Source organism: Mus musculus, chromosome X (genome assembly GCF_000001635.26).
Source record: "Mus musculus strain C57BL/6J chromosome X, GRCm38.p6 C57BL/6J".
Classification (NCBI taxonomy): domain Eukaryota; kingdom Metazoa; phylum Chordata; class Mammalia; order Rodentia; family Muridae; genus Mus; species Mus musculus.
In genome coordinates this window covers 56,543,401-56,605,052 of record NC_000086.7, presented here as the reverse complement: position 1 = coordinate 56,605,052, position 61,652 = coordinate 56,543,401, and the positions used below count along the sequence as shown (strand labels likewise).

Sequence of the window (61,652 nt, the reverse complement as noted above, 5' to 3'; positions counted from 1 at the left end):
TAAAAGATATAAAATTAAGCAGAAGTAGTATTAAATGTAATAGGGCCTTAATTTATTGGGTATGACAGGAATGAAAGAGTAAATGTGGCAAACTGATACAAAATCCAGTGTAGATGGCTAAGGATGCAGCTCAGTGGGAGAGTACTTGATCAACATGTGCAAGGCCTGGGTTCAGTCCCTAGCACTGACAGAAAGAACAAAAAGACACTGACAAAGGACTCCCAGGTTGGAACTCGCATAACTGGAAAACAAAAACCTATTAGCAGTAATAGTAGGAAGTCATAAGGCTGGACTTGGCTATGGACAGGTTGGAAGAAAGAAACTTGTGGGGATCCAGGCATGGTGATATGTGACTATAATCTGAGCACTCAGAAAGCTGGGACAGAAGAACTGTCATGAGTCTGAAGATAACCTGGCTTACATAACAAGTGCCAGACCAGCCAGGAATAAATGACAATAAGACCCTGTCCCAAAACTACAAAGGAGACTGGTGGGAAATCCACATGCAGACGTTGTAGGAGACAGTTAGAAATATAGCATGACAGTTCAGGAGTGCCATCAGAGCAGCAATCGAGTGGTGAGCAATATGTTCAGTACTGAAACTGTGGGACATCCTGACTTTTCCCAAAGCACATCATGAGGTCAGTTCTGAGGCAATACCAAAGTAAATACCTTATATCCCAACAGAGCACAGAGCGGTCACAGCGACTAACTTGGAACCAGTATAAATACGAAAAATATTTCACACAATTGATTTCCTCATGTCTCCATCCCAATGTGCTGGGGGGGGGGANAGCAAGTAATATTTTCTCTTTCAGATTTTTTTAAAAAGATTGATTTATTTAATTTATGTATGTGAGTACACTGTTGCTGTCTTCAGACACACCAAAAGAGGGCATCAGATCCCAATAGAGACAGTTGTGAGCCACCATGTGGTTTCTGGGAATAGAACTCAGAACCTCTGGAAGAGTAGTCAGTGCTCTTAACTACTGAGCCATCTCTCTAGCTGCAACCTCCCCCCCCTTTTGAAGTGTATGTTTGTATTACCCTCATACTAAAGCCCTAAGAGATAGAGTCATGCTAAAAATGAGCACAAGAACAACAATTAAAATAATCAATGGGTCAGCACTCAAGAGACAGAAGCAGGCAGATCTATACAGTAAGACCCTGTCTCAAAAACAAAAAAACAACAATTAACAAAAAACAAATGGTTGGTGGTGGCATACACCTTAGGAGGCAGAAGCAGGCAGATCTCTGTGAATTTGAGGCCAGCCTGGTCTACAGAGTGAGTTCCAGAACAGCCAGGGCTACATAAAAAAATCATGTCTTGAAAAAAAAAAAGAAAACCAAAACCAAAAATTCAAAGGGAAGAATCAACTGATGTTTTAGGAAAAATTAATAGAATAGGGAATCTCTTTAGTTTAGAAAAGTAGAAAGATCAATACAAATAACAGGGGCTAGGAAGATAACTCAGTGGGTAAAACAGTTGCTGGACAAGCAAGACGATATGAGTTTGGATCCCCAGGACGCACATGCAAGATTAGCTAGCTCACATCTGTAATCCCAGTATTCCTACAGAAAGATGAGATGCAGAGACGGAAGGCTCTCTGTAAGCTCATGAGTTAACTAGTCTGACATACACACCTAGCAAGAAGATCCTGTATCAAACAAGGTAGAGTGAGAACCAACTCCTAGGGTTGTCCTTTGACCTGTACCTGCTGTACTCATGCACATGAATACACACACACACAGAGAGAGAGAGAGAGAGAGAGAGAGAGAGAGAGAGAGAGAAGAGAAGAGAAGAGAAGAGAAGAGAAGAGAAGAGAAGAGAAGAGAAGAGAAGAGAAGAGAAGAGAAGAGAGGGCGTGCGAGAGCAGGGAGGGAGGGAGGGGGAGAGAGAGATTAAAATAATAATGGGGATTTAGAGATAGTTTTAAAAGGTAAAGCATTTACTTTATAAACATGAGGATGTGAGTATGTGAGTTCGAGACCCAGAACTCACATAAAGATTGAAGGAGAAAACCAACTCCAAAGGTCCTGAGTTCAAATCCCAGCAACCACATGGTGGCTCACAACCCACTCATAATTAAATCTGATGCCCTCTTCTGGTGTATTTGAAGACAGGTACAGTGTACTTATGTATAATAATAAATAAATCTTTAAAAAAAAAAAGCAGAGTTCAATTCCCAGAACCCACATCAGGCAGCTAGCTCACAACCAACTGTAACTCCCTCTCTAAGGAGTGACATTGCACATCTAGTCTCCGTAGGCAACTATACTCGTGTGCACAATACCCATCCACAGATACACTCACAACACACGCACGCGCACACACACAATTTTTAAAATAAATATTTTTAAATAATAAAAACAATAATAGTCAACATTTACTGAGTGCTTACAATGTGTGAGATTACTCACACACCTCCAAGGCATCGTGTCACTCAATCCTGATAGCTATGGTTCACCTCAAATTACAGGTAAGGAAATGGAAGCACAGAGGACATGACTAACTCCTTCTAGCTATCAGATGGACAGAAGGAAAATCCAGCGTGCAAACCTTACCCCAGTCCGCAGCACATGGTCTAGAAAACTGTTGTAGAAGTAATCCAGCAAAGAAGCCATGCATCATGTAAATACAATCACATGAAGACTGGAGTCTCCCGAAGCCAAGGTACTACTTAGATTTTTTTTTTTTTGAGATACATGTTTTGGTGTGTCTCACACTATGGCTGTGAGAAGAAAAGACATGGGTGCAGTGTCAATTTTGAAAATGTTTGTTAGTTTCCTATGGAGAGCTTCAAAGCAGAGACCTGGACTCCAGTTCTGGGAGCTAGGGAGCCACCTGGAGCCTCCAGAAGGTGTTTGTAAAGAGGCCTAGGGTCTGATAAGGGCTACACGTCTGCCTAGCTAAAGGGGAAAATGTGTCCGAGGGATTCCGCTTTGTCCTCATTTGTTGTTGTTGTTGTTGTTTAAAAGAAAAACTGTGTGAATGCTTCTCTGGCAGATTACTTATGTGTCTTCAGGGAGGCTGGACAAGCACTGTGTGCGTGATGGATGTGTAAGGTAAAGCCTATACGGATCTAGGGAAGAAATGTTTGTCTGAATGATTCTGTTTCTGCTCTTTTATTGATCTGGTTCCTTACCTGAGAAAGACGTATTCAATTCCCTGTTTGCTGATAAGTCCATGAAGGGAGGAGGAAAGGAGGGAGGGAGGACAGACAGAGAGGGAAGGCAACCAGGCTAGTTTGCCTAGTAATCAATAGAGGTCTAGAATTTGTTACCCAGAGATATATTTCTTAATATAAATAACTTAAAAAAAGGTTTTTTTGATTATTTAATTCAGCATCTGTGCACGCATGTGTGTGTGTGTGTGTGTGTGTGTGTGTGTGTATGTATATTTGCATATGCACTCTCTCAAGAAGTTATTCTCTCCCCTACCACCACGTGGATTCTGTGGGTTGAACTGAGGTCATTAGGTTTGGCCGCAGACATTCTTACCTGCTAATCCATCTCAGAAGCCCTTTTAGTACATACTATATATTCTTCTTATAGATATATGTAATAGGAACATATTTACAGGGAAAGTGAATTTTCAAACCTGGTCAGAGAATGCCAGAGGAAAGGGAAACTGCGAGCGAGAGCTTGGAATGTTCATGATGACATACAAAGATAACTTAAGAACTTGGCTGGCACGGAACAGAGGTCCAGTGCTGGGGCACTGTCTCTAGTCAACAGATTAATCTGGGAAACATTTCTCTATAAATACTGTAGCTACTATTATTCCCACTTCTATATCATTAACCCATGACACATGTGGAGAGTGTCTTCATTTTTTTCAGGGATGGATAGTTAGTTAAGGCACTTCTGTGGTCACATAGGAATTTAAGTACTGTGTCCCAGATAGCTTGAGCTTTGTTCTAAGAACTCAGGTGCTCTTGGTATTCACATCTTGTATTCTGGGACTAACCCCAAACTGCTGAACCATGTTGGAATACATGTTAGTTACCTATTTGTATGATACATTTATCAATAACTATGTATGAAAATCTTGGTCTCCCTTTAAGTTGGAATTTATAGACAATTGAAATGTGATTCCACAGGCATGGTGGTACATACATGTCCGAAGTACTATAGTTTCTGGAGAGGGTAAGGCATACGGACCATTTGTGCTCAAGTGTTTGAAGCCAGCTTGGGCACGGTGACAAGACCCTATTTCCAAGCAAAGCCCATGAAATTTAACAGTTTGTGACTAGAAAAGGTAAACCTAGGCCAGTTTTCTGGTATTTGATACACTGATAAAGGTCAAAATTGTGCTGATGCATGAAAAAGAGTGAGACGCAGGGGGGCTGGTGAGATGGCTCAGTGGTTAAGAGCGCGACTGCTCTTCCAAAGGTCCCGAGTTCAAATCCCAGCAACCACATGGTGGCTCACAACCATCCATAACGAAATCTGATGCCCTCTTCTGGAGTGTCTGAAGACAGCTACAGTGTACTTACATATAATAAATAAATGAATCTTTAAGAGTGAGACGCAGAGATGCAAACATATCTTAAGTGAATAGAGAAAGCAAAACTGCTTTTCTAGGACCAAGTCACTTCTCTAAAGCATAGGAAAATGCATTGGTGGCTTATACAAATACCAGACTTCTCAGTAGGTGTATTTCTCCATAATATCTCTGTTTCTGTCTCTGTCTCTGTCTTTCTCTCAGAAGTGGCCCAGAATTCAGACACTCCCAGAAAACTCTTAGCTGCTCACGGTGTTACAAGCTAAGTTCCCCAGCACTGGGTGGGAGGATAAAGCACAAAAATTTCATTTATGATTCTGAGGCCTGCAGAGACTACAGAGTGAGAGTCTGTCGCTTTCTCCCTCTCAAAACCCTCTAACATTTTATTAATCATTTTCTGCTTCAGATAACTTGTTATTAGATCACATGGAAAAGTTGTTATTAGGTCAAGTGGAAAAGTTTTATTTCCATTTAAATATGACCATTATCTAAGCTAAAACAAAATTTTGATGTGATTTTTAATTTTTATTGGTTATTTTATTTATTTACATTTCAAATGTTATCCCCCCTCCCAGTTTCCCCTCCACAAACCCACTATCCCTACAGCCTGCTTCTATGAGGGTGTGCCCCCACCCATCCACCCATTCCTGCCACACCCCCCCCTGTCATTCCCCTACACTGGGGCATTGAGCCTCCACAGGACCTAGGGCCTCTCCTCCCATTGATGCCTGACAAGGCAATCCTCTGCTACATATGCAGCTGGAGCAATGGGTCTCTCCATGTGTACTTTTTGGTTGGTGGTTTAGTCCCTGGGAGTTCTGGGGTGTCTGGTTGGTTGATACTGTTGTTCTTCCTATGGGGTTGCAAACCCCTTCAGTCCTCCCCCTAACTCCTCCTCTTAAGCACCGTCCTGTCAACTAAATAGTGTTGAGTTGGCTTGTTCTGATTCTGAAGTTCATTGTTACTTGTCCTTTTGTAAGGAATATATGCTACTGCAATTGCTATGGATCAAGCACTGTGTGTAGAGGGTCCAGAGAACAGTGATGACTATGACTTAATGTGATGGGATCCAGTTTTTCAGATTTGAAGAAACTTAAGCATACCAAAAGACCACAGGCTTTTAAGAACTAGACTGAATCTCTGTAAAGATCTTTTCAGTGATAAAAACACTCTTTGTTCTTCACCAACAGTTGTTCACCCTTCATCCAACATGTTTGTATGCAATGCCTGCTGTTTGACAATGTTCTAGAGAGGGAGAAAGCTGTCTTCTTGCAGCTCCCATCCTAGAGTGGGAAGAGAGGCAGCAAACAATAGCAACCCAACAAACATAATAAAGAAATAACATCGTTTAGAAGATGATATAAAGTCAGAATAGAATAAGGAGATCATACCTGAGAATGCTTCAACTTTCAAAGGCATGGTAAGGACCAGCAGTACTGACCAGGTACTGGTGAGTCAACTGATTCAGATGACACAGTTCTTTGGAGACTGATGGGAAAGAATGGTAATCAGGCTTCACACTTATTTTGTGATATGACATCAACAAAGCTGTGCCACTCAGCCAGGGGCACTGAAGTAACTTATATAGAGTTGAGGGTGTGAGTTACCTTTGGCCATAAAAATGTCGTGCCCACAGGGTTTACTCACACGCAAATGAATACTCAGCAGTGAGTAGCTAGGAATGCTGATCTGGAGCTAAGGAGTTATGGTATTTGAGGTAAAGTTGTTGATTTGGAATCACTGGAAAAACTAAGCTGGTCTGAAGTGGAAATGAACTAATGAGCTTGCTGAGAGTAGAGCGAAAAGAGATCCAGGAAAAACTCTCCTTCTGAATGCCTACATTTTAGGAGATGAAGATAAAAATGGAGAAAGGTTACAGTTGTGTGCTCATCAGACTGTTTCCAACATCCCTTTATTCTCCCTTCATACATTCTAGCTTTCTTCATGACAAAACAGTCCCGCTGTGCTACACTCTCTTTTGTGTGGATCTTGCTCATAGAAACGTAAAGCAGAAAGGTAAGATGTTGAACCAATGCTCTGAGCGTCCCCAACATGCGAGAGTTCAGGGCTCCATACCCCCCAAGTTACTCTCTACACTTTATTTACTTCCTCACGTTGATGCCCTTGCAACCTGCCTCGGTAACCGTTTCTGAGGCCAGAGGCATAAGAAAGACTTAGTGAAAGGAAAGGACTCTGTTGGGAGGAAAACCAAATCAATTAACCAATTATCAAATACCAAGTACCAGGCTTTCGAGTTCTACGCCCACAGCCATTTAGCAACGCCACCAGCCCCACCTTCTTCTCCTCCCAGGCCTTTCCGTAAGTCCCGCCCCTTCTCCAAATCCGGCGCGTATTTGCGGACGCTCTACCTCGTCTCCCCATTGGTCTCGCTCGGCCTGTTCTTTCACGCCCCCAACTCAGCCCTGCCTCTCTCCGGGAAGCTGCACTGCGCAGTCGCAGAGGAGGCCTCAGGCCCTTTTTCCGTGTCGCTGTCCCCTTCTTCCCGGCATTCCTTTTTCCGCGTTCTCTCGGCGGCTCTCTGGGTCTGGCCACCGCCGGCACTTCGCGCCCAGGGCTCTGGTGACGTCATGTTCCTGCGCCGCGTGGACGCCCGCCGGTGAAAGGAGGAGTACCTCTGCCGCCCTTCGTCTCCTTTTGTTGGGCTGCCGCTCCTTCTGAATCATGGCGCCGTCGCTGTGGAAGGGGCTTGTAGGTGTCGGGCTTTTTGCCCTAGCCCACGCTGCCTTTTCAGCTGCGCAGCGTAAGTAACTGAGGGACTGGGACCGCTCGCGTGGGGGACACCAGGGGCTGTGGGGGCGCTCCCCTAAGGGACTGTTGAACCCAGTGCAGGAGAGCCGTTTTAGGTCGGGGTGACTAAGTAAAGCCGTGCAGGGTCCTCAGCGGAGGGCTTGAGATCAGATGGCTGAGGAACACCTAGATTGCAGGACGGCCAGAAGAGGTTGCTGAGGTTTGAGAAAGAATTCAGACCGGGACTCTGTCCCAGAACTCCAGACACGACATGCCATATGCAGCCTAGGTAGCTAAGACAAAGTGTGGAATTGAGAACTTTGCATGCATGTGGCATCGTGACAGCTAGCTAGACAGCATCCCGGCCACTCTGCTGTCCAGGCAAAGACGGAGAAGTTAAGTGACCGCTTGCCTCAGGGAGGCACTGTGACACGGGGAAAGAGCAGTGGACTGGTTTAAAAGGTTGGTTGTTAACATTTTGCTTAACTGTTAAATCTGTGTGACCTTGGGCAAATGATAACGGTGCTGTATGGTGGGTTTTTATTTTTGTATTTTTTTGTTTTTTGTTTTTGTTTGTTTTCTCAGATCAATAATTGAAGTTGCTTCTGCTTTTAGGTGCTAGAGGTTCCTTGATTCCTTTAAGGGAATTCTTAGACTAGTGGAAAAACTAGTGGGCCAACAAATAATTGCAGTAAGATAATGTGAATGTTCCAAAGGTGTGTGTGTGTGTGTGTGTGTGTGTATGTGTATGTATGTGTGTATGTATGTTCATGGGGAGTAGTAATTTGGTGGGACCCTGGGGAAAGTGCCTTAGAGCTTTGCTGCTCATAGTGTGGTCAGTAGAGCAGCATCGTGGACATCACCTGGGACCTTGTTAGTGTCTACTCAGGCTCCACCTCAGAACTGTTGAATCAGAATATTCGTTTTAATAAATCCCTGGGTGATTTATAGTTTGTGAAGCACTGTCCTGGAGGAGAATAGGATACACTGGAGTACTGGTTATTTTCGAAGTAAGCTTTGGCTCTACTATAGTCACAAAGCAAGTAAGGCCCTTGCTTGAACTCCAACAGCCTCATTTTCCCAGTGAAGAAATGCCTAGCTGAAGATAGTCTTAAATTTCCAGAGTAGACTTCATTCAAACAAGAAAGTTAGCTAGAAGTGTGTCATTAAAAGGTTAATCCAAACAGCATATGATATTGGATTGATTTTGCTTTTATCCCTGTCCTTACAGGCTCTGTAAGTTCAAATATACTCTGCCTGCATATTTTTTTAAGCAGACTCAATACATTCACACAAGTCATTTTAAGTCTAGAGTACATTATGAATTAGGGATTGTCCTATTTAATCTAGAAGTGGATTGTCCTACTTCATCTAGAATAATATTGTCCTGCTTGATGTAGAATTAAGATTTTGGATTTTTATATTTTTCAAGTGCTAAGAATGCCTTGTGGACTGAAGCAAGACCTCTGCACTGCTCGTGCTGGCAAAAGACTGCCATTTACCTTTGACACTAGTTGTGTCATGGGAAATTGTGGCAGCAGATAGCATCCTATGGTGCTGGAGCATGCTCATCTCTGCCATAGTGACCTTTGATATAGCAGAGCTCTCACTGTTCATACACGAAATAAACCCTGTTCACCTTTCACGTTCCCATTTGCCACAGAGGAAACTGAGGCAGTGCAACTCTGTTCACTTTCCCATTGTAACATTCTGCAATTGAAGTAAGTGCTGGAGTTGCTGAGGATGTCTTGAATGAGGTACAGTAAATTGTAGTAAACAGAAAAGCTGGTGCTATGTATGACTTGGGGTTACCAGTTTCTAGATCCTGATCGCAGCCTTCAGTCCCTTGCAGCCTGCAGAAGTGAAGGCAGCAGCAGAATTAAGCAGTAGCAAGGACAGAAATTGAAGTCCTGGAACTCGAGTTACATCACTGCACTGAAGAGGAACATTTCCATACCAGTTTTCACTTTGGCTTCACTATGCAGTGGCAGGGTCATTGAGCATTGAAAATGTTTGTAGTCCTATTGATTGTTAAATAGTTATGACTTCTTTGACTACTTAGTGAAAGAAACAGTTTCAAAATTTCTAGAGTTTCTATACTAATGAAAAATTATGCTTAGTTCTTTCGGTTTCATATTTGCCATCTGTCACTTACTTAAGGTGATAAGACAGGCCTTGACAAGCATAAACTAATTCATAAAGATAAGGCTAACTATATTAGAAGAGGTTTTTGAGGAATCTGGGATCATTACTTTATGTAGTATATAAGTCAACCACTTTGGTCTATTGATTTTCTTGTATTTTAAGAAAGGAAAATGGGCTATAATTTCCTAATGGTGTGCTTCTGCTTTCTAGATCGTTCTTATATGCGACTAACAGAAAAGGAAGATGAATCATTACCAATAGATGTAAGTTGGTCGTTTATATTCCATTAAGTACACATTTAAAATCAGTCACTTTGCTTATGACAATTTTTATTTTGTCTTTTTAATTTTTTTTATAATTTTCAAGCATGATATGGCATTTGTTACCTGCTTCTTTTTTATTAAATTTTTTTGAATTAGAGTCTCAGTATGTAGCTCTGAATGGCTTGGATCTTGCTATATAGACTTGGCTGGTCTCAAATTCACAGAGATCTACCTGCTTCTGCCTCTGCCTCTTTCTTTGCCTCCTGAGTGCTAGGATTAAAGTCCTGTGTTACCTTGCCCAGCTGTTACCTGCTCTTATCACTGTAAAATCGAAAGATTTTGAAATCTTAAAAAAATTCTATTAGACCTTTTTGATCAGACATGGAGGCTTATACCTATAATCCCAGCGCTTGGAGATTGAGGCATGAGGATTGGTGTGAGTTTGAAGTCAACTTGGACTACAGAATAAGACCCTTGTCGTAAAAACAAAAGCTAAAGAAGGAAATGGGGGTGTCTCTGTATTGACAGTATAAAATGGCCTTTAAAAATTGTCATTTGGCTCAAATTTTTATAAAAATTCCTTTTTAAATATTTTATTATGCGTGTAGCAGTTCATGCCACAGCGTAAGTGTGTAGGTCACTTATGTGACAGTGTAACAGCAGGAGTCAGGTCTCTTCTTCCACCATGTGGGTCCCAGGGAAAAAAGTCTCAGGTCGTCAGGCTTGATGGCAAGCATCCTCACCTGCTCAGCCATTTCACTGTCCCAACAGTTAGTTCTTTTGAAAATGAAGGTTAAGAACAAGCAGTGCGGAAAAAGGTGGCTTTCAACTTGAGTTAATCCTAGTCCTCACTTGACTGTTTTACTAGTTTACTGTTATTAGATTTAAACTTACCAAAACTGTAAGTTCTTTGTAACAAACTTAAACAATAGTGTGAAAATATCTAATCATTCAAAATTAAAACAGTGGAAGCAACAAAACTGATCCCATTCCCTGGCAACTTCACATTTGCTCTTAATAGTTTAAAGGGCATCAGTGTTTAGGCTGTAGAGTGTATGGACAGTGTTGTCTTGCTGCATGTACTTTACCTAACTGAGACAGCTTTGCGGGGGCTGGCGAGGTGTCTCAGTGGGGAAAGACGCTGGCTGAAAAGCCTGATAATTTGACTTTAATCCCTGGAACCTACATGGTAGGAGAGATCCAACTTGTGCCAGATGGCTCAGATTTGAACCCTTCCTTATGCTATGGCACTTACTGCCCCCACCTATAAATATGAACCAAATGGCAAAATTAAGGTGAAAACTAGATCCTTTAAAAAAGCATTATGCACTTGCATGTGTAGTTTACAAATTGTTTTTGAAATTAAAATATAATTGTATCATTTTGCCCTTTCCTTTCCTCCTTCTCAATGCTTCCCGTGCACTCATCCCCCACTCTCACTCAACTTCATGGCCTCTGTTTCTTTAATTATTGTTATATGCATACACATATGTGTATATATTCCTAAATATATAAATACAACCTGCTCAGTTCTTGCAATGTTACTTGAATGTGTATGATTTCAGAGATGCCCATGGGGCCTCAGCCCTAGACAAAGCACAGCCAGCTAAGGAATGCCGAGAGCATGGAGAAATAGTCTTCCCGAGGGAAGAGCTCCCAGATTCGCTCTCTAATGCTAAGTGTGTATTTAGCTTTATAGTTAGCTAACGTTCCTGTTTTGTTTGTTGAGACAGAGTCTATGTGGCCTAAGTAAGCACTGAAATCATATGGCCCAAGCATGGCCTTGAAAGTCTTGAGTCTGCTGCCTTCATCTGTGTGCTGAGATTACAGGCATGTGCCAGTAAACCTACTTCAGAGTTACCTTTTCATGGACATAATCTTTCTGGAATGTATTTTGATGACAATCCATTGGTTTTTCACATTCTTACTAACAGTGTGTTCTATGAAGGACATTCTCTGTGGGGCTAGGGATGTAACTCAGTACAGTGTTTGCCTGGCATAAACAAATCCCTGTGTTTTCTCCTCTACACCCGATAAAGTGGACATGATGGAACACACCTATAATCCTAGCACTTGGGATGTAGAAAAGGAGGCTCAGAAAATAAGGTTTTGCTCAGCAACATGGAACTGAATCCCTGTCTTAAAAACAACAACAAAACAAGACAATCTCTTTGGAATATTAGTGGTTGGAATGTAAAGTGACATTTCAGATGTCATTAATTTTTAATTTAGACAGTGATAGCTTGTGATTAGTTTTGTCTCTCTTTAAAGATGTGGTACATGTGGCTGTTTGCTCATCCTCTTTTTACCTTCTCTTCTTGGGAGCTATATACAAACATATAATCACATATATATTTTCAAAATAAAAATCATGTGATCGTAACTCAGAAAATAGGCTCATAATCCTATGTGGTTAATTTCAAACATTCAGATTATTGCTTGCACAACCTGTTTGGAAAGCAGTTTGGTGTTATGTAATACATTGAACACATACATCCTCTGTTCTCAAGAGTTTCCATTCCTGTGTACCAGGAAACATGTAGGAATATTTATGCTGGCCTTGTAGAAATGTCAAGAAGCATCCCACATTCCCAGTAATAACGCAGTAAGCCATGGTGCTTTCATATGATAGGTACTAAGCACAAAGAAAAGGAATAGATTACTGCTGCAGGGATGAATCTCACAATGTTGAGGGAAGATGGCTAGACTCAAAAGAATGTATTTGAGTGCATTTAAATGAGAGTCACAATGAGTAAAAGTAAATGGTAATGTGTTTTAGACATCCTTAAATTGTTCAGAAGCACAAGGAAAACTGTCAGGAAGAACAAGGAATGGATTACTGGTATAGTAGTTAACTTTGAGAAGGAAGGTTCTGGGAAGCCATGTTTGGTGGCGTACCTGGAAAGACTGGTGCAGGAGAATTGTGAATGCCAACTTGACTGTTTCAAGTGAGACAGGAGGAAAGACTGGACCTTTAGCTGGTTGGTGGGTATCTGATACCTTTTCATTGCTCTCCTTTATATTGTGCTCATATGCTTTGTGCCCTCTGCTACTAAACAGCAATAACAAAAAGGAGTTTTAATTGCTCTTGGAAGCAGACAGTTTGGTACTTGAGTTCTGAGGGGCTTAGTACCATTCAGTACTTGGTGATTTTGCTTCTGTGAACATGTTGCTAAGTTCACTTTCTAAATCATCAGGAGTGTTATTGTACTTAAGAGGTTTTATTGTGTCTGAGTACAAATCATTTCAAGTAAGAACTGACCCCTTGATGAGTGGCTCTGAGGAATGTTTGTTAGAAGTCATCCAGAGAGCTTCTTTTAGTTGGGAGATTTTCAATTATTGCCTCTATATCATCGGTTAGTATGGAACTCTTTAAATTATTCACATTATCTTGCTTTAATTTTGGTAGATCACACACATCTAGAAAATCATCTGTTTGAAAAGATTATTCCAGCTTGGTGGAATGTAAATGTTAAAAGGATTGAATACTCTCCATGTCTCCTTTCTCCTCTTTAATTTTATTAATTTCACTCATTTATTTCTTTTGGTTAACTTGGCTTGAAGGTGTGCCAATCTTGTTAATGTTTTCAAAGAGCCAACTCTTTGTTTCACTGATTCTTTATATTTTTGTTTTTATTTCACTGATTTCAGCCATGATTAATGGGATCTCTATATTATACCCCTTCCACAAGGCTCAAAGACCGTCTTGAAAGATGGGGCAGAAAGACTGTAGGAGCCTGAAGTCAGGGAGGATCAGAGGGAAACAGTCTCTTCTGGCTGTGACAAGAGTGCTACACTCACGACTCAGAGCAGCTGTGGTCACCTGCACAGCATCAGTCCACTCAACAGTCAAGCGTGGAGTGGGAAGGGTCCATGAGTCCCTACTCCTCACTGATGCACTGTGGATAGTTAATGGCTTCTGTGAAGGGAGGGACAGTTTTTCTTAAAGGTTGACTCCTGGGGTCGGTTATTAAACAATAATTTAATGTAGAAGAGATACAAACTTGGGGGTCAAAGAAACTGAGACATGTGGGTGGGATAAATGGGAGGCATATCATCAAAATAAATGGTATGAAAGCCTCAAAGAATTAGTAAAAATTATTCAAGAATATTCATCTAAAATAAAAGTCGCCCAGAGGGGGAAAGCAGATTGTCAGTTCCAGTAGCATTCATATGCTATATGTTAATCTGCATCTTTATACTCACAGATAGTTCTTCAGACACTTCTGGCCTTTGCAGTTACCTGTTATGGCATAGTTCATATCGCAGGGGAGTTCAAAGACATGGATGCCACTTCAGAATTAAAGAATAAGTAAGTCCCTTTTCAGAAGCATTTAATTTCAAAGACATGTTTTATGTACATGATTTACAGTCGGTTTTTGACTACGTAAAAGTTGTTTTCATCTTTGTATTATGGTTATGTAGTTTGTAAGGGTAATGAGGGAAATAATTAAGTCAGTGTTTGGTGTCATAGGACAAGCAGAAGTTGAAAGCCAGGTATGGTGGCACATGCCTATAAGCCCAAAACTCTTGAGAAGTGAAAAGCAGAAGGATTGTGAGTTCCAAGACAGTGTGAGCTCTATGGGAAGATAAAAAATAAAAGTAAAATTAAAATGGAGACCACTACAAATAAGATATTAGATTGTGGTTCCTGCTAGTGGCCTAAAGTATTGGTTGGTTAGAATGTGATAGGTGGATGAAAATAGGTGTATAGAAAGCTAATAGCTCAGAACTGGCTTCCTTCCCTGCTTTTTCTTCCCATGTATCCCCTTCCTTCCTCCCTTCTCCCCTCCCTTTCTAATGCTTTTATCCTCTTGTCTCAGCGTATTATTTCGAAAAATAACTGATTTTTCTGTTTCCTCTGTCCTTTAATCTTGACTTGAGTCCTGCCCTCAGCCCTATTTCTGTGTGTGGATTAAATAATACTGTTGTTCTGCATATTTCTCCTGTCTTTTGTTTGCTCTCTTGCCCCATATTTTTAATTTGCTTTCTTTAATTCTATTTCTGGACTTTCCCAACCTTCCTTATCTAGAAATAATAATCCCTTACAATATTTTCTTTGAAGTATTCACAGGCAGCATCTATATACTGGAGAAAATCCCTCCCCCTCCATTTACTTCATTATTTCTATTTATTTTAAGATTATTTTGTATTTATGTATATGTGGCTACATGAGTTTATGTGCACACTATGCACACAGGTGCCTGTGGAGGCCAGAGGGAATTGAATTCCCCTGGAATTGGAAGTAGAGGTGCTTAGGAGCCACCCACCCAGCATGGTTGCTGAGAACTAAACCCTGTTCTCTGCAGGAGCAGTACACGTTTTTAATCCTTGAGCTGCCTCTCAAATATTTCCATTTTGAAGGTATTCTTGGGTGGTTAAATGGGGCTAACTTTGAGATTTGGTCTTTTTTTTCCATAAAGAGAAGATTCTCTGGTTTTTTTCAGAAAATAATATTTCAAAGCAAACACTAAAAGTGTTTAAATTAATACTTTTTTAATTTTTTAAATTAATTAAATTAGTGTTTTGAGAAGCCATTAATATCTCAAGATGTTTATGGACTTTTCTAGAGGATACAAATCTCACTGGAAGAGTCTTTGAAGGATCTCAGGCAAGGAGCCAAACCAAATGGCATCAAGTAAGGGGCAGCAGAATCGATGAGTTTGGTCAATAGTACATACAGAAGGCCAAACGGGATTTCATTGTACCTGAAAAACAGATCCGTGAAATCTCATATGGCTTGAAATATCTATGACTTAAGGCCAAAGGAGAATAATCAGAGGTGCAGTGTGTGTGCTGGCATGGAAAGGTGGTATGGTGATTGAAGTTCATCTAGAATGTGTGTGTTATTATTGCTAGACATTCCTGGGAGAATGGCTGAAGAAAAGAAAGTCTGAGAACTTTATGGTCATTTCCAAGTTTCATATATTCTCTGTATAGGAAAAAATATACAGTACAGTGTGATTACTATTTATAGTTTAATTTGTAATTCACAACAAATTCGTAATTCATTAGAAGCCTGCTTACTTTTCAAATGGGCTTTTATAAAGGTTTATCTAAAAATTGGTGTTCTTTTTTCTTTTAAGGACATTTGATACCTTAAGGAATCACCCATCTTTTTATGTGTTTAACCATCGTGGTCGAGTGCTGTTCCGGCCTTCAGATGCAACAAATTCTTCAAACCTAGATGCATTGTCCTCTAATACATCGTTGAAGTTACGAAAGTTTGACTCACTGCGCCGTTAAGCTTTTTACAAATTAAATAACAGGACAGACACAGAATTGAGTATTGGAGTTTGGGGTGTAAAACACTCCCCCCAAGATCAGTATTTATATTGCTATTTCAGAGCTAGTTAAACTAATCTATGGGCCCTTGTTTATATATTATCGATCCGATCAAATGGAGTATGAATTATCTGTGAAATGAGTCTTTGAACTTTCGTATAGAGTTCTTTTGTTGATTTGAAACAATTCCCATGTTTTGTAAAAGTCACTGTTTCAAACATAATTCCCTGAAAAAATGTTCGGATTTTTGTGATTATTTATTTTCATAGATTTCTTTTCTTTTGCACTACAGTTTTTAGGAATCCTGGAAATACCATATACCATCTGTGTTTTGCAGCACAAGAATCAAATGGTCTTCAGTTCTTATCAGACCAACTTCTTTAAGAAGACCAAAATGGTGACTTTACAGTTTTTCTTTGGTCCCCTAAAAAGTGACTCTACTTTTACAGATACTTGCCAATTTTTACTTTATTAATGGTTTCTCTCCGGACTCCACTCCCTGATACTGTCTAACATAAGCTGTCTTGTTTCATCATTTCTAGGATTCTGTGTGCAGTGAGCAATTTTTGTGTCAGAAATTCTATCATAACATATATATTTAACAAGCTCATCTTGCTGTAAAACTACTCATGTTCTTTTGTTGTAAAATTTTCACTGATTGTATAATGTAAGACTAGTTGAAAGTAGACCAAAAAGACAACTTGTGACTTCATTATCTTGCCTGAGTAGAATAGTATTGATTGAGGAAAACTGATCGTCATTAGCCAGTCTCACTCATTATAAGTCTGTTGGTTTATGTTGTACTAAACTAGTGAATTAGTGAAAGTAAAGGAAATGGCTCATTTTATCTAAAGGCACATGTGCAAAGAAACTGGGCCAAATATGTTCTAAATATTTGGAGTTCATCTATTTGAATTCTCTTAGAAAATTCAGGTCATTTAGGAAGTTGGTTCTCAGCTTCTGACTGAGAGCTGGCCTGGAGCTTCCCATCTTCACTCTGCGGTGCTGAGGGGGAGGATGACATGCCATTGGATGCTTTTCAGAAACAGTAGTTTACTCTGACAACATTGGAGTAGCTTTTTCAGCTAGAAAGCTAAGAAGCTCAACATTACTGTAGAGATTATTGCTTCCCACGAGCATGAACACATTACTTGTGTTAAACTCTATAGGTGTAAAGGGAATCACTGCGGATTTTGATAGGAACCCCGCCTGATGCTTTTTGGTTTGTTTCAGGCAGGGTCTTCATATCGAGAAGCTCTTTTACTTGGTAGCATTTTTTGATTAGGAATGAACCTCAGCCTTTCTGCCCAGTCATACAGAGCCTCAAAGGCCAAGGTTATTTTGTCATTTCTTTGTTGGTTTTGGTTTTTGTTTGTAAACAGGATTCCGTATAACCTGAGCTAGCCTCAAATGTACTATGTAGCCGAGGATGATCCTCATGCCTCCACCGTGTCAGTGCTAAGATTATAGGTGCTGTCACTACACCTGGTTTTTTGAGATCCTGGGCACTGAACCCAGGGCCTCATGCATGCTAGGCAAGCACTATACCAGCTGAACTACATCCCAGGCCCTTGACATTGAATTATGATTCTTGAGCTCTGTTTTGCTAACTAAGTCTATGGAGCATTGACTGTTCTCTAATGAGAACAAACTTGGAAATCTGCTGATTACCTACAATAATTTAGACATAGGCTAAAAGTGTGAAGTCAAGCCAGGTGTGGTGGCATGTGCTTGTAATCCTAGCACTTACAAGGCTGAAACAGGATCACAAGTTTAGGGCAGAACTGGGCTATCTTAATGAACCCCTGTCTTAACCCCAACCCCCAAAAAGCGAACCCAAGGACTAATGCGATAGCTAAATCAAAATGGCGTGCAGGACGCATGCTGTACATCAGGCTTTTCTGCCATACTCCTCGACTATTACTTGACTGAAGAGCCTCTTGTTTTCTTCTCCTTGGAGACTGTTTTCCCTTCTTAATGTGTTTTCATAACAATGTTACTGAGAATCTGCGTGTTTTGTACTTCCATTCTTTAAAGGATGTATAATTGCCAGATGTGGCTCATGCCTATAATACTAACACTCAGGAGGCTAAGGCAGGAAAGTTTTCACACAGGTTCAAGACCAGAATTAGATACACAGTGAGACCTTATCTTTAAAGAAGTTATACAAATTTTAAAGGGTACAATTAAGTAACTTTAAATATACTCACAAAATTATGCAACCACTTGATAAATCTAGGCCATTTCACTCCTCTCCAAGAAGCCCTGTATTCTTTAGTAGTCACCTCTGATTTCCTCCCAGTTTGTCCCACGTAGGTCCTAGGAAACCAATAGTTTATTATATGCATAATCTGATCATTTACTATAAATGAGTTAATGCAATATTTAGTCACTTAGTTTCATAAATATGGTTTCCTACGTGGGATAAATGCTCATTCTGAGAACTCAGAACCCAGTACAGTGACAGAAAGTGTCTGGGTTTGTAAATCTGGTAGGAAGCTTGCCTAGCACGTGCGAGACCCTAGGCTCACTCACAGTATCCCAGGAAAAAAAAAAGCTAGTTGATAAATCAATGGATTTAAAGAGGGAAAGCCAGATACCTGGCAGACTCTAGAGTTAATCTTATTAAATAGAGTACTTTTCCTCCTAGCCAAACATTCATTCTATACTACTGCTTCTAACTTACATTCTAGTTCCTCCCAGCTCTGCTTTGGTTTTGCCAAGACAGGGTTTCTCTGTGTAGCCCTGGCTATTCTGGAACTCACTTTGTAGACCAGGCTAGACTCCAACTCACAGAGATCCACCTGCCTCTGCCTTCCAAGTGTTGGGATTAAAGGCGTGCACCATCAGTGCCCAGCCCATTCTCGTTTCTACAATGGATATTAAAATGTCTTCTTGTCTTCTCAGCCAAGAAAATCCTGCTTAAAAAAATGCTAAAACATTTGGCCGATAACTGACATGGTAAATTTATTTAGACGTGTCCACCTTTGGACAGCTTGCATACCTCAGACCAGGTAAATAGCCCCAGGTTTTTAAATCGACTTCATTGAATTTCTGCTATCTTCTTGAAATATGGTACTATACGACTAAGTCAGATTTGGGTGTGTTGTAACAGTGCTAAGTGTGCTCAGTAGAATTTTATTTACAGTACTGTGTGATAGTCCATTACTGCCTAGGGTAGTTGAAAACCAGTGATCTGAGCTAGTGCTAGGTAAACCTATAGCTGACATGATTTCAGTCACACTCAAAAATAGGAGACATGTACCCAGCAAAGTTCTCCAGAATGCAGGAACACACTTCATAACCAGGGAACTAGCCAAATCCTATGGGCTAATAGCTCAGCTGCAGGGAATAAAGATTGTGAATTGGTGGCAAGTATGCACAATAACTCCCTAATAATTGCTTCCTAAGCACTTGTGGCATACTTTTGAGTGACATAACAGCATTTTCTTGGCTGTACATGACCGGTTTCCATGATGTATTGAATACTGTTGTTTGTGAGCCTTGATGCCTGTAACACCAATAAACCCATTGTTGAATATATTTTCTCTCTTTAAATGACCTTGCCTTGTCCAATAAATAAGCGATTGTCTCACCTTGTGTTTGGTAGTGGGTTTTTGTTCATTTGCTTTTACTTTCAATCTCATTTCTTCATTTTCTCTGCCCCCAGAAAAAAAAAGGAGCTGATTTTATCATGTTATATATGTTGTATGATGATGTACTTTTTCTAGTATGATGCTGATTTTTAAATGTGTACTGTAAATGATCTGTAAAATCTTCCTTTATTTTTTGTTTTTAACATTATAATACAATTATATAGTTTCTCCTTTTCCTCTACTCCCTCTAATGACTTACATGTACCCTCCTTGCCATATTTCAAATTCATGGCCTCTTTTTCTTTGCTGTTTTACAGACATATTTGAGACGGTGTCTCATTTAGACCTTACTGGCCTCAAACTCCTACATAATCAAGGCTGGACTTGAAATTCCCAATCGTCCTGCATCTGCCTCTCAAGTCCTGAGCTTACAGCTGTTCACTACCACACCCCAGCACATATGGAAAGTTTTAATGCATGTGTGTCTTTGCACTCATAACGTATGTCGTTTCTAAATAACCAAGTGCCCTGCATGGTATAGGAGTTGGTCCTTGAGCATCAATATGTACTCACTGCATCACAAGTACGTCACACAGTCAAAATGACAATGTTTAAGAAATCCTGATTGAGCTGCCTCTGGTGGCACATACCTTTGATACTCAGCTACAAACTGAGCTGTAAGTTGGTCAGGAATTTGTAATGACTTTTTTGTTTTTCAAAAAGCCAGTACTATCAGGGAAAAAAAATGAAATGTTTAGCCTGATAGTGGTGTCATATGCCTTTATTCCCAGCAGTTAGTAGACAGGGACAGCCTGATCTCTGAATTTGTGGCAAGAATGGTCTTAGCAAGTTCCAGGGTAGTCAGGAATACACAGGAAAAGCCCTGTCTTGAAAAACAAAACAAAATGAAGTTTAATGAGAATCTAAGGGCAAGTCCCATGTGTAAAACTAATCAGTTACTTACAGTAATTTGAAAATGCTACCAGTATCAAAATCTATATACAATATTTCAAAATGACCTGGTAAAGTGGTTTTTTTTTTTTTAATTTAAGAAGGGAAGGGTAAGATAATATATGTACATGGGAAGACTAGGTAATGAAAGTCATAAAATTTAGTGTCACAATTAAAATATATTGTATGAAAATAGTATTTAAATAAAAAAGATTAGTCCCTGGTTAGAGAAGCCAGCTTTAGAATGATCAAAAAACTTTATTTTGTTTAATAATAGGAGTAGTCTCAGAGTAGCTGGAGAAGTGCACATGTCACACTTGATTATTGTTTTGTGTATTAGGTATTTGTCTGTTGTGGGATTTGTAAATGGACTTTGTGTTTTGGGAAAAATACACTTGGTCTCTTCTCAAATATGTGTGTTTCCAGAGGCAACCAACTTTAATTGACATCCAACATATACTTTATTATTTTACATTTATGGAATCAGACAGTTTATGCCTTTGTATGTTATTCTTTTTGTTTCTTGTGTTTTATAAGATCTTTCAGTATCTATCTAAACATCTCATTTTTAACTGATACTTCAAACATTGGTGTATTTTTAGATTGTTTTCAGTATTTTACAAAGTCATATTGGAATGAATATACTCATGGTTTTTAGTGAGATTATGCCCACAGGGTTAATTGCTACCAAAGAATTCCTGAATGAATGGGTGTTTTTCAGTTTCAGTTGACCTTCAGACATCTCTGCCCAGCCAGTATCCTTCTACACACACTGAAACTGGATACGAATTGTTTTGGTTTAATCATCTGAAAGCAAATTATTAGAATCTTACATTTTAATGAAGGAGTAATGAATGCATTGAATGTAGTAGATGGAACACATCATTATCTCTTGGTTATTTATATTTTCAGTGAATTGTATGGTCATGTACTGTTTTCAACTTTTGTTCTGGTTTAAGAAGTTAAGAAAATCTACACAATGGAGTACTACTCAGCTATTAAAAAGAATGAATTTATGAAATTCCTAGCCAAATGGATGGACCTGGAGGGCATCATCCTGAGTGAGGTAACACATTCACAAAGAAACTCACACAATATGTACTCACTGATAAGTGGATACTAGCCCCAAACCTAGGATACCCAAGATATAAGATATAATTTGCTAAACACATGAAACTCAAGAAGAATGAAGACTGAAGTGTGGACACTATGCCCCTCCTTAGATTTGGGAACAAAACACCCATGGAAGGAGTTACAGAGACAAAGTTTGGAGCTGAGATGAAAGGATGGACCATGTAGAGACTGCCATATCCAGGAATCCACCCCATAATCAGCATCCAAACGCTGACACCATTGCATACACTAGCAAGATTTTATTGAAAGGACCCAGATGTAGCTGTCTCTTGTGAGACTATGCCGGGGCCTAGCAAACACAGAAGTGGATGCTCACAGTCAGCTAATGGATGGATCATAGGGCTCCCAATGGAGGAGCTAGAGAAAGTAGCCAAGGAGCTAAAGGGATCTGCAACCCTATAGGTGGAACAACATTATGAACTAACCAGTACCCCGGAGCTCTTGACTCTAGCTGCATATGTATCAAAAGATGGCCTAGTCGGCCATCACTGGAAAGAGAGGCCCATTGGACACGCAAACTTTATATGCCCCAGTACAGGGGAACACAGGGCCAAAAAGGGGGAGTGGGTGGGCAGGGGAGTGGGGGTGGGTGGATATGGGGGACTTTTGGTATAGCATTGGAAATGTAAATGAGCTAAATACCTAATAAAAAATGGAAAAAAAAAGAAAATTGGTTATTTAGTAACACTTTTCAGAATTTTATCTGTATGGTTAAAGTTAGCAGCATTTGTGGCTACTGGGAATTTGCTTTGCTTATAAAGGCTTTCACATTTAAGAGTGAATTGAATATACTTTTTTAGCATTTTAAAGGCTTCTTTGTTTTTTATTTGCTTGTTTGTTTTTGAGACAAACTCTTTCTCTCTGTACTGGCTGACCTGTACACAGTATGTAGCCTAGGCTTGCCTGGATCTAACCACAATCCTGCCTTCATCTTTCAAAGTGCTGAGACCACCATAACTGGCTCAAGGGCTTTCGTTTGTTTGCATAAAGGATTGTTGCAATCCTTTACAGCTTCTGGTCATTCGTAACTTATTTAGGTAGTAGGAATACTTTTTATACAAGTAACTAACTGGTTATCCCAACCCCATTCATTCTTTCTTCCACATTGATTGGAAGGATCATCGTCATACTTTGAATGTCCAAACCTCTCTTCCTGGATTCTACAGTGTGTTGGGGGAGGGGGGGTCACACTTGTAATTGTTTCAACTTGCTATACACTTCCTTTTTTTTTTTTTCTTTTTTGTGGTCCTGGGGCACTAAGACAGCTCCTTGAGCATGATGTACAAGCGCTCTACTTCACTGGTCTGTGTCTGTAGCTCTATGTTCTCATATTTGGCATCTCTACTCCAAACCTCAGTAGTCCTTCTGAGGATTGTTTCCTAATCTTGCATGTTTATTTTTTTCCAGATAAGCTCTAGTTATCATTTTCTCCATATCTAAAATCATACTATTGTTTTCCAGAGATTTTATTTTGGAGTGTGCAGGCGTCTGAACTGTGATAGAAGAGTAAGAGCCTTGATTCTCCATCACTTAGATCCATCATTCCTAACTTTGTTGCCGCTGTTCTTTGTTTTCTCCCAGTGCGCTTTTGCTTTGCTTCTGTAATCATTTCAGCCAAGCTGGAGACATTCCTTACCACACTTCATAACATTCCTAAACATGCCAGTGTGCCTGTCCTACAAGAGTGAGGGCATTCTCCTGTGTGATCACAATGCCACTCCCAACAACGAAGCAGGATTAGTTTAGATTCGAATTTCTCCACCCTTCTCTCAAATAGCTTTTCTAGTGGCTTCCCCAAGGGTCACAGATTAGTGCTGATGGGTGTCCCTTTAGGCTGTCTTTTGGAAAAGTGTTATTTTCTAAATAAAATTGGCTCTTTGAACTTTTTCTTGACACAATGACAACCTTATTAGAGCTTAAGAGCCAGACACTAGGGCAGTCAGGCTGCCAGGCAGAGGACTCCAGAGAAGAGGAAGAGGTGGCTTCAGTAAGGAAAGTCAGCCAGCAGCCACATGGCCCACAAGCAGCTACAAGGCTGCAAGGAGAAGTAGAGGTGGCCTCGTAGAGGAGTAGTAAGGAAGCCCAGAGTAGCTGGAAAGCATGCCCAAGCTTTGGCCACTATCCCAAAGGAAGAGACAGAAAGGTTAAAAAAAAAAAAACAAAACAAAACAAAACAAACAGGCAAAGTTCTTCTGAGTCAGAAAAACCAGTAGACCTTAGTGCTCCATAGTGGAAGATTTGCAAGAGACTGGATGGAGGAAAGGACTTCTGGGAAGAGAAAGAACATAATCTCACTGAGGAAATAATCCCACCCACTCCTTAGAATGACTTTAGGTGAATTAGCTTTCTGTGGGTAGGAAGGTAGGCTGATGATTCGAAAATTTTCACACTTGCAGAAAACTTGGGAAGATTGTCATATGCTCTATAATCGGTCTATTTTGTTAGTAACATGTTCATTGAAGCCATTTGGTACAATCAGTGAACCAATATTAGTGTGAGATACTAACTAAAGTCCATACTTATTTTCGGATTTCTTGGGGTTTGCCTAGTATCTTTTTTGTGTTTTAGGATCTTATGTTAAGATACTGTGTCCCGGCTTCTCTTGCCTGTGACAGCTTCATAGCCTTTATTTGATGTTTTGCTGCTGGGATTTGCCTGACATTATTAGTAGACTGTGCTTCTATGTTGGGGCAGGAGAGAATTGACAGGCCTGTCAAAGGTAAGACTTGTCAAGCATCTGTCTCCTCTGTGAAATTGCACTTTGTCCTCATGCAGTGCTATTAGAAAGCCGTACATGTAGCCCATACTTACAGAGTGACAACTTACGATACCCTACCTTGAGGGCAGAGTACTCATATAACTGATTTAGGTTTCTTCTATAGAAATAACTTCTACAATATGTTCCATCTCCTTTACCAATCTATTTAGTCATTCCTTTATTCAAGTTTGGGTTTTCAGATATGAATACTACCTTATTTTGTTGCTGCAACTGTTCCGATTGTAAATACTGGGAGCTTTATCTGTGGCTCTTATGTCCTTTGGCCATGCCCTCATCATTGTAGGTTTTGATTTTAAGCACTTCTTTGGTTTCTGGCAATATAATACATTCTAAACTTTGCATTGTCTATCACCTTTTCTAGTCCTAGAATTAGCCAGTTTTCCAAAATAGCCTGGTTTCATTGAGTGAAGAATGGTATTAGAAACCAAGACCTGGCCACTGCTTTGCTCATTGCCACTGGAATTTCACTGCTTCCACATCTTCTCATTTGGATATAATAAGGAAATGGGTGTACTCAATTAGCCCGTGCACTTCCATGTAAGTGTAACTATTTCTACATATAACATCTTGATCCATGCTTAGTGGGTTCATGCTGGTATTGAATACATCATCCCATAGATAATTCAAACTTCTTTTTCCTTGCTTATCAGTCAGCCTCCAACTGAAACCTGACTCCTGCCTTCTGCTAGTCACTTAATTGAATTGTTTGGTTTCTAATTGTTTAACTTACTGCACATATAAGTAATTGCAGAATTGCTAACTCACAGTCCCAAGGAAACAACTTTATCAGGTGGGAGCCCAGAGATTACAAATTGATTGTTTGCCATTTGTTTTACAGACTGCCCAGTTGTAAAGTGACAGGTTATTCCCCAGTCTCTTCAGTACACGCACTGATTTATTTTTAGAATTTTATTCCTTTTTTAAAAAGCTATTTATTTATTTCATGTATATTAGCACACAGTAGCTGTCTTCAGACACACCAGAAGAGGGTATCAGATCCCATTACAGATGGTTGTGAGCCACCATGTGGTTGCTGGGAATTGAACTCAGGACCTCTGGAAGAGCACTCAGTGCTCAATCACTGAGCCATCTCTCCAACCCAGGTTTTTTCTTTCTCTTTCTTTTTTCCTTCCTTCCTTCCTTCCTTCCTTCCTTCCTTCCTTCCTTCCTTCCTTCCTTCCTTCCTTCCTCTCTCTCACTCTCCCTCTCTCCCTCTCTGCCTACCTGCCTTTCTTCTCTCTCTCTCTCTCTCTCTCTCTCTCTCTCTCTCTCTCTCTCTCTCTTTCGAGTCAGTGTCACTTTGCAGACTCAGGCTTGCATCAACCTCACAGCAATGAACCTGTCTCATCCACTTTATAAATCTTTAATACAATTAGATTGTCTTATTGTATTGTACATTGTATTTTGGAATTTCCCTGACCTCCTAAGCGATTTCTTCATTTGTCTACACTAGGGTTCACTTGTTTCTCATTTTGCATGTGTTCATTTATTATGTTCTGTTTTCAGTACTGGAGATGGAATGTAGCCCTTCACATGAGCTAGGTGAGCTCTGTACCCTTTTTATTTTGTGGCAGTATCTCACTAAGTACCCCAGAGAGGTCCTGAACTTGAGATTCTCCTGCCTCAACTTCCCAAGTATACTTGAGGTTAGAAGCTCATGGAACCAAGCCTAAGAGAACTACTCACTTTTTGTGTTCTAAAGTTTAATGAGTGTTGGCTGGTGCATAATCTAATATAAGCACAAGTGCGTTGTTATCCTGTAGAATCATTTCACAGCCTTGAAAAGCCCCGCGCCCCACCTCTTCTCCCACTTTCCCCTGATCCCCTATGCACCCATATGGTTAGATTCCTCCACTGTGCAGTCTTGTTTGGACTGACTTCTTTGAGGAATATGCATTCATCAGTCCTCTCTGTGCCGTGACTACACATGTCTTTGTATCTCTAAATAGTAGACCGTTTTCCTGATGCCTCTGCCTGCTTACTTAGTAAATGCCTCGGCGGCTTCCAGGTTTGACTGCTCTTGAATCGCATTACTGTAAGCGTTCACATGTAGTTTTGTTTTTTTGTGTGTGTATGTGGACATAACATTTCAGATTAGTTGGGTAAATACCAAGGAGCACAGTTGCTAGATCATATGTTAAGATTATGTTTAGCTTTATAAGATATTGCCAAACTGTCTTTCAAAATGGCTGTATGGCTTTGCAGTCTCCATAGCAATGAATACATTCCTGTGTCTTGGCACTCTTCTCTGTTATTGCTATTGTCTGCTTCTGAATTTTAGCTCTTCTGCTCAGTGTGTAGTGACGTATCACCATTACTGTAATTCACAGTTCCTTTACAGCATCCTGCAGAACACGTTTTCATGCACTTATTTGCCATCTCTGTTTTTCCTTTGCCCATTTCCAAATGGGATTGTTTTCATACTGATCAATTTGAAGACTTCTGGAGATCTATTGAGTCGCCTTGAAAAATGTGTGTTTTGGAAAAAAAATTTTTTTTTTTACACTCAGTGGCCTGTCTTTTCATTCTCCTCCTATCTGTTACAGAAAAGTTAGTTTTAGTGAAGCCTAAATCGCCAAGTTTCTCTTTCATGGATCAGGCTTTTGGGAATGAGTTGTAAATCTTACCTAGATCTTCTCATGTTTGCATACAGTGTTATTTATTTTTAAAGTATTACTGCATATTTCATGAAATGACATATTTTATTATACTTTCATATCTATAAGTATATACTCTGTTCATATTCAACTCTCCATTAACCCCCCTTCACCAAATGGGCCCCTTCCTCTTCCCAAACGATGATCTTCCTTCTACTTTTGTGTCACACACACACACACACACACACACACACACACACACGTGCGCGCGCGCATTCACTCACAGAATTTACATTCTGGATATGACAAAATGATAGAACTTTCATAGCCTATGTGTGTATGTGTGTATGTGTATATGTGTGTATGTAGAGGTCAGAGAACTCAGGGCAGTGGGCTGTTTCCTTACACCATGGGATTTGGGAGGCTGAACTCAGTTGGTCAGGCTCCTGTGCCATCTTTTACAGTGACCTATCTTGCTAGCCTGAGTCCTGCTTTTATAATACTTTCACAAATAGGCAGAGAATTCTCCATATTGGGGGCTTGATTTTTCCATTCTTGTTAACTGTACTGATATCTCTGCTCTAATTGATATGCCTTTCTTTTTGTAGTTAAATGTTTCTCTTGTAATATTTGGCCAATATGAAATAGGAACTTATATATAAAATGAAACTGAACAAAAGGGACATGTGTTTACATGCCACCAAACTGACCATGTACTGGCAGTGTCCTTTAGTTTTGTTTGTTAGTTTCTGTGTCTTCAGAAAATATTTTTCCTATTTATGTATGTACTTTATCATAAAGTCTATTTTTACTTCAAGTATGTAATTCATTTGGAAGTTGTTTTTTTTTTTTTTTAAATGCGGAATGAAGATGCTGTGGAGATTGTTCAGTAAGCAAAAGTGAAGACCTAAATTCAAACCATAGAACCTACACAAAGCTAGATGCAATAGTTTGATTCTATAATCAAAGAACTCCTACAGCAAACTGCGAGATGGAGACCAGAGAATTCCTGGAAGCTTCTGAGCCAGCCAGCATGACGTGTGGAATGGCAAACAACAAAGAGACCCTGTCTAAAACAAGGTAGAAAGGGAAGCATTGATGCCCCAAATCATCTTCTGACCTCCACGCAGATGCTGTGGCATGCTATGCCTGTACTTACACACACACACACACACACACACACACACAGAGAGAGAGAGAGAGAGAGAGAGAGAGAGAGAGAGACAGAGAGAGACAGAGAGAGACAGAGAGAGACAGAGAGAGACAGAGACAGAGACACAGAAGGGGGAAGAGAGAGGAGAGGGAGAGAGAGATTAAAAACCCAATCTAATTGCATCATTTATTCAGTTTAGTTTGTGGTTTTGAGACAAAGTCTTACCATGTACTCCAGCTGGCTTTGAATTCTTGATGTGTCTGGCTCTGCCTCCAGAGTGCTATGCCACTATGCCCTGACATTTGCAGTATGTTTCACATGCATTGTTAGCTGCCCTGGTGCCATATGTTGCCCAGTGTATTTTCCCACAGTTATCTGCAGTGCATCCTATGAACCACATCAGACTTCCACACGTGAGTGGGACCTTCTGGGCCTCTCTGGCCGATTTCATCATTCTATTCTTATGCTTTGTGCTAGTCTTGATTAATAATCGTCAACAGACATTCCTGAGAAATATAAGCTGTATAATAATAATAATTTGTTCTTTGTGTGTGTGTGTTTGTCTTAACGATTCCTTTGATTTCTTTCCCATGTAAATTTTAGAAATGGCTAAATTCCATTAAAAAAAACCCTTTACTGTAATATACTACATATATACATTATCTCATATACTACATATATACATTATCTCAGGGGTAAAAGCACCAAGTCTTTCCATCCAACATGAGGCCCTTTTCTGAAGTCTTAGTAAAATTTTATAATAACTTGCATACAGATTTTATAATAATTATATTTATTATATAGTCACATATACATATTCCATATAGACTATATATAAAAGATGTATATTTCTGTATATGTTTATATACTTATTCTCACAGTTTTACTAATGTTATCTGAAAATCTTGCATTTCCTAAGTTTCTTGGTACTTTTTTAAAAAAGAAATTCAGTTAATTTCCATATGCTGAATTTATACTTAATAAGCTACTTGACCTTTTGGTTCAGCAAAATAATTTATCTACTGGCGAAAGATGGGGATTCTTGCGCAGTGCAGTTGACTAGAATTGGTGACAATGAGCACATTCATCTTCTTCCTTATTTTTGCAAGATTCTAATTACAGTTTGAGAGAAAGTCTCACGGTGTAGCCCTAGTTGGCCTTGAGCTTGCTTTGGTAAGCCAGTTGGCTTCAGACTCACAGAGACTGGCTTACCTCTGTTTCCCAAAGAGCTGGGATTAAAGGCATGCCTGGCCCGTGACTCTGATTTTTAACTCCTAGGAATAATGTATGCTGTAGATTCCTGATAGATTGGCTTTGTAAGTGCATGCATGTGTTTCTTGAAACATAAATCCATGCCTGGTGAGAAGACTCAGAGATGTTTGTTCTCTGACCTCTGGTAGCATGTCCATCCAACATTCAAAGATATAGATCCTGAGCGCATACATGTGCACACACACATGCACAAATGCTAAAATCATAAACACTTTGTCCTAAGAGTCTCAGGGAGAAGTTAGAGTGTATATATAGATGAGGAAGGACTTGGGGAGGGGCCCTATCTACGTAGGCATGGTAAATCCTTCACCTGTGCTGCATGAAGACCTTCCAGTGTTGCTTTAGGGTCACCCATACTCCCACTTGGAAGCCATCACCCATGTTGTATAAGAAAATGCATTGTTTCACCAGGGTGATCTTTAGTAGACTCAAATTTTGAGAAACTTAGGAGCCAGTAGACATTGCTTAGCCACCACCTGTGGAAATTTCTATAGCAATCAGAAAGAGTTGAGTACAATCTATGTCCCAGCTTCTGTACCACCCTGGCACTGCTCTGTACCTAAAATGTTCTAGTCACTGTGGTACTCACATTCTCACACAATCCTCTCTTTTAGCAACCTCTGCTGGCCATCTTATCTCTAATACACAATTGTCTCTGTTCTGGTCCAACTCTCCCTAAAAATGGTCTCCCTAACTATTTTCTTGATTCTCCACTCCCCTCAATTTGTTCTTATATATGAGACCCTGCCGTCCTTTTTCTCTCCCTTTCTTTTTCTTTTTTTTTTTTAAAGATTTATTTATTTTATTTATATGAGTACACTGTAGCTGTCTTCAGACACACCAGAAGAGGGCATCAGATCTCATTACAGATGCCTGTGAGCCACCATGTGGTTGCTGGGGCTTGAACTCAGGACCTCAGAAAGAGCAGTCAGTCAGTGTTCTTAACCACTGAGCCATCTCCAGCCCCCTTTCTCTCCCTTTCTCTTCTTCTCTCATTTAATTACAAATACTTTTAAAATGGAATGGTTTTTCTCTATTCTTCTAGCCTCTTCTGACATGATGATCATCGATCATCAGGAAGCTCCAGTAAGTCTAAGTCTATTCTGATCAGTCTGCTTCCCATTCTTGTCCACTTCCCACCCATCCTTCCTCCTCCAGCCCTGCATTACAGTGATGGTGTGAACAGGAAAATGAGCCCATGCCATGTCCATGCTGAAAGCCCATCCTCTGTGGTCCTTAGCACCCAGGATACAACCTGACACCTGAGTGTGGTCTACAAGAGCCTGTATAACTCATCCCACCATTCGTTCCTCTCCTAGGTCACACTTTCCTTGTCACTCTCTGCCTCTTTCATTCCATGGCCACCAAACATATGTTTCTACATCCTCTGCCATGGTCCTTGATACAGCAGGGAATTCTCCCTCTACATCTCCACAGTCCCCCATCTCCTCCTCAGCTCCACTTAGAGGACCCCTCCCAGAAAACCCAAGTGCCCTCTGCCTCCCCCTCTTGCATCTTTGATCAATTCATTCTCCACACAAGAGCAGCTGTTTGTGATTGCATTATATTCTTGTATGTCAGGGAACGGGGTTCTTGTCCCCATCTCTTCTGCCTCAGAAAAAGTGAATTCTCTTCATCCCCAGTCTGATATTTCTAATGTCATTTCCTCATCTTCTGCTGTGCCAATTACCATCCAGGAGTTAAGGGTCAGCAGTGAACAAGAAACACGGAAACTAGGACCAGGCATGGTGGCACACGTTTAATCCCAGCCTTTGGGAGGAAGTGGCAGTTGGATCTCTGTGAGGCCGAGGCCAGCTTGGCCTAGTCTACATAGTGAGTTCCAGGGGAACCAGGGATATAGGGAGAGACACTGTCTCAAAAAACAAAACAAACAAAACAAAGGCCAGGAACTGACTGTCATTCATGTCCTCAGGACGACACAGGAAAGTGGTCAAACAATAAAACAATTTGACGAATATGACAGGAAGTATCATCCCACTCCTTCACCTGGATTCTGTCTGATGGCATAACTAGTGTCAGCAAAAATGGGCTGATAAAAAATCTGGAAGGGATTGACTAGAAGATGAAACTGCTACCAACAATCTATAGTTGAGGAAAGAATCAGAGAAACATCTGTTTGGGGGACTGTGTCAAATACATCCCAAGGAAAAATCAATTTTGCTATCAATTAGTAAAAAAAAAAATTAAAAGTTTGAGTAATATAAATAATGAAAAAAAAACCATTTATCACTGAAAATAGGATGAATCACTCTTGTTCTTTTTCAAGGCAGAGGATACTTAAGGGTGGTATGTCTTTTACAAAAACAACTGTTGTTGGGTTAGAGAGAGCACGGCAGTGAGGGACATACACTATATTTGCAGAGGATCCAAGTTTGTTTCTCTGTACTCACAACCACTTGTAACTTCTTCCCCAGAGGATTTGACACTCACTTCTGGCCTTCATGAATACTAAGAGACCTGTGACAGGCACACACACACACACACACACACACACACACACACTTACACATGCATCCAAACAAACAAAAGTAAATCGTAAACCTTTTGTTACTATTTCAAGTCTACATATCACAAGAAACAAGAGTAGGATGCTATTGAAGGGATGCAGACTAACATCTGGCATGACATGGATTTGCTCTTTTCTCTTTCGTGTGTGTCAAGAGCACTTGGTCATCTGTAAAAGCAATGCTCCCATGTGCTATTCTGGGTTCTCTTTACTTTGGCTGAGAAAGCATGCATTGAGGGGTTGGGGATTTAGCTCAGTGGTAGAGCACTTGCTTAGCAAGCGCAAGGCCCTGGGTTCGAGCCTCAGCTCTGAAAAGAAAAAAAGAAAGAAAGAAGACAACATGCATTGGGCTGGAAAGATGGCTCAGAGGTTCAGAGCACTGGCTGCTCTTCTAGAGGTCCTGAGTTCACCTCATCTATAATGAGATCTGGCGCCCTCTTCTGGCGCGCAGGCATACATTCAGGCAGAACACTATACATAATAAATCTTTATTTAAACAAAAAAAGTAAACGTGTATTTTTCCTTTTCTTCCTTGGTTACCCTTCACATTAGTTTCCTTACATGAAAAGGTCTCATTTAAGTGTTAAAATACAAATTAAGTGTCACCTACTTTGTAAAGCATGGTTACAAAGCTAGTGGATGTCTTCATTGATTTCTGCATTCTCTCCATCTTCCCAGTGGGAATCATTCAGTTGTTTCTATCTGGTCCCTTTGACACTTCACCAAGAGGATGCAGTGGTGTTAAATGTCCTACAAACCCTCAAATCATGACCACTTGGCCCTTTATAGAAAAAAAAAAAGTACCCAAACTTGGTCATAGCTAAGTACTTCCCAGTGGACTCATTAATTGTGCTGCCATCGGATAATAAAAGATATGCCAAATCATTTACAAGTGATAGATATGCGCCAGACTGCTGGAAGCTACCTGGTGGTCCTCCAGTTCACCCATCCCACAATGACCCAAAGCATTGCAGATGGGGGCCACAAGCCCTGATCTGGCCTCAACCATGTGTACTGCTTTGTTTCCGGCAGGTCAGCAAAGAGAGCTCGATGGGTAAAGCTGAGTCCAGCTTTAGGCACACACGTAAGTGGGGCAGGTCTGAGCTCTAAATGCATCATTTAGATGCATTGGAAATGGACTCGACGGATTTTAAAAGAATTTATACATTTATTCATGTTCTGGGGTGTGTGTGTGTGTGTGTGTGTGTCTATGTGTACATGAAGGCCACAGGCATGCTGTGGAGGTCAGAAGACAGCTTGCTGGAGGTTTTCTTCTATCAGTCATGGTTAGAGAAGATGGCAAATCCTCTGTTCATCCTAGCTTGATGTCTGGCTTGGTGGCCAAAGTTTGCCTTAAGACTAGGACTCATAACAATCAATGCAAATCTAATCTAATCTAGGCATCACAGCAGAGGAGGAGGAAGACAGACTGAGACTTGTGGACCATCATACTACCCACAGACCTGCCCTCCAGCACATGGAACAGGCCAGCCATAAACACCTGTTTGCCACACCATATAGCATGGATGGAGGATGTCACCCAGGGGCACAGCAGCCATGTGGCCAGTCTACAGCAGGAGCCATCACAATGTACAAGTCTGCAGTAGTCAGATGGGAGAAAGAAGTGGAGCAGCTTGGGCATTATGAAAAGAGATGGAGCTAGAGACTCGAGGGTGGCGAGGAGATGCCTGTTGTGAGTGTCAAACTCTGCCACCTGTGGCCATGGTGAGGTCCCAGCACAAGCTGCCACTGAGGGCCAGCTCTTGAGTCAATAGTTAAGTAGCACAGCAGCAAGGGTTGCTGTTGATATCAGTGGCTCTAGACACTAGACTACTAGAGAACTTGGGAATGTCCCTGGTCCAGGAAGCCGCCAGAGACCACATGAATGTCCAGGGGTTGTGCATAATGGCCCCACCCATCACTGGTGCTCTGGAGAGCTGGCCCCATCTCTCACTAGTGGCAGCACTTGGGGAGCAGGACCTGCACCTTGCCCAGACAGCACAGTGACCCTGTCACTGTTCTGCTGTAGGGTGACATGGGCACAGAGGTGATGCCCCCACCTCTACCACTACCCCTCACCACCTCTGGCATTTGAGAAAGCTGCCCACAAGGTCATGAGCTCCAGAGGGCTGGCCCTGCCCCTCACCAGATGCAGTACTCAGGAAAGCAGGCCCTACACCTCACCTGGGCAACACAACGGAGATGGCCCCGATCACTGTTGGGTGAGCCATCCCCGAGAGAGTGAGAGCAGTAGAGCTGACCTAGCTCCTCATAGGCTACAGCCCTTGGGGGAGTGGATCCCAAACATTGACTGGGCAGCATAGTGGAGCTGGCTCTGGCATCCTGCAAGTTAGCCTCCCTGAGGGCAGGAGAGCATAACTGACCCTGACTCCTGTAGATGACAGCATTGGGTGGCCTAGCTGGAGCAGTGCTAGAGAGCTTGCCCTGGTGGTGTGGATAAGGGAGAGCTGGTGCACTGACCAGCTCAGCTACCACCCAGGTCCAGGTCCAAGTCCAGGACACTGAGGTGGCCCACACCAAAGTCTATATCATCTGTTAACATCTGAGATGTATGAAAGGGCCAGTCCTGCTGATCCAAAGCTTCAGGAAATCCATGGCACAGGGCAACAACAGGATAACCAAGAGGAATCCCAATGAGGATCCAATATTGATGGTGTGGCAGAAGCCAGAGATCTCAAAGCAGACCAATGACTCATTGCAGTGAACATTATTTGCAGATGAAGATGTGTGGACAGAGGGATAAACTGTGGGACACATTGTGATGTAGTGCAGTTTCCACAGTGAGATGCCTTCTATGCTTTGGGGTGTGTGTGTGTGTGTGTGTGTGTGTGTGTGTGTGTGTGTGTATTTTATTTTGGCAAGGAGATTGCAAGGGTGAAGTGTGGATATGAGAGGAATGGAACGTGAAGGAACTAGGGCGCATGATGTACAACTCACAAAGAATTAATGAAAAGTAAAAATAAATATATAAAAATCACTTTATTCCAGTTAACTCGCTAATAACAAACGCCACCCAGCTGGTATCAGGAAGCCACTCCAATACAGTCCTGCATGTGACACCTCTCATTAAGCATCTACACAGAACCCCTCCTCATCACCCCATCCCTGCAAATGCTCTCCTTTCTATAATAAATATCTGCACGCTTTGAAGACCTGGTGAGGTGAGGAGAACCTTCCAGACTTTAGCCAAAGTAGCCCATTCCCCAGCAGACCACTAGTTCATTGTTCTGTGCTCCAAAGCCATGCCAGACTGCAGCAAGGCCAAGCCATCCTTTGAGATAGTAGGATGTTTCCAGCCTCAATGTCACTAGCCTGAAGGAAATTCCCTAGCTAGAAAGCAGCATGCAAGGAGGGTCCTCCACATTAGCCTCTGACTTGGCAAGAAATTAGATTTTAAAAGGAGGGTGAGGGCTGGTGAGATGGCTCAGTGGGTAAGAGCACCCGACTGCTCTTCCGAAGGTCCGGAGTTCAAATCCCAGCAACCACATGGTGGTTCACAACCATCTGTAACAAGATCTGATGCCCTCTTCTGGAGTGTCTGAAGACAGCTACAGTGTACTTACATATAATAAATAAATAAAATTTTTTAAAAAAGAATGAAAAATTTAAAAAATAAAAAATAAAAGGAGGGTGAGGGGCTGGAGAGATGGCTCAGCGATCAAGAGCCCTGACTACTCTTCCAGAGGTCTTAAGTTCAATTCCCAGCAACCACATGGTGGCTCACAACCATCTGTAATGGGATCTGATGCCCTCTTCTGGTGTGTCTGAAGACAGTGACAGTGTACTCACATATATTAAATAAATCTTTTTTTTTTTTTAAAGGAGGGTGAAATGGAGGCGTTGGAATGTTTCTCATGACAGTGAAACAGAAGGGAAACGAGCACAGAAGACAAATGAATGAACCCTTGTTCCTGGAGTCAGACCCTAATGTCCATGGAAGAACTGGCTAGAGAGGAGAAAACGGTAAGATAAAAGCTGTGTGTGGATGACATCCCCACACGGCACATCCGACTCTTGGTTTAGAAAAAGAGAAAAATTCACAATTACTGATGATGGCTCTATTTAAGCCACTGTGGTCATTAGGGAATATTCTGCTTTGGAGCTGCTTGAACTGAGAAAAGCTTTTCAATGGGCATAGAAAGGAGCCCCCTACTGATTGGCTTTTGAGGCTCTGGCACATGGGTGTGAATGGAATCTGCTTTGATTCTCTTGCTGCTTTGAGCATCATGCTGGCAGCATGATGATTTATCTTTTTCTCTATGAATGCCTGCAGAATCACCACTTGTATGTATGAGGGAAATCACTCACGCCTTACGGACTGGCTCATTCTGCCTTCCAATGGATCAAGACATGGTGGTGATGACAGCCACTGAGGAGAATTAGGTGATGATGCCATGAGAGCTGAGGATGTAGGAGGAAGCTTTTGATGCCTATTTATTAGGCCAGATCGAACTGTGCTAAGGCCCCTCTCAAGATTCAAAGCAACAGGGCCTCTGGAGAGGTACTGCTCTCTAGTGGCTGTATGAAGCCCACTAGTGGAGCATAAGACCAGGGTGGGGAGGATTCTGGCCAACCCAGATGACCTGAATTGCTGCACAAACCAAGGACACAGTTTTAAGGCAGTCAAAAGGGGACACACACACACAAAAATGGAAAACAACCAAGAGTTACCAATTCTAGTGACCAGGAAACAAACACAGTGCGACTTGTACCATGCTGGTTTACCACAAGGTGTAATTGGTAAGAAACTCAGTGCTGTCTTAGTAAGTTTCCCCAAAGCAGGGGAAGGTAGAAAGGTCCATATTCTTTTTGTGATGGCCTTCTCATGCTAGAATCAAAGGACCTTAGATGGCAGGGCTCCCCCAGCCACTCACAAGGGAGCCATAAGGGGCAACTGAAAGTGCCACGTTGAACTGCCATCATATTGGTCTTCTACTAATATAAAGGCCACATGGGATTTGTTGGCCATGGAGCTAGAGTGCCCATCAGTTTGTGGGCATTTCCCCTTATATGAAGGGCAATAGGAAGCTGTCAATAGATGTGGAGATCAAGTCTTAGTTAATTCCAGCAGTGGGAAACTAACTGTCTCCATGCTCTTTTGTAAGTAAACTGCTTACATTTTCCCTCTAAATGAACTCCTAGGGGTAGAAGTGGTGCTGAGGAATAGCCTGCACACAAAAAGTCAGGAAGTGTATCCCAAGCACACAGACAGTAAGCACAATAACTGTGAAACAGTAACTTTCACCTGGCCATAATGAAAGCTGCTAAAGCTGCCTACCCCCCAACCCCACCCCCGCACAGAATGATTACCACCAAACAGTGCAGACTACAGGGGGATAGAAGGAAATCATGGCCATCATCACAACACTTAAAAAACATGGAACAGGGGCTGTCCCTGAGCCTGCTCTTGGTAGCCTTTTCCTCCTCCTGGGTTGCCTCATCCAGCATTGAAACGAGGGTTTGTGTCTAGTCTTTCTGCTTCTTGCTCTAGAACGTTTCAGTTCTTACCACTTGGAGGCCTACTCTTTTCTGAAGTGGGAAATGGAGGAGCTGTGGATCTGGGCAAGAGGGGAGGTGGGAGGAGTCTTGGAACAGAGGAGGGAGGAGAGGCTGAGGTTGGGATATATTATTACGTGAGAGAGGAACAAAGAAAAGGAAAGGAAAGGAGAGGAGAGGANAGGAGAGGAGAGGAGAGGAGAGAAGAGAAGAGAAGAGAAGAGAAGAGAAGAGAAGAGAAGAGAAGAGAAGAGAAGAGAAGAGAAGAGAAAAGGAAAGAAAAGAAAACTTAAAAAGGCAAAAGCACTTGTTTACCCTGAAGTTCCTTAAAAGCAAAGGACGTCTCTGGCCATTAGAGAAGACATGCAGCTTCTGGAGAATGGCTGTGGAGTATAGGAAACAAAAATACAGTGATGCCCACTCTACTGACATTGATCTTCCCATAGACCAGCGAATATAGTGATGAGATCATGGGCTCGCTTAAATCTTGCTAATGCTTTCTCTAATATTCCTTTAACCTGAGTCCCATGACCAGTGTGACCAGTGCACAGTCACCTGCAATAGATAACAGTGGAATTTTATAGCATCTCCCTATGGTTGGACACAAATCCCACTACTTGCAATGTGACAGTGACACAGAACTTCACTTTGTCATCCTACACACTCATAGGAAAAGTATATACACAATGTTATAACCTCTGAATATTTTACAAATTTAGATAGACACCTTATATAGATTAACATCCCATCATTGCTCTTACAGACACACATTAATATGTATGAAAATGACTAGCTTTTTATTTTTTAATTTTATTTTTATTTTATGTGTATGGGTGTTTTCACAGTGTGGTGAGTTGAATGAGAAGCCCACCCCCATAGGCTCATATATTTAAATATTTGGTTCTCGGTTAGTGGAATAGTTTGGGAAGGATTATGAGATGTACTCCTGTGAGACGATGTGTGTTACTGGGGGTGGGTCTTGAAGTTTCAAAGGCCAGTGCCATTCCTAGAGACACTCGCTACCTCATGCCTGTGGATTGAAATGTGAGCACACAGCTCTTACTTCAGTGCCATTCCTGCCTTCCTACTACAACCCTCTGGAGTCATGATGCCAAAATTCAACTCTTTTTTTCTCTATAAGTTCTCTTTGTCATGGAGTTTTGTCACAGCAACTGAAAAGTAGCTAAGCCTCTGTATGTATTGCTGTGCATCGCAAATGTCCCTGGTGCTCATGGAGGCAGGCAGAAGAGGATAGTGGATGCCCTGGAACTGAAATGATATATGTTCTGAGCTACCTTATGGGTGGCCTTCTGGATCAGGTCTTCTGGGAGAGCAAGCAGTGCTTGCAACTGCTGAGTCAATTCTCCAGCTGCTTCTTCCTCTTCTTCCTCTCTCTCTTCCTCCTTCTAGAGAAGGGAACTATCTTAGTTGGGATTTCTATTGCTGTGATGAAACACCATGACCAAAGCAACTTGGAGACAAAAGGCTTTATTTCAGCATATAGTTCCACATCACTGCCTATCATCAAAAGAAGTCAGAGCAGGAATTCAAACAGGGCAGGAGCAGAAGCTTTGAAAGAGTGTCACTTACTGGCTTGCTCTTCATGCCCAGCCTACTACCTTATGGCACTCCGGACCACTAGCCCATGCATCAGTCACTAATTAAGTAAATTATGCAATATAGGCTTTCCCACAGGGCAGTCTGGGTGGAAACATTGCCATATGACAAGATTTTTCCTGGGAAGACACGACACACATGTCTACTCACCTCAGCTAAGGAGCGATGGCAGACTAAGGTTCAAATACCACCAAAGTCAAGCATAGTGAATCAATGAGTTTTAAGGGGATTAGTTTCAGGAATATGGGTGAGGGGTTACTTACAGGAATAGAAATGACTCAAAGACAGCTGCATTACCAAAGCCCACCCAGGCATGGGTGACAGCTTATAAGTCCTCACAAAGCTGGGGACCTGGAGAACACTGCACAGCCTGCAGGCAGCTCAACAGGTTGGATGGAGTCCTTTCCACATGCCTCAGTGGGTCTAAACCTCTTGGACAAAGCAAAGCTCAGCTGGTGTCTGCCTCTTCCAGGCGGCTGGTCTGGCCTCAGACTCTTCTAGGCAGTCTGTCCTCTAGAGGGACTCTCAGCAGTGAGCTTGTTTATAAAAGAGGGACTTAGTGAATCTGGTCAGTTTGGGGGACTTCCTGGGGCTGTTTTGAGTTATTTACCTTCTGTTAAGGAGCTTCCCAATAGAATGATTTAACATCAGAGGAAACTGTTACACAATACAGTTTTCTCAGTTGAGGTTCCTCCTTGCCAAAACACTCTAGCTTATATCAAGTTAACATAGAAACTAGCCATTGGGCAGGAGAGATGGCTCAGTGGGTAAGAGCACTGACTGCTCTTCTGAAGGTCCTGAGTTCAAATTCTAGCAACCACATGTTGGCTCATAATGAGATCTGATGCCCTCTTCTGGAGTGTCTAAAGTCAGCTACAATGTACTTATATGTATATAATAAATCTTTGGACCAGAACGAGCAGGACTGGAGTGAGTGAGCTGGAGAGAGCAAACTATCCCTGATGAGACCTGACGCCCTCTTCTGGAGTGGCATCTGAAGACAGCTACAGTGTATTTACATATAATAAATAAAGAAATCTTAAAAAAAAACAGAAAGAGAGAAACTAGCCCTCACAGGCACATTTTTTGTACATTATCTAGCTCAAGTTTCTTGTGCTTTATAGAACCTGATATAAGAGGATCATGTGGGATTGGACCAAAAGCCTCAAGAAGCTTTTGAGTAAGACAAGATTCTTGTGGCACTGATTGAATAGTTATATGTTCCAGGGTGCCAGCACCCATTTGTTTTAAGATTACAGAGCCCCAAGGACCAAGGCTGGGGTGATGGCAGAAACAAGCTTAACCCATGTTCTGATGGGGTTTGGGTTCCATTCTTGGAAAGAGGTACGGAACCCATTTACAGCACAGGCGCAGCAACTGCTAGTTCTGTATAAAACCCTGCAGCAGGTGGACCTCATCACTGAACCTCCTCCAGTAGCAGTAAAACATAGACCATGAAGGGCTGTACTGAAAGTCTCCTGACCAGCCCTTCTATAAAAGTGGCACTACCACCTGTAAGTCTGGTCCCAGAGGATCTGACTTCTTCTGGCCTCCACAGGCAACAGACATGTACATGGTACAGAGATATACGTGTAGGTAAAACACACATACAAATATAAAAAAAATAAATAAACTGGGGCCCAATTGAAACTGGTAGGGGGAGGGGTAATAGGAACAGCATTGACTTACGAGGAAAGACCACTAGTTTTTCCACAGATGATTGTTCTGTCTTCCACAGTGTAGCTTTATGAATGGCACAGTAGCAAAGAAAGCACTAAATAGCTGCTTGCTGGGCCAACTGATCTAAAAGCAACCAGAGCCAGTAGCAGTCTTCTGTATGGTTTCCATAACACACAAACTCAGGACCTCCTGTTGTCACCAAAGCCTGATGCCTTCACAAACATGTGAGCCATCTGTTCATCAAGATATGAAGAAGTTATCCGTTGAGTACATGTGAAATCAGGGTACAAATGGAGCAGGGGACAGTACAGGCTGGAAAATAGCACTATTTACAGGCATTCCCCTTAAGTATAGAGAGCTGTCACATGTAGTGCGGAACACCTGAACCTCATCTCTGACTGTGCAGCCGTGAAGGGGCATTACGCTAGCCTAACAGTATGCAAATAGGTCAATATGCCCAGTAATTGATTGCCAGGTGGATTGGCTAGGGCTCAGGCCCGTGGATAAGGAATGCAGATGTGCCTTCATGTGTAAGGATTGTCTTGGGATTCCGTGAAGTTGTCTTATATAAACAGGCAACTCGCTAAAGTACAGGCATCACCCAGCTCAGGGTTATTAAGTAGGTGTCTGCAAAGGATTAACAGTAAGAAGGACACCCATTTCACAAACACTGATGTACAAGTTTGGACAGCTAATTAAAACATAAAAAATATATAAAGCAATTTTGGACAACCAAATATGCTATTTTGACATGAGACAGAGGCACTTTACTGCATTATCTGATACGTTTGTACTCTGCATTGTAGATGGGAATCTGAACATACATTTTATCAACAGCTTAGCATGTGCTGTTTGTTTATGCTGACTTAGCCCCAACCCCAGTTCAGATACCTTGGAGGAGTACAAAGCTGGTACCAGCAGATGCTGGCTACATTCAAGGACTCAGTAAGTGCCTGAGCCCAGCCATCCAGAGAATGAGGTAAGAGAAGCGCAGATGTGCAGGTCTCACAGATGTGGCTGATTAGCTCCCCAAAGGAGAGACTGAACTGTGGGATACGTGTCTACCCATCCTCTCCCCTTCTAAGATCAACCAACTGGAGATAAGGTATAAGGAAATCTTTCAAAGAGAGTCATCCTTTGAGAGTCTGTAACTTCTGTGCCCGTGGATATGACTCCCTCACATAGACATACATGGAGGCCAAACACCAATGTAAGTAAAATTTAAAATTAAAAAAAACCCTTCCATGGCTTAAAGGCTTATAGGTTTTTAGATGTCTATGACGCTTCTGCACATCGACTGGGCTTTCTGTTGGGCAATGCAGGTCATGTACGATTGACTGGTGTTTGTGATGATGTCCCAGGAGTAAGCATTCATTGTTGCTGTTCATACTGTGGCTGTAGCATACTGTCCCAGTGTTTAGCCCTTGACACTCAAAATTAATCATGTAAATCCCTCTCCAATATTTAAAAAAAACATTAAAAAAGTGTCATAAACAAAAGTAACAGCAAAAAGGAAACAACAACAACAACAACAACAACTGAGGGTGATGTGTAGGGAGACTAGTTCTCCAAATCTAGCCAATGAGACACTACTTTTCAGAGGTTACTATTTCGGTGTTCTGTGCCTCAGGGCTATATTACACATTGCAGCAAACCAAAGGCAGCCCTACCGTGGGCTGACAAGGTTCTTGAGACCCTCAGCACATCTGCTAAGGATGAGGCTGGAATCCACAAAGTCCAGCTTGCACTTTCCCTGTGCTGAACTCTACAAAACAGGACCTATGGAGCTAGGCTATGGATGCAGTAGGATGCTGGGGTAGGAAAGCGGGTAGAGACAGCAACTACGGGGAGAAAAATGCACCCAACATTTTAAAAGATCTAAGAAACACATGTGCTTTGTCAAGCTGGACTTTCAAGGGGGGCAGGGCATTCCAGTTCAGAATGGGGCAATTCTTCTTTGTCTCCCTGGGAAAAATCATGTAATGTGGTGAAATGTTTAGCCTAAACAGAGACACCCCCCCCCTTTAACAAAAGTCTAAATGCAGCCCACTCCTGAAGTAGTTTGATACTTTCCTATACAAAATGCAACACTAAAGTTGATTGCTGTAAGCTGGCCCTTGAATAGTTAGTTGAAAGAGCAGGATTTTGTGCTTCTAGATACTTCATCTACAAAGCTGCTTTGTCCTCCAGGTCTATAGGACAAGCTCTGAGGTCACTGCACCCAAACTGGAAAGTTACTTTTGCCTTCTGTCCCTAATCTTCCTTTGCCTAATCTTTAAACAACTTATCCTCTGACATAGAATTCTTTAACACCCTCAACCCCCACCCCTCCACCCCTGCCTCTCCTTTGCTCATATGATTAAACTTTTAGAAAAGTAATGTGCTTATATGTAAAGAAAATGCAGGTGCTGGCCCCAGGAGGCCACCCAGTTCCCAATAGACCTTTGAAAACCACTAGAAGGAACACGTGCAGTGCAGACAAAGACCACTCCAAGCTCACGGATTTCATGCGATTGTCTGGAGGATTTCGGGCCCATTGTCTCATTTTAACCTGCAGGATTTTAGAAAAGCCCCTTTGAATTCTTCCACCCTCTCGTTGCTGTGAGATGACGAGTTGAGAAGGAACACTATTCCCCGCAGGGCTGACCTTGAACAGATCTAGCTTGACCAGTGATCAGGAGAAGCTTTCCATCCCAGGAACAGTGAGACTGCAGTTGCCACTAGGGCGCAGAGATGCCCAACATGACCGTGACACAGTATTTTTTTTTTAAAACCTGGGCAGTGTGCCTTGGGGCATCTGTCCTGTGCTTAGGGGTGTCTGTCCCTTGTTTATTCCCTGACCTTCAGAAGTCCATCACAGCAGCCCAGTCTCAGTACCTGTGCCTCTGAGACACACCTGCTTTGCACTTTGAAGTTTCCTTCACTGGTAGAGAATTGCCAAGTTTCAACCAGTCATAGCCTCCATAATCCCCGGCATCAAAACCGAGATAGACTCTTGCAGATAGTAACTCTCTGTCTCTCTGTCTCTCTCTGTCTTTTTGTCTCTCTCTCTGTCTCTGTCTCTCTCTGTCTGTTGTTCCTTTCACTCAAATGGACCCTTTACCTGCAAATTTCTCTGTCCAAGGGGCAGAGGATATTCCAAGGACAAAAAGATGACTTCTGGTGCTTTCCTCTTCTGCAAAAGTAGGGGTCCCAGAAAAAAAGGAATGCTAGAGAAACTTTGGAGTTCAGAACTTAGGGGGCCTGAACGATACTCAGAAGGAAGGGGGGGGTCTCGTTTTTATGACCTTCAACGCATGAATAGCCATAAAGGGGATAGAAATCAAAGACACAATGAGATAGCCTTCCACCTTACTGGGGTTACCACACGTTGCAGATGGTGTGAAGAAATGAGGACACTCAGATATGGCCGGTAGGAATGTGAAGCAGTGTGACATCATTAGAAAGTGACATTTTTGGCCCTGCAATTCTGCTTTTCAGTATATACTCAAGAGAGAGGGGGAACTATGTCCTCATAAAGCCTTGCTCATAATAAACATTGGTGGTGAGGGAGCAGCCAGACGGCTCTTACTGACAAGCTGAAAGACCTGAGTTTGACCTCAGGACCCACATTGTGGAAGGAGAGAATCAACTCTCAAAAGTTGTCCTCTCTAACCCTATAGGTGGAACAACATTATGAGCTAACCAGTACCCCGGAGCTCTTGACTCTAGCTGCATATATATCAAAAGATGGCCTAGTCGGCCATCACTGGAAAGAGAGGCCCATTGGACTTGCAAACTTTATATGCCCCAGTACAGGGGAATACCAGGGCCAAAAAGGGGGAGTGGGTGGGCAGGGGAGTGGGGGTGGGTGGATATGGGGGACTTTTGGTATAGCATTGGAAATGTAAATGAGTTAAATACCTAATAAAAAATGGAAAAAAAAAAAGTTGTCCTCTGGCTTTTACATGTGTGCTGAGACATGTCCCTAACAAATACACACGTGTAAAAAAAATGAAATGCAATACAAACTGGCAGAGTCAGAGTCAACATTTGTTTCAGATTTCATACACTAGTGTGTGTGTACGCAAGCGCGCGTGCATTTGGAGAGATGGTTCAGCAATTAAAAGTACTTGATGCTCTCCCAGGGGTCCCCAGTTCAGTTCCCAGCTTTCATGTGAGGAGCTCACAACTGTAACTCCGCAGGCACCTGTGTGCACATGCCCACATGCAAACATACACACGTGTGATGTTTACAATAGGAATGGCCCTCATAGACTCATGTATTTGAATGCTTAGTCAGCAGGGAATAGAATTATTTGATACAATTAGGAGGTGCAGCCTTGTTGTAGGAAGTGTGCCACTAGGGGTGGGCTTTGAGGTTTCAAAAGCTCATGCCAGGGTCAGGGCCAGGGCCAGCCAGTCTCTCTCTCTCTCTCTCTCTCTCTCTCTCTCTCTCGGATCAGGATGTAGCTCTCAGTTACTGTTCCAGTGCCTGTCTGCACATCACCAGGCTCCCTATCATGATGATAATGAACTAAACTTCTGAAACTGTAAGCAAACCGCAGCCCCCCAGTTAAATACTTTGTCTTATAACAGTTGCCTTAGTCATGGTGTCTCTTCACAGCATTAGAACAATGACTAAGACAACACCTAACCATAATTTAACAGTAAAAATATTTATTATTGTGCACACACGTATGTATGTCATAGCATACTGTACAGGTCAGAAGACAACTATTTGGAAAAGGTTCTCTCTACTATGGGTTTCTGGGATTGAACTCAGGTCGTCAGCCTTGCAAGGCAAGTAAGTGTCTTTACCCCACCCCACGCCCACAAACTATCTTGCTAACACTCATACCTTTAAGAATCATTCTCATATGTTTCTCCCATGCACATGTATGTGCTTATGTTATATTACATCGCATACATATTTTGTATATGTGAATGCATAGTTTGGAGTGATTATTATCATACTTTCTTACTTTTTAACTCAAATTTTGCCTGTGGGAAGTTGAGTGCAGGTACAGGTTAAGAAGCAATGGCTCTTGGACTTGCAAACTTTATATGCCCCAGTACAGGGGAACGCCAGGGCCAAAAAGGGGGAGTGGGTGGGTAGGGGAGTGGGGGGGTGGGTATGGGGGACTTTTGGGATAGCATTGGAAATGTAAATGAGGAAAATACCTAATAAAAAATTAAAAAAAGAAGCAATGGCTCGTGATGGTAGCAGCACAGGATCAATAGCACACTGTGTAAGGGCAGCACGGGAGGCTAGCAGGCTGAAACCTGCGAGAAGACCCCTACCCAAAGCTGACCATGCTGAAATCCTGATTTTGGATTTCCAGCTTCCAACACAGTGAGAGCATCCTAAATTTTATTTTATGTTGGCAGGCTTAGCTAAGACAGAGTGCACTGTATTCAGATTCACTGGACTGCAACTCTGCAGTCCTATTTCAAATTTCACTATCCCATTTCTTCCAGTGAACCAACCTTAAGAATCTCGTAAGGCGCGAATTTAATTTGCATTTTAATTCAGCCACTCACAGGATGAGACTGTGTTGTTGCTATTGTGTTATTGTTGTTAATGGAGGGTAGAGGATGTGCCAGGCCTTAGGGTTGGAGATCCCGCTTTTTAGCTGGATGAAGTAAATACAACAGATTTAATTGGGCCCAAAAGTAGCAGGGCCAGATGACAGCACTGCATCACCAAAGGCAAGGTAACCACAGTTATTGTAATGGGCAGCACACACAAAGTGATGCCCACTATGGCCTATAGTGTAACGGTCAGCACTGGCAGAGTGAATTTGATGGTAGCTTGACTCCTATGCACCTTTGGTACTGGATAATCAATCATACTGTCTCCAGGCATGAAATCCATAAGCCTGCTGAATTTGTGTTTGATTTGTATAAGAGGGAAAATTCTCAAACAAATGAAAAAAGTGACTCTTGGTCCAGGATCCAATTTCTAAGCTTGTGTGCAGGAATGGCCAGGTTCCCCTGAGGAAGGAACTTGATAAAATTTCTAAGAGTTTTATACTGCTAGCTTTTTTCCAGTCCTTTTTTAGAGGGACCTATGTCCCACTGTGACTTTGGGTAACTATTTCATACCCCTTTGTACTCAGCAAAGTGACTGTCCGGTGATTTTTTTTTTCTTGGTGGACTGACCAAAATTTAATTTTGAGCCACACCATGTGGTTTCTGGGAATTGAACTCAGGACCTCTGGAAGAGCAGTCAGTGCTCTGAACCTCTGAGCCATCTCTTCAGCTCCAAAACTTTTATTTGTAACTATTAAAATATCTCAAAAGAGTGGTGCTAGCCGGCCGTTGTGGCGCACGCCTTTAATCCCAGCACTTGGGAGGCAGAGGCAGGCGGATTTCTGAGTTCGAGGCCAGCCTGGTCTACAAAGTGAGTTCCAGGACAGCCAGGGCTACACAGAGAAACCCTGTCTCGAAAAAAAAAAAAAAAACCAAAAAAAAAAAGAGTGGTGCTTTATGGGAAGTCCATCCACACAACCAGCAACCTTGGATGTGGTCATCAACCCGAATGGGAACAGAACTTCTTGTTCCTAGGGGGTGACACCCTTTCTTTAATCTCTTTTCCCACGTACACAAAGGTTCTTCTTGGCTGTCATCTTGTCCAATCTCCTCTGCCATTTTTTGAAAATAGGGAGTATGCCTTCAAACGCAACTGTCTGTAACAAAATAGAGTTCTTTCTTGACAAATCTTTCCCAGGCCTAAGTGACCATGAATCCCTACGGATTCCCCTCGGCTACCCCGAGGCAAAGGTACAAAGGTTTTCCTTGGGTCATCAAGCTCTGACGGGCCCAGCTTGGCTTGAGGAGGGGCTGAAAAGAGGAACAGAGGACATCTGCTTTCTTTTCTGGCTTCTGCTAATGCTTCAGAGCCATGCGTATGGTGGAGAGGAGACGATGATGTTGGGAGGGGGCATGGAAGTATAAATTGGGGAGGTACAGGACCTGAGTTCAAATCTCCAGCACACACATAAAAAGCCTCCACAGCTGCTTACACTGTGGCAAAGCTATAAGGAGTGGGATCAGGAGGAAGGAAGGAGATGCAAGACTAGAAGGAGAATGAGTGGGCAGGAGGGAGTGTGTGTGTGTGGGGGGGGGGAGAAGGCAGAAGTGGGAGGGGAAAGAGGGAAGAAGATGGAAGATGTGGAAAGGGAATAGTAAAAGCCATCTCAAGCCCCTCCTTGTGCCTTGCTTATACCCAACATGTGTATGGACACGTGAGTACGAGACTGTAATCTAAATTATTGGGGAGGGAGGTTGAGGCAGATTGCAAGTTCAAGGACAACCTGGGTTACGTAGCAAATTCATGGCAGCATGGTGAGGCCTGTCTCAAGACAAAAGCAAAACATTTAAGAAGTGCTAGGCTACCAATGGAGGAGCTAGAGAAATTACCCAAGGAGCTAAAGGGATCTGCAACCCTATATAGGTGGAACAACAATATGAACTAACCAGTACCCCCAGAGCTCGTGTCTCTAGCTGCATATGTATCAGAAGATGGCCTAGTCGGCCATCATTGGGAAGAGAGGCCCCTTGGACTTGCAAACTTTATATGCCCCAGTACAGGGGAATGCCAGGGCAAAGAAGTGGGAGTGGGTGGGAAGGGGAGCAGGGCGGGGGAGGGTATAGGGAACTTTCGGAGAGGAAACTAGGAAAGGGGATAGCATTTGAAATGTAAATGAAGAAAATATCTAATTTAAAAAAAGTGCTAGACAGCGGGTGGCTCAGGGTACAGGGTTTGGTAACATGTTTAAGGATCAAGGTCCAATCCTCAGTACCTTAAAGACAGATGACTAGGGGAAAGATCCAGTGAGTAGCTGCAGAAGCCTGACAATGTCAGCTGAGTCCCCAAAACCCAAGATGGAAGGCGAGAACTGAATCTAGGAAGATGTCCTCTGACGTCCACAAGTATACCATGGCATACAAGTACCCAGAGCCTGCCTGTCTCTCTGTTCTGGTCTCTCTTTCTCTGTCTGTCTGTCTGTCTCTGTCTGTCTCTGTCTTTGTCTCTCTCTCTCTCTCTCTCTCTCTCTCTCACACACACACACACACACACACACACACACACACACACAATTTTTAAACATAAAGCAATCTGTGCTTGCCTAAGTCCACAAATATCTATAATAGATATTAGTTATTTCACATCTCCCGTGAAGTAGGAGTCAAGGTCGAATTCTTCCATGTCTCTGTGAAATGAATTATCTTTTCTGCAAAGGTTTGCTGATCCCAGTGGATTTTTTCCCCCACACTTGTTCTCAGACTCTTTGTTCCTTTCCATTGTTTGTTCATCCTTGCTCCCGTCCTATACTGTTTCAATTACTTTGTTTTGTATGCAAACTCCTATCCAGTAGTATATGACTCTTGATTTTGTTGTTTTACTTAAATACTGTTTAGATAGTCTAAACTTCATATCTATACTCATTTTATTATCAGGTTGCCATTTTTCAAAAATAAATAAATAAATAAATAAATAAATAAATAAATAAATAAATAAATGAGCAGAGCATGGTTTTGAAGGACATCATCATCCCTGTGGGAGGAAATGCTGCTAAGAATGTGGTTTCTGTCTTCTTGCTGTTTGTTTTTAAGACAGGATTTCACTGTGTAGCCTTGGCTACCATGGAACTCACTTGTAGACACAGCTAGCCTTGAATTCACAAAGATTAACTCGCCTCTGAGGCATGAACCACCACACCTACCTATGCTGTTGAGCAAGACATCCAGTCGACAGAAACACCGTTCTTACCTACTTGTCACAGTCTCTAAGTTCTTTAAATGTTGGTGTCTATGGACGGTGCTAGCACAGCTGCCATCATATGTCTTAATGTAAAGGCTTAGAGCATACTTCATTGCTACTTTAAATTTTATTTACGAATTATTTGTGCTTACTATACATAAATACAGGTGCCTTGTGATTCTTATTCCTTACTCCAGAAACAGTTATTATCACTTAATAACAGCAATGATTTTTGTATTTGTATATATATATATATATATATATATATATATATATATATATATATATATAGTGTGTGTGTGTGTGTGTGTGTGTGTGTGTGTATGAATACCACTTGTGTGCAAACATCCACAGAAGCCAGAAGAAAAAGTCAGATGCCCTAGAGCTGGAGATCTAAGCAGTTGTAAGCGACCTAACATGGGTCCTGTACAAGAGCAGAAAATATTCTTAACCACTGAGCCATTCCTCTAGCCTTGGTTTTATATATTTTCTTTTCAAAATGTTTATTATTTTTAATTATGTGTGTACTGGTGGGTGGGTGGGTGTGTGCATGTAAGTGCAGTTGCCTATAGCGGCCAGAGAATCCCTGGAGCAGGAGTTATCCATAGTTAGGAACAACCTAATATAGGTGCTGGGAATTGAACTTGGGTCCTCTGGAAGAACAGTATATGCCCTTTACTGCGGAGTGATGTCTTCAGCAGCTGTCTTTATGTCATGATAAGTGCTCTCTCCATATAGAAATGTTACTGTAGGTAATGACTATTGCTCTTGTCCCTCGATGGGCTTTGTGCTTTCTCATTTTGCTGAACATTTTGTTGGGAGAATTCATTTTTCCTTACCCTGTTTGAAGATTTGGGGAGAAAACGCTCCCCAAATTTAAAGTGAATTTTGATACTGTCATACAGTAGAGTTTTTGTTTGATTTGTAGACAGGCTGTGATATTTGTTTGGTATTTCGGAGTGTGTGTGAGAGATAATCTCTCTATGTAATCCTGGCTGTCTTGGGGCTCACTCTGTAGATGAGGCTGGCCTCAAACTCACAGAAAGCCTTCTGAGTGTGGGGCTTAAAGGCGGGCACCACCACACCGTGTTTCCATTTGATTATTTGTCAATTTTTAAGTTGGCCTGCATCATGACGGTGGGTGTCACCAGGATCAAATCCCTCATGTATTTTTGCATTTGACTCTAGTTCCCCTCCCCTACCCCTCTTTCCCCTCTGCTAACTGCACTTCTTCCACCAAATGGGCCTGCTGCCACTTCCTGCTGTGTATAGATAGACCTAAGTCTAGATTGTCATAGAGAGAAAACACAGGTGACTTTGTCCTTTGCAGAAACACTTCAATGGGTTCCTGCACTGGTCTTGTGTCCTCAGTTGCTGATGCTTTGAGATCACCAGGAAGATCTGAACTTTAAGGCATCTTGAACCCCGGAGCTCTTGTCTCTAGCTGCATGTGTATCAAAAGATGGCCTAGTCGGCCATCACTGGAAAGAGAGGCCCATTGGACACGCAAACTTTATATGCCCCAGTACAGGGGAACGCCAGGGCCAAAAAGTGGGAATGGGTGGATAGGGGAGTGGGGGGGAGGGTATGGGGGACTTTTGGGATAGCATTGGAAATGTAATTGAGGAAAATACGTAATAAAAAATATTAAAAGAAAATGACTTGCAAAGGCAGCCTTGCCTTTACCATGACATGCTCACAATTTCCACCCACCCTTGGTTTTTGCTTAGTCATCATTTATTTGTTTGTCTCCGAGCTAGCGAGATGGCTGGAGGGTAAAGGTGCTTACTGCCAAGTGTGCAAGGCTGATGAGCTCTTCTGAATCTCTGGAACCCACCTGGTGGGACCTACAAGCTGTCCTCTGACCTTTGTGCTTGCAACTTGGCCCAAGTTTCTCTCTGTCTGTCTGTCTGTCTGTCTCTCTCTCACACATACACAAACAAACACACACAGAAAGAAATGTTTAAAAAGATATTTGTTTCTGTTTTAGGAGAGATTGTTGTACCGTTTTGTTTTCTTCTAATGAACTTCTTGTATCAGTTTATGTGGGCTTCACAAAATGAGTTAGAGACTCGTCTGTCTTTCTTTTCTGTTTTGTGAAATAATTTGTGTAACACATATTTTTTTTTCACCCAAATGTTTGGACAAACCCTTACCAGAAGCCTTATGGATACAAAGGTTTCAATTTTTGTCCCGATGAATCTTACCAAATACAAAAACATTCAGAGTTTCTGTTCCATGGGAATTTGATTACATTTTATTTTATCTCCGTTTTCGAACCTAAGTGAAGTTTTTCATAATATTTTGCTCCTCCCACTTTAGCACGTCTGGTCCCGTGGTTATATAGTCTTTCATTGTATTTGCTTTGCTTTTGAGTCTGGGTGTCATTCTGGAGCCCGGACAGGCTTCAAACTTGCAGCAGTCCTTCGCGTGCTCCCTGAGTTACAGTCCTCATCCACCACGCCAGCTTGTGACCTGTCGCTTCACTCTGGTAATTGTTTACTTTGCCTTGCACAGCTTTGCAGCTTGATGCAACACCATCTGCCATTGCTTTTTCTCTTTCCTGCCTTAGTGAGCTCAGTTTGAAAAGTCACTGTCTCTGTCTGTATCTTGAGGTGTTATTCCTCTTTGCCTGGAGCAATCTTGGTGTTTTCAGGTCAGAGTTTAACTCACTCTGAGTGTCAGCCTTCCATTCTAGTTTGAGACTTCTCCATGTAGGTATTCAGCTTCTCAAACAGCACTTGGTGTAGAAGCTTCCATTTCTCCAATTTATGTATCTTGGCAAATTTATTGATAAACATTTGAATTTCAGTCCTGTCTTCTATTTCATTATATCTTTCTACTCTCTCTCTCTCTCTCTCTCTCTCTCTCTCTCTCTCTCTCTCTCTCTCTCTCTTTCTCTCTCTCTCTCTCTCTCTCTCATGCTCTCTCTCTCTCGCTCTCTCGCTCTCTCTCTCTCTCGCTCTCTCTCTCTCTCTCCCCCCTCCCCGTAACTTTTCCTTTCCTCCCCCATCTTGCTTCCCCTCCCTGACGGGCTGTTTTCATCACTATGATTGTGTAGTGCCGTTGGGATGGGATGTTAGGCTTGGGATGTCCTCAGCATTGCTCTTGTTTCATCGGGGTTGCTCTGATTACTATTTGGTGTTCTTTGGGTTTCCATCTCAATTTTTATAGTTCTTTTAGTTTTATGAAAATTACTGCTGAAAGTCTGATGGGAATTGCATTGAACTTGTCCAACATAGTGTGGTAACATTACCAGCCTGATTTCTGCCTGCTGATCCACAGACATGAGAAGTCTTTCCATCTTCTAGCATTTTCTTAAATGCCTTTTTTCAGTCTTTTATTGTTTTCATGGTAGAACTCTGATAAGCTTGGGGAGGTTGATTCCCAGGTAACTGTGCAAGCCATTGAAAATGGAATTATGCCCTTGACTTCACTTTCACTCCATTTGTTATTGATGTGTAGCAAAGCTACTGATTTCCGAATTCAGATTTTGTACATTGCTACTTTACTGAAAGCCACACTGAGTGTGTGAAAATCTGAGAACCACTTGTGGGAGTTTATTCTCTCCTACCGCCAGGAGTACTCTGCATTAGCTGGACCAGGCTGCTGTCCCCGAAAGAACCCAGCATACTTATGGCTCATAATCATTTTCATGTGTTGTCAAATGAGCTGTGCAATGATTTTGTTGAGGCATTTGCTTTCTTTTGGTATTCTCTTACTCTGTATTGGTATCCAGGTGATACTGGTTCATGGAATGTTCTGGCATCCTTACCTCCCTTTTGGTTATATGTCAAAGTTTAAAGAGCACTGATGTTGCCTCTTCCAAGATCTGGTAGAATTCAACTGTGGATCCAGCGAGTATTGGCTTTACTTTGGTGTAGACCTTTCATTACTGCTTCACTCTCATTACCTGTTATTCATCTCTTTAGGTTGCCTTAAGGGACTAGTATTTGCCCACCAATGTGTCCATTCATTTTAGATTTTCAAATTTATTTGTATATATACATACCTATTTACTTCAATTTCAGGAGAGATTTTGCTGCAAAGCATAATTCAACCAATTGATCTAATAGATATATAATATTATTATATAATGTAACATAATATTATTATATAATATAACATAATATTATTATATAATGTAACATATATATATATGCACACATACATACATACATATATATATTAGATCCATTGGTTAAATTACACTTTGAGGCACAATCTCTCCTGCAAATGGAAATAAACATTTTTTATAAAAAAAGATTTATTTATTTAATTTATGTATGTGAGTACACTGTAGCTGTCTTCAGATGCACCATCAGAGGACATTGGATCCTGTTACAGATGTTTGCTGGAAATTGAATTCAGGACTTCTGGAAGAGCAGTCAGTGCTCCAGCCCTGCAAGGTGTTTTTTTGTTTGTTTGTTTGTTTGTTTGTTTGTTTGTTTTTAATCTAGTAAGACTTATTTTGTGACATAAAATGTGATATATTGTGGAGAAATTTCCATGGGTTGATGATAAAAATGTATATTTATGGCTAATGGATAGAATATTTGGTTCAGTTTTCCTTTGAATTTTGTTGATTTCCTTGTCTAGATGTTTTTCTCAACTACTGAGAAGGTGGTATTGACAACAGCCACTGTTCTTGTACCTGGACCTCCCTGATCCTTCACGCTCAGTACTTCTTCATCTATGAAACTAATTGTATCAATATGGGAATAGCTTTTACAGAAGACACTTCTTGCCTTGAGAAACTGAGATTTTCCCAGATTTTGCAACTAAGTTAATAATACATCTTATTATAATAGATTATAATATACTACATATATAATCTGCTGTTCTAGTGTGAACTTAGCCTGTTTAATTTGACTTTAAGAGAGTAATGAAACCAACATTATATGCCCTGGATTTCCAATGTAATCAGCTTTTACTACCTAAGCTAAATGCATAGCTTTAATATTAAACTATGTATGGTTCCATGCCCCTGAAAAGAAAAAGGATAACGTATATGTGTATGTTGTGGGAATCATATACTGAAAGCAGCTAACAGGTTAAAAGCAACCTTATATGAGAACTATTCCATAAATGTTGGACATGGCGTATGGCTATAGATTGATAACATCTCTATGCAGTTTTGAGTGCTATTATGGGTCAGTAAAGGAACTTCTTCCATTGCAAAACTCAAATTTCTGTAGAAAAGAATTACCCATTCCTTTCCCATCCCATGTTTTCTGTGCTGTTAATTACAGAGCAAACAGGCAACAGTCAGGCCGTAGATCAGAGACTACAGAGAGATGAAGGACCCAGGGAGAGACGTGGTGAACTCAAGGTTGGGCTCACTATTGGTCTAAACTACTCCGGGAGCAAGTCTCTTGGTTAATTCCTTAGTGCAATGTTGTACACTCCAACATTTGCTGTATTTACAACTGTTTCCTCATTTGGAAAAATCGTTCTATTTATTAAGGTGTGGTCACTTTCTTTATATTGTTTTACAGTTTTCATCTTGAAGTCAGCTTGTTTTTCAGATAGGAGCACAGGTGTGTCCTTGCTTCCTCTGAGACTCTGTTTGTCTGGGAATGTAAAATATTCCTTACGTTGCCTTTTCATCTTTTAATCTTTGACTCTGAGATAAGTGTCTTGGAGACCAGACACAGTTGGATTTTGTTTTTGTTTTTTGTTTTTGCTTTGTTTTGAGATTTCTCAATTCTGCACATTTTTGATGATTGCACATTTTTAGGCGGGTGCACTCACCTATGCATGCCTGTGCTTGTGGAGGCCGGAGGATGACGTCAGGTGTCTTCCCCTAGTGCCTTCTACACTAGTTTTAAGGCAGTCTCTGAGTGGACATGGACCTCACTGTTCAGGCTAGACCTGCTGGTCAGATTGCCTCAGGGATAGTCCTGCCTCTGCCACTCTGACTTCTGACGCTGGAGTTGCAGAGGACTGCAACTGCGCAGGACATTTTCTAGGCCCCGGAGAGTGAAACGAAGGTGTTTGTGCTGTCTGAGCAGACATCTTGCACAACGAGCCATCTCCTCAGCCCCCAGACTGCATATTTTCTGGGGAGTTCACTTTTTTCTTTAGAGTTATCTTCGCAAGGTACGTACTGATTACTTCCCTGTTCATTTTTAAGCTTTATGGGTCTGCTGAGATAAAAATGTTTGCCCCTTTTTCGAATTTCTGTTTGTCTCTCTATTTTCTAGTGATGTTTTTAATTCCCCAAGCTCTCATGTTGCTGTGGATCTCCATCTTCTGTGTGTAGTATTCCTTCTTTAGTGTCTTCTCTCATGATGAATTGTTTTACTTCAAGCTTATCATGAGAAGATTTTCTTTCTCCTCTAATTTTAAAAGGTAAATCTACTGGGTACAGTCATCTTGGTCAGCACTGGCTGACTTTCTTTTCTTTCTCTCCTTCTCTCTCTCTCTCTCTCTTTCTTTCTTTTTTTGAGTTTCTGTAAACTTTGCATATTTTCTTATTTATTTATTTATTTTTACATTCCAGATTTTGTTCCAACTCCCCCCCCACGACTGTTCTACATCCTATACCTCCTTCCCACCCCCTGACTCCATGAGGATTTCTCCACCCCCAGTCCCCACCTCACCTGACCTCTAAACTCCCTGAGGCCTCCAGTCTCTTGAGGGCTAGGTGTGTCATCCCTGATTGAACCCAGACCCGGCAGTCCTCTTCTGTATGTGTGTTGGGGGCCTCATATCAGCTGGTGTATGCTGTCTGGTTGGTGGTCCAGTGTTTGAGAGATCTCAGGGGTCCAGGTTAGTTGAGACTGTTGGTCCTCCTACAGGGTTACCCTCCTCCTCAGCTTCTTTCAGCCTTCCTTAATTCAACCACAGGGGTCAGCTGCTTCTGTCCATAGGTTGGGTGCAAATATCTGCATCTGACTCTTTCAGCTGCTTGTTGGGTCTTCCAGAGGGTGGTCATGCTAGGTCCCTTTTTGTGAGCCCTCCATAGCCTCAGTAATAGTGTCAGGCCTTGGGGCTTCCCCTTGAGCTGGGTCCCATGCTGGGCCTTCTTTTCCTCAGGCTCCTCTCCATTTCCATCCCTGCAGTTCTTTCAGACAGGAACAATTCTGGGTCAGAGGTGTGACTGTGGGATGGCAACCCCCTCCCTCACTTGATGTCCTGTCTTCCTGCTGGAGGTGGGCCCTATAAGTTCCCTCTTCCTACTGTGTTCATCGTCTGTGTATAGTATTCCTTCCTTAGTGTCTTCTCTCATGATAAATTGTTTTAGTTCAAGCTTCTCATGGAAAGATTTTCTTTCTACTCTGGGTTTAAAGAATAAATCTACTGGGCACAGTCGTCTTCACCAGTAATGGCTGATTTTCAAGGTTTGAAATAGATCAGTCTTTGGTTCTCATCTCTTCTGCAAAGACGTCTCTTGAGAGTCTGATGGGTGTGCCTTTGGACCTAACTCGGAGCTGCCATCTCGCAGCTTCCAGTATTTTTCTTTTGTTCTGCCCCTTCCACGTTAGAGCTGTCTGATGACCTGAAGAGGCACTAGAGTGTACGTGGTTAGACTGAGCCTTGGTTCCTTCTTTTAAGCTAAAAGTTCATATGATTGGCCTCTTCATCATGTCCCTGCATTCCTGAAAGTTGTGGTCATGACTGCTGTGGTTGTTGTTGTTTGTTTGTTTGTTTTTCCTTTTTTTTCGCTATGTGAAAGTAATAATTCCTCAATCTTGTCTTTGATTCCTAGATTTTTTTTTTAGTCCAGATGCTTTCTGTTAATTGTTTTGTCTGATATCTGACCTTTGCCTTTCCAAGGTTCCTGTTGGGCTCTGGCTCCCCAGGATCACAATTTCAATTGCTTTTTCTCCCATCTGTTTTATGAATTCATTCCTTTCCTTCATCCTTTGATTTCTTACTTGGCCCTTTAAGTGTGGGGATACGTTTTAAAACTGTACCATTGAATTCTTTGTCATTTCACACGTTTTGGTATTTTTAGATTTGGCCACATCTGCTTTTACACAGTTCTTGGATTGCTACGTTTTCCTGACTCTTCACATGGTGGAGTCAACTGGAGGAAAGTTCTTAACTCCATCTTTTGCTAGAAGCTCTTTTGTCCATTTTGTTTTGTTCTACGTAGCCCCAGATATACTGGAACTTACTCTGTAGACCAGGCTGGCCTCAAACTCACAGAGATCTGCCTGCCTCTGCCTGCCAGTTCTGGGATCAAAGGCATGTGCCACCATGCCTGGGAAATAATATTCTATTTTCATAAATATTCTATTTTCTAGGATAAGAATCCTGACAAAGAGGGGCATACCATGCTGAAACGGAAAATTAGCCCTGTTGGAGAAGGAGAAGCCATGGGTCCAGCTAAGAAAAATTATACTCTGGACATGGTGTCACATAAATCTCTTGAAGCTTCAGCTGAGGCAAAGGGAGAAGGTAAATACATCAATGTTGGGAGGACAGATCCTGACGTGTTTACAAGTTGAAGAAAACACAGGCGAAATGATGAAAGCATTAGGAGTTGCTGCAGGGAGAACAACAGGTTCAAACCAGCTCCATGCAGCTAGCGTTGGACAGGATCTAAGAGGAGGCAGACCTCTTTCACCTGGCCGTGCTCCTCCTTCACCTATCCTCTTCTTTCCGCTGCGTGAGAATGCCGTGTGGATTCCTGTCTTCTGTGTCATCAACCCTGCAAGAACTGTGCAGACCAGGTCTGCACTGACACTGGAATTCCCTTCTCAGCAGCTGCTGCTGTAGACTAGACATATACTTTTATTCACAACAGCTTTCAGGGATTTCTTATTTTGGGGTGTGTGTGTGTGTGTGTGTGTAGTGTGTGTTGTGTTTTGTCTGCATGTGTATCTATGCACCACTTGTGGACCTGTTGCTCACAGAAGCCAGAAGGCATGGGATTCCCTGGGACTGGAGATGCTGCTGATTGTGAGCTGCCTTGTGAATGTGGGGACTCGAACCCGTCCATGTTCTCTGGGAGGGTAGACAGTATTCTTAACCACAGAGCCATCTCCTCGGTCCCAACTGCCTGGGATGTCTGTCCTCCGTAATCTGCTTCCATTTCTTCCTCATTAGTGAAGCCTTGTCACTTCTTTCCCTCCTCTTTATTTTCTTGTCTTGCTTGAGCGTGTACTAGTTTCTAAGTCAGGCCATTGAAATCATTCATGCTTGTTCACTCCTGTCGTAACTTAATTCCCACGGAGCAGAAAAGTAAGTGTTATCTTGCTCAGTCTCCTTTCCATCTGTACACACTTCCTATCAGCCACTTTCACCCCACAGCCACGGTAAGGATCTCAGTAGGTATAGCTGGCCACATTCATGCTGCAAAAAACCAACCAACCAACCAAACCCGTCCTGTGTTCCCAAGCATGCAAGATGCAACCCAACTTTTGTCCGTGGTTCATCAGGCTCTGCATCACCTGCTCTCATCGACTGACAGTTATCTGGGTCCCAGTGGTCACCTTCGTACTCTGTATCTATTATTTACTACACAAATCCTATCTTCTCTTCCCTCCCTATTTTCTTCACATCTACACAGACTACCTCTGTCTCCTCCTCTGTTTTGCACAGAGGACACCTCCCAAAAGGGAATGCCAAGCTGGTGGCCCTGTGAGCACCATCTGCTGCTTTCTCTCACATGTCTGTTGACTTCTTCCCCAACACGAGAACCCCACTGTGTGATTCCTCTCTGATGTTTCCACATCATAGTTCCATAGGGACAGGAGCAGTTCCTGTGTTCCACGTTTTATGTGGATCCCAGCACCTGGAAGATGCAACAGAACATGAGCAAATGACACAAAAGTTTTACACAGAGAGGGAAAAGGATTCACCTTGGAACCAAAGTGAAAGATTAGTAGAGAAAACAAGAATCCTATAGATTCTTATTTTTAGTGAAGGTGTGTTCATTGTATTTGGATACCTTGTGACACCATCAGCTTTTAGACTTGTAAAGTATATCAAGATGACACTAAGCTATCTATGTTGTTTCTTCTCTGTTCTGTTCAACTAATTTGTGCATCTGGTCATGAAGCCATAAGGTAGGAGGTGTTGGTTTTGTATGCTGTGTCCTGAGGTCACTTTGTCATGGTTGAGATTTCTCTCTTGTGCACTCTCTTCCTCTGAAATCATTTTTGACCTTGAAGAGCAAAAAAAGGTGCCCAGGTGAAGCCTCAGAGCTCAGCCTTGTCACAGCTCAGCCTTGTCACAGCTCAGCTGGCTGCTTTGCTTTCCAGGTGCTCTTGTTAGCCAGAAGGCCCAGGTGGGGATGGTGGAGGCGGATCCGAAAGTCTACGCACAGAACTGTGCTTCCAAACAGCTTATGCCTGTGACAGGAGAAGCCGTTCTCCCCATGCCAGGAGATTCTCAGACTGAAGACTCTCTTCATCGCAAGGATGGTGGCCACGACACAGTTGTGGGGGGAAGTGTTAACAGTGACTCCTCTGAAGGCACTGCCAAGGCTCCAGCAATGTCTTCATCAGAAGCTCAGCCCTATGTTTCCTCACTGAGACCAAATTTGTCCAATTATGAAATAAAATGTGCCCTGATGACAGAAATCCGACGCTTTGGACGACGTAAGTGATCAAACTGGTTAGTAACAGAAGCAAGGCTCTGTTGTATGATTAGAATAACCTGAAACTGCCTCCAGAGAGAGGGCCTTTGCAAGAAGCAAGGTTTTCTATATAATCACTTTTAACTCAAACTAAAACATCTCAGCAGACCCCATCTTTCATCTGTAATGTTACCGGGTTCATAAGAACTGTATTAGTATCTGCACAGGCATTCAGAACACATACCCACCCACTGGCATCCTTGGCCAGAAAGTCTGTTACCGAGCAACACACAGATCCCCCCACATCCACTTCTATTACGTTTGTAAGAAATACTCAAGTATTCTTATATTCTCTTCAGAATACGGAAGGCTTTTCAAGATCCTTCAAGAAGTGCAAGGACCTGTGGAAGTCAGGATTCAGTTTGTCGAGTTCTCCATCAAGGAGGCGGCAAGGTGGGTGCAGACGTGTGGGACTGCACATCTTCAAGCTGTTGGGTCACTGCAGTGGTTGAGTGAGGAGGGGTGGGGCACACCTGCCTTGAGTCTCTCAGTCCCTGGCCCTCACCTGATAGTGAAGGCTGGGGACATAGACACTCAAGTTGACATCACCTGTGTTTGACACTTCCTTCCAGGCCCACTCAACGTTCCTTTGTCACTGTAATACTGAGCTAGACACTGACCCTTAGCAGACACTTCATATTGGCTAGAGTACCTGGTGTACCTGGGGCACACTTACTATTCCTGAAGATGGGTTGAACCTATTCTTTGCATCACAGTGCACTTCCTATAGCACAGGTTCTTTGGGCATCTTTTTTTTTTTTTAACATAATGTGTATGTTTATTTTCAGGTTTAAAAGACGCCATTTAATCCAGTATCTGGAGAAGATACTGGAAAAATTAAAGTCTGAAAGGTCTTCCAACAATGATGAGTGACCTACACTCAAGAGTGTGATCCTGCTGTTACAGTGGTCAGCAAGATTCAGCAAATAGTTCAGAGTGATTACAATGTAATAGGAGGATGCTGAGACCTCCTAGCATGTGTTAGCTAAAATAATTACCCCTGAGAAAACTGTCTTAAACTACTCAATAAATGGCTGGCTTTTAACCTGTGTTTTGTTTGAAAGCACAACTTCTTACTGCTTTCTTGATTTTTTTTTCTCCTGTGCTGGCTGCTGTTATTGTCTCCTTAGGTAAAAATCATGACTGAAGATAGCAACAGTGTACTCACATACATAAAATAAATAAATCTTAAAAAAAAAAAACAACACGAGGGGCAGTGGTGGCACACAGCTTTAATCCCAGGACTTGGGAGGCAGAGGCAGGCAGATTTCTGAGTTCGAGGTCAGCCTGGTCTACAGAGTGTGTTCCAGGACATCCAGGGCTATACAGAGAAACACTGTCTCAAAATACCAAAAAACAAAAACAAAAACAAAAACATGGCAAGCCTGTATTTTGCAACAGATCACAAGTGTCATCCCTGGGATTTAGAACTGTCGTCTTTCTAAAGCATTGCCTTGTTTGTTTTCATTTTGCCTTGTTGAAGTCAGTCTCACTGTGGCTAGCCTGGAACTCACTGTGTGGAACTCACAGGGATCTGC

General features: G+C 42.0%; 2 protein-coding genes, 1 long non-coding RNA gene and 1 other non-coding gene across 8 annotated transcripts; 3 read left to right on the top strand and 1 right to left on the bottom strand.

Annotated features, from left to right (window-relative positions):
* Positions 1 to 5,396: 5,396 nt before the first annotated feature.
* Positions 5,397 to 6,861, bottom strand: Gm36239. The gene is made up of 3 exons (XR_386934.2): positions 6,751 to 6,861; positions 5,899 to 5,995; positions 5,397 to 5,790 (listed from the first exon to the last, which is right to left on the bottom strand). It is a non-coding gene; the product is annotated as a predicted gene, 36239 (long non-coding RNA).
* Positions 6,862 to 7,108: 247 nt separating this feature from the next.
* On the top strand, positions 7,109 to 19,541 carry Mmgt1 (membrane magnesium transporter 1). Its single transcript, NM_146234.4, has 4 exons — positions 7,109 to 7,268; positions 9,611 to 9,663; positions 13,872 to 13,975; positions 15,750 to 19,541. Exons 1-4 carry the CDS (start codon positions 7,190 to 7,192, stop codon positions 15,907 to 15,909), a joined length of 396 nt encoding a protein of 131 aa, NP_666346.1. The 5' UTR covers positions 7,109 to 7,189; the 3' UTR covers positions 15,910 to 19,541.
* On the top strand, positions 17,139 to 17,201 carry Mir5116 (microRNA 5116). The gene has a single exon (NR_039576.1). It is a non-coding gene; the product is annotated as a microRNA 5116 (primary transcript).
* A 16,349-nt stretch (positions 19,542 to 35,890) lies between the features above and the next one.
* Positions 35,891 to 61,180, top strand: Gm648 (predicted gene 648). 5 transcript variants are annotated; one of them, XM_011247598.1, is made up of 5 exons: positions 35,891 to 35,941; positions 57,776 to 57,929; positions 59,738 to 60,076; positions 60,414 to 60,507; positions 60,903 to 61,180. In XM_011247598.1, exons 1-5 carry the CDS (start codon positions 35,906 to 35,908, stop codon positions 60,985 to 60,987), a joined length of 708 nt encoding a protein of 235 aa, XP_011245900.1. In that variant the 5' UTR covers positions 35,891 to 35,905; the 3' UTR covers positions 60,988 to 61,180. The 5 variants fall into 5 exon arrangements, with proteins under 5 accessions (XP_011245900.1, XP_006528110.1, NP_001028544.1 ...); XM_006528047.4 differs by lacking the exon at positions 35,891 to 35,941 and adding an exon at positions 51,822 to 52,011; NM_001033372.2 differs by lacking the exon at positions 35,891 to 35,941 and adding an exon at positions 55,447 to 55,622 and having other exon boundaries at positions 60,903 to 61,179.
* Positions 61,181 to 61,652: the final 472 nt, after the last annotated feature.

What these genes read in the sequence shown, in the direction of transcription:
- Mmgt1 (NM_146234.4), top strand. Translation starts at nt 7,190, where the DNA reads ATGGCGCCGTCGCTGTGGAAGGGGCTTGTAGGTGTCGGGCTTTTTGCC. An exon ending in TGCCTTTTCAGCTGCGCAGC is followed by an intron (nt 7,269 to 9,610) that starts GTAAGTAACTGA and finishes TCTGCTTTCTAG; the next exon opens with ATCGTTCTTATATGCGACTA. An exon ending in ACTTCAGAATTAAAGAATAA is followed by an intron (nt 13,976 to 15,749) that starts GTAAGTCCCTTT and finishes TTTTCTTTTAAG; the next exon opens with GACATTTGATACCTTAAGGA.
- Gm648 (XM_011247598.1), top strand. Translation starts at nt 35,906, where the DNA reads ATGTCCATGGAAGAACTGGCTAGAGAGGAGAAAACG. An exon ending in AATCCGACGCTTTGGACGAC is followed by an intron (nt 60,077 to 60,413) that starts GTAAGTGATCAA and finishes TATTCTCTTCAG; the next exon opens with AATACGGAAGGCTTTTCAAG. An exon ending in TCCATCAAGGAGGCGGCAAG is followed by an intron (nt 60,508 to 60,902) that starts GTGGGTGCAGAC and finishes GTTTATTTTCAG; the next exon opens with GTTTAAAAGACGCCATTTAA.